General features: G+C 42.0%; 1 protein-coding gene and 1 long non-coding RNA gene across 5 annotated transcripts; both read left to right on the top strand.

Moving 5' to 3' along the window:
* Nucleotides 1–26588: 26588 nt before the first annotated feature.
* On the top strand, nt 26589–30779 carry LOC109495240. The gene is made up of 3 exons (XR_002150541.3): nt 26589–27329; nt 28055–28163; nt 29643–30779. It is a non-coding gene; the product is annotated as an uncharacterized LOC109495240 (long non-coding RNA).
* Nucleotides 30780–35719: 4940 nt separating this feature from the next.
* RBBP6 (RB binding protein 6, ubiquitin ligase) lies at nt 35720–67913 on the top strand. 4 transcript variants are annotated; one of them, XM_023246942.2, is made up of 18 exons: nt 35720–36987; nt 41699–41798; nt 44131–44167; nt 48723–48767; nt 50856–50944; nt 51058–51154; nt 51555–51694; nt 54564–54736; nt 56430–56533; nt 56648–56982; nt 58237–58333; nt 58464–58542; nt 58645–58699; nt 60026–60094; nt 61778–62140; nt 62431–62532; nt 63383–65140; nt 65925–67913. In XM_023246942.2, the coding sequence occupies exons 1-18, from the start codon at nt 36822–36824 to the stop codon at nt 67492–67494; spliced, it is 5379 nt and encodes a 1792-aa protein (XP_023102710.1). In that variant the 5' UTR covers nt 35720–36821; the 3' UTR covers nt 67495–67913. The 4 variants fall into 4 exon arrangements, with proteins under 4 accessions (XP_023102710.1, XP_023102711.1, XP_044904299.1 ...); XM_023246943.2 differs by lacking the exon at nt 62431–62532; XM_045048364.1 differs by lacking the exon at nt 41699–41798 and having other exon boundaries at nt 36850–36987.
* Nucleotides 67914–72089: the final 4176 nt, after the last annotated feature.

The following is a 72089-nucleotide window of genomic DNA, read 5'->3' as shown; positions in this document are numbered from 1 at the left end:
AGAAGCTCATGCGGTAATAAGTGACCATCAATAGGGGGCTGGGCTAGACAAATAGCAGCAGAGGACGGTCATATTTTATGCAAGGGATTGCATTGCTGAAGATCTCACGGAATGCAAAACTCACATTACGCAAGATTAAATTTCCTACAACAAAGAAATGCAAAGCAGGACTCACATTATTTCTGATTTTGCCCATAAAGCAAGGTTTAATTAATATTTTATATCCCACTATTTCAAGCTGTGTAATTCAAATTTGCATTAAATGTAACTGTATATTTATTATGGAACCACACAAAAATGTATGTTACAGAAGAAAAAGCAAGCTGAAGAAGACATCCATGGTACATCAATTTTAAAGAGTGTGACCTCATTTTCTTCAGAAAGACATTTTTTCAATGCAGGGAAAATGGACATCAAAACTTAAGGGGTGCTGGATTACTGGCAATGTGGTTCCATCTTTTCATTTCCTTACATTTTCTAAATGTTCTACAGGGAACATATTATGTTGGTAATAAGAAACAATAAAAAGGAACTTTTAAGAAATAAATGTAATATTGATACTAACTGAATTTTGAAAAAAATAGCTACTCAGACAAGCAGGTGCATAAAAGGAGATAATTCCAACCCATTAATTGGTGTCTACTGCCTTAGTGAGCTGGAGATTGGCTTTTTTCTAATACTTGGTTCCAGGGACTGATCAGGAAGTAGCATATCTGACCAGAGCTCAAACTAAAGTTCTAGAACCAGGTAAATCTTTCAGAATGCAACAAGGGATACTTTAGAACCCCACGTACACTGGATCATTTACTCAATATGCCTGTGTGTACTTCTTTTGAGATCTGACAATATTTTTTTAATTTTTTTTGTTGTTCATTTATTTATTTTGAGAGAGAGAGAGAGAGCATGAGCAAGAGAGGGGCAGAGAGAGAGGGAGAGAGAGAATCCCAAGCAGGCTCCGCACTGTCAGTGCAGAGCCCAACACGGGGTCCTATCTCACCAACTGTGAGATCATGACCTGAGCCAAAATCAAGAGTCAGACGCTTAACTGACTGAGCCACCCAGGTGCCCCTGAGATTTGACAATATCCTTAAACAAAACAAAAAACATGCTGTTATGGTGACTCAAAAAAGAGCAAAGAACATGAAGAGCCTTCGGTCAACTTCTCTTTGTTCAGTTTCTCTGACCATAACGGGCACATTCCGGGTAAAATGGAGGAGAAGGAAGCCGCACCTCTTCATTCACTTTCTCCTCTCCAGGGAAAGAGCCGGAGGGGTGGGAAGATATCCAAGGGACAGGAGGGAAGCCAAGTTCCTTCAGACAGCCCAGAGTAGGCTGTGGCCTCCTGAACCTTCTGCTCCACTGTCGGTAAGTATGAGTGTTAATGCTCATTCCAGGCTTACCTCTCCCTACACCAGCCATTCTGAACCCACCTGAAGTTTTCATTTATTGTTTTTGCTTTGAACACTCTGTACTAAGGGAATGCATTCACGTGGATTATCTGGTTTGGCCATCACGCGGTGACTATGGTTGATAACCTTGTATTCTCTAGTGGAAATTTGCGAAGAGAGCAGATCTTAAATGTCCTCACCACTGCTCCCCAAGCCACAAATATGTGAGGTGATGGAGGAGTTAATTAACTCGATGGGGGGAATTCTTTCGCAATGTATACATATCAGATCATCATGTATACTTTTACAATTTTATTTGTCAGTTATACCCCAATAAAACTGAAATCTTAGGGGCACCCGACTGGCTCAGTCGGTAGCATGGGCCTCTCTTGATCTTGGGGTTGTGAGTTCGAGCCCCACATTGGGGGTAGAGATTACTTAAATAAGATCTTAAAAAAAAAAAAAGAAATTAAAAAAAAAATTTTTTAAGCCTATTCAGCAAACACAATCATTTCTCCAAGCTTACAGCACTGAGAGAGGCAGAAACATATGGACGCATAAGAGCTTGGGCTCTGGTTTGAATCCTGGATCCGCCAGCTCTCTGTGCTATGTAGGCTTCAGCAAGTTATGTAAGTTTCCTGTTCCTCAACCTTCCGTTATCCTCATCTACAAAACGGAGACAGTGATAACAGTACCCACATAGTTTTGTTGTGGAAAGCTCTAACAGCGCCTGATACAGAACAAATGCTCAATATACATTAACTGCTATGCATCAAATGAGGAAATCTGGCTCAGACAGATGTATTAACTTGCCCGTGGTTACACAGCAAGCATTAGAGCCAAGACTTGCTTGGGTTTCCTTGCGATGATCGGATCTTGAAGTTTGATTTGGGTCTGTTTCATATCTCCCACACCTCCTGTTAACACGCTCATGCTTCCCTGTCCCTTCCTGAGCATATGGAGTGTATTTCTAATGGTTGCTTTAATGTCCTTGTCTACTAATTCTATCATCTGTGACATTTCTGGATCTGTTTCTATTGATTGATTTCTCTCCTCGTTATAGCTCGTATTTTCCTGCTTTGCATGCCTGGTAATTTTTTACTGGATGCCAGGCATTGTGAATTTCACATTGCTGAGCACTGAAATTTTTGGTTTTCCTTTTCAGTATTTTGGGGTTTTGTTTTAGGATGATGTAGTTACATTACTGGAAAGAATTTGAATCTTTCGAGGCCTGCTTTTAAGATTGTTGAGCAGGTCCAGAACAGCCTTAAGTCTAGGGCTCATTTGGTGACTACTGACTGAGATAATATCTTTCTCAGGATTCTGCTCAATATCCCACTTGTTGGGTGTTCTCCCCTTTCTGGCTGATGAGGACACAAATAATTCCCGGCCCTCTGTAAGCTCCACCTGATTCTTCCAGGTGGTCTTTCCCTGGCCTCCAGTAGTATCCTCTCTTGCATGAACTCATCAGCACTCAGCTGAAGATTTGAAGGGAGCTCTGCAGACCTCCTATGTCCTCTGCACAGACAATCTACTCCCATTTCCCCAGGACCTTGGCTAGCACTTGAATGGGGTCTTGAACCAATGAAGTTTTCAATTAAGTAGTTGTTGAATAAATAAATATTGTCCCGCTCTCCATGTGTTAAGCTAATTTGGGTCATGGCTTAGCATTTGCCTTCCAGAAAACATCTCACAACCCGGCAAACCAAGGGCAGATTCTTCACTAAAGGAGACCAAAGTTCATTTCTCCAGGAGAGATTAAGTTGGAGATAAACACAGCCCTGGGACTTAACCACCTGCCAACATCAGCAACCCTAGCAACCCTAGATTCCTAGTGTGGTCCCTCCAGACAAGAGATTCCAGAGCTGGAGAGCTGCTATATTCAATAAGTAGCTGCTAGGCATGTGTGGCTATTGAGCACTTGAAATATTGTTAGTCTAAATTAAGATGTGATTGTAAGTATAAAGTATGCACCAGTATTTTCAGAAAGATTTATCATGGAAAAAAGAATGTAATGAATTTCTCTTCTGATAACGCATTGAAGCAATGATAGTTTAGACATGCTGGCTTAAATAAAACATTATTAAAATTATTTCACTTGTGGGGCGCCTGGGTCCTGAGTCGGTTAGGTTAAGCATCTGACTTTGGCTCAGGTCATGATCTCAGGTTTGTGGGTTCAAGACCCGCTTCAGGCTCTGTGCTGACAGCTCAGAGCCTGGAGCCTGTTTCAGATTCTGTGTCTCCCTCTATCTCTGCCCCTCCACCACTCACGCTCTGTCTCTCTCAAAAATTTGTTTAAAAAATAAAAATAATAATTTCACTTGTGTCTTTTTACTTTTATTTTTTAAGAGAGAGAGAGAGCGTGTATTGGGATGAGCACTGCTATGAACCATGGGAATCTACCCCAAAAACCAAGAGCACACTTTACACACTGTATGTTAGCCAATTTGACAATAAATTATATTAAAAATAATAATAAATGTATCTTTCAAGCAATCAGAAAAAAAAATGATCAGGTTCAATTCATCATCTTGAAAAATGATTTAAATAAAAACAATGAAGGATCAAAAAAACAAGGAGAGAGGGCAAGCCGGGGAGAGGGGCAGAGGGAGGGAGAGAGAGAAAGAGAGAGAGAGAGAATCTTGAGCAGTCTCCATGCTCAGCATGGAGCCCGACACAGGGCTCAATCCCACCACCCTGGGATCCTGACCTGAGCTGAGCTGAAATCAAGAGGCAGAGGCTCAACCAACTGAGCCACCAAGGCACCCCTCTTTTTACCTTTTTAAGGTGGTCACTAGAAAGTTTAGGGGCACCTGACTGGCTCAGTTGAAAAGAGCACGTGACTCTTGATCTCAGGGTTGTGAATTCGAGCCCCATGTTGGGTGTGGTGATTACTTAAAAATAAAATCTTTGGTGGCTCAGTAGCTTGAGTTTCGGACTTGGGCTCAGGTCATGATCTCGCAGTTTGTGAGTTCGAGCCCCGTGTCGGGCTCTGTGCTGACAGGTCGGAGCCTGGAGCCTGCTTCGGATTCGGTGTCTCCCTCTCTCTCTGCCCCTCCCCCACTACGCGCTCTGTCTCTGTCTCTCTCTCTCTCTCTCTCTCTCTCTCTCTCAAAAAGAAATAGACATTAAAAAAAATAAAATCTTTAAAAAAAGAAAGTTTAAAAGGCCATGTATGGCTCACGCTACATTTCGATTAGCCATGGAGGGAGAGGGCAGAAGGGCAGCTCTGGGCTGGCTGCAGTCTTAAGCCACATCCCCAAGACTTGAGGCTGACAGGAAGACAGGAAGTAGACTGTGGGAAGGAGCAGGAGGCACAGAGACTGATGTGGTGGCTTCAGTTCCTTGTCACCCTGAGGCAGTTCCCCACCCAGTCCCCCAAGCAACGTAAAGCGAGTCACGTCACCGACCCGTTGCCTCAGGGAGACCGTTGTCAGCGTAAATCCAGAGAACAATGGCAGCAGTTGCCTGAGTTTGTAAGATCAAAGGGCGAAGAAGAAGTCCTACTCCAGACTAAAGAAAGCCACCACAGCCTCCTTCTTTACCACATCCTAGAGGGGAGAGTTGGTGACCTTCTCCCAACGGCTCAGATTTGTGCAAGTCAGTTTCTCCTTCTGTAAAATGGGGCTGACAACAGCACCCGCCTCACCAGGCTGCTGTGGGGGCCCATTTATGCACGGAACTTCGAACAGTGCGAGCGGTTAGCCGTGAGTGAGCCCTGCCCAGCATCACGGCGGGAAGGCCACGTACCTGGTCTAGTAAGGAGAGCAGTAGAAGCCATGCTGATTGATGATCACCAGAGCAATGCCCGTTTGTGCCCCTCAGTCCTCAAGGTCCATCTCATCTGCCTCGTGACGTCAAGCTGCCCAGCTTTCAGTGAGCCAGAACATGCACACCGCTCTCAAAGAATGCTGGGGCTCTGGGTTCCTGGTGATAGGGGTCCCCTGGGGCAATCTCCTCCGGGGCCTGTGATACACCTCCTCATAAGGAGACTTTCTCCCTTCAGTCCCCAGACTCCCCCTAATTCGCCGAAACCTGCAGGCCTTAAAACAAACAGGTGGGACTGGGTTAGAATGCTTCCGTGGGCATTTAGGATCTAAGGTTGCGTACGAAACGTCGGAGTGTGGGTGGCTTTTTGAGCAATCAATTTTAGGAGCATTAGCAGGTTGCCTGGACCAGGGAGGCCTGGGTCCTTCTTGCCTCTCCATTCAAATAGGAGCCCGGACTCGAGGCAGCCTGTGCATGGCCGTCTCTCCAGGGCAGCCTCAGAGAGGCTCCCAGGTCTTGCACTTCTAAGGCAGCTAATGAGACTGCCTAGCCCAAGTGGTACTCTTCCCTTGGCAGAAGAGGCCGCAGTGGGTTCTGCTTCTAAGGGGACAAGGGTCAAGTACACAGGAAACGTCCACAGACAGTAGAGGCAGCAGGGGAGGAGACCACTGAGCTCTAACTCATCGTTGCCAGCAGGTCTCATCCTGGCTTGAAGCTCTTAAGAGCAGGCATCTTGGGGTGCCTGGGTGAGTCAGCTGGTTAAGCGCCTGACTTAAGCGCAGGTCATGATCCTGCGGTTCGTGGGTTTGAGCCCCGCATCGGGCTCTGCACTGACAGCTGAGAACCTGCTTGGGATTCTCTCTCTCTGCCCCTCCTCTGCTCAGGCTTTCTCTCTCAAAAATAAATAAACATTAAAAAAAAAAAGAAAAGGAGGGGCCGCCTGGGTGGCTCAGTCAGTTAAGTGTCCAGCTTCGGCTCAGGTCATGATCTCATGGTTCATGAGTTAGAGCCCCACGTTGGGCTCTGTGCTGAGAGTTCAGAGCCTGGAGCCTGCTTCCAATTGTTTCCCTCTCTCTCTGCCCCTCCCCCAGCTCACACTCTGTCTCTCTCTCTCAAAGATAAATAAACATTTAAAAAACATTTAATAATGATAAAAAAAGGAGGTATCTTATGTCTTTTTATGGACCCAGAACTTATCAGAATAGAAGCTCAACAGTGTTTTGGAATGAATGAATGAATGAATGACTTAACAGTCATTAGGAAATGATTGAAGTCATGCACTCTCCGTGAGAATACAGAAGGGGAGACACTGACACTTCAAGGGACATTCAGCGGGGAGGGTCAGGCAACCATCCAGAAATAGTTCTGAGCACCTACTAGGTGCCAGGCCCTGTCCTATGCATCAGAAGGAATGTACTAAACAAGGACTGTTCTCTCCAGAAACTCACGCTGCAGAAGAAACAAGAATCAGAGAGATTGGAGAGAGTGACCTGTGACAAGGTTCTACGTCTTTCAGTGGGGGAAACTGAGGCTCAGCAAGGTGCGGACTTGCCCAGGCCACGTGGCTGGCAAGTGGCAGTACCAGGATTTGAACCTCTGTCTGTGTGACCCCCCTCCCCCCAAAAAAGCCCCAGACAGAAAGGGAAGAGACAGAGATCAGGCGCCGGCCCTGGTCCAGCACACCGGGAGGACGCAGCCCAAAGACTGAAAGGCTCAGCACCTGAGAAGAGCTCAGCCTTTATTGGTTTACAAATCCCAGGCCTGAAATAAGTCAGCTGGTTAGTGGCAGTCGAGGCTCCACCCAGGCAAATCCCAGTCACTTATGTCCCTATGCCAGCTTCTCACCTGTAAAAAAGAAACTAATGATACCCCCTCCCATAGAGCTTTATAAGCACTGTATCAGTTAATATGCATAAATCTCCTTTAAAAGTTCTCAACACATAGTTAACATTCAGAAGCTGTTTTTATTACTTCTAGTTTTCTCTATCTTTTGTCCCCTTTCTTTCCCTGAAGACTTCTGGGAAGTAACTCAATGCATTTGCCCCCGATGGGACTGCCCATCCTCTCAGCTGAGTGATAAAATCCGGGTGCTGGTTGACAGGGAGAGACACATCTTGGAAGGCATCCACACACAGTTTCTTAGCAAGGATCTGCTTTCGCTCCTGGATGCAGTTAAAGGGCTTTGAACTTTGGGGTTAGCCTGACCTCTAGTGGTCAAGAGGAAAACTGAACAGACGGCTGGTTGCAGCCGCTCAAATGTGGCAAAGCTAAGGCCGAACCCCAGCACGCGGCTTTATGTGGCAACCTTTCTGGAGAGTTCACGAAATGCTGAATTGTCCTAACACACAGGGAAGTTACACCCCGTGGTGAAGTCCACTCATTTATAAGTGACGGGGTGGGGTTTTAACCCCATCCTGTCTGGCTCCTGAACCTTCTTGTATTTATCCACCTGCCTTGGGCCCTACACTCGAGTCTGGCAATGTAAAGCAAAATGCACGATCCCTGCCCACAGGAACTTAGAGACTAAATGAGTCAGTTCCAGAACGGAGGTCCTCTGCTCCCCATTCAAATCCTCTTCTCGCTAGGACACTAGAAACGCTGCTATGGAAACAGCTCATTTCAGGATGCTGGGCTTCCCACCTGGACTAGAAGCTCAGCAAAGACAGGGATGCCGCGGGTTTCTGTCCCCTTACTGGCTCCATGGAGCCTCATCCGGGGCCTCACTTGCAACCCACCAGGAGCTCGGGCTGCCCCTTTGGTTATACAGGGTTGGAGGGATTTAGGTTTGCAGCACTTTGTTGCCACTGGGATCAGCCACCGTGTGTGAAGTATGGCCCGCCCCGCGAGCAGAGCGCTAAGCATTTCACATGCATTCTTAGTCCGTTCTGACAGCGCTCCCATGAGGCAGGTTCTACTGTACTGTCGTTTTACAGAAGAAAAATCTAAGGCTTAAAAAATGGTAAAGCAACTCGTCCAAGAGACGGTGGAGCCAGGACTTGAGTTCAGTTCTGCCTGACTCCGAAACCCACACTTTGAGGCGCCTCCTGCCTGACTTCTGGGCATTGTGGCTTGACCTGTAGAGCTCCGTGTACCCCGTTCCCTACCCCGTTCCCACTGTTGGTCTGAGAGGTGGGATCTGAGTGCAAAGAGTTTATTTGGGAAGTGATCTCAGGGGGCACCGGGAGAAGACCGGGGAAGGGTATTAGTCAGCTCCGGCTGCAGGCACAAAATAGCACACACCAGGTGGGCTTACACAGCAGACATTTATTTTTTCACAGTTTTAGGGGCTGGAAGTCTAAAATCAAGGGGCCAGCAGTGTCGGTTTTTCTAAGATCTCTCTACTTGGTTTGCAAATGGCTACTGTTTGTCTGTGTCCTCACAAGGTCTTTTCTCTGTGCACGCCTCTGGTGTCTGTGTGTCCTAATCCCCTCTTCTTTTTTTTTTTTTTAACTTTTTTTTTTTTTTTTTGAGACAGAGAGAGACAGAGCATGAACGGGGGAGGGGCAGAGAGAGAGGGAGACACAGAATCGGAAGCAGGCTCCAGGCTCTGAGCCATCAGCCCAGAGCCCGATGCAGGGCTCGAACTCACGGACCGTGAGATCGTGACCTGAGCCGAAGTCAGACGCTCAACCGACTGAGCCACCCAGGCGCCCCTAATCCCCTCTTCTTTAAGGACACCAGCCAGATTGTATGAGGGCCCACCCACCCAAATGGCCTCATGTTAACTTAATCGCCTCTTTAAAGGCCCTCTGTCCCCAAACAGTCACATTCTGAGGTCCTAGGGGGTAGGGCTTCAACATAGAAATTTGGGTCGCAGGAGGGGACAGTTTGATCCATAACGGGAAGCAAGAACAGAGAGAAGGAAAGAAGCAAATGGGGCATGGTTATCGTTGTAGGCAGATGGGGCCCTGACCCCACTGAGGACACGAGGGAGATCGTGTCAAACACTCTCAGGATTATCTCATCCGGAGAGCAAGCCAACGGCTGCCCCAGAGCATTAACTCCCCAACACTCCTGGTCCAGGAGGAAGCCCTCAGGCTGAGATGCAGCTGCCCGCTGGAGGGGGAAGTCGCAAATGGGACGGTGAGTGCCAAGGGCACACGGGTGTCTGCTGTGTCAGCTGTGCCGCCACCACCACCCCGTCTACTCCTGAGTCCACTGGACTCTCACGTGACAGCACCTGGCTCCAACCCAACCCTGGTTGGTTGCAACAGGCCCATCTTTTTTTTTTTTTTTCAACGTTTATTTATTTTTGGGATAGAGAGAGACAGAGCATGAACGGGGGAGGGGCAGAGAGAGAGGGAGACACAGCATCGGAAACAGGCTCCAGGCTCCGAGCCATCAGCCCAGAGGCAACAGGCCCATCTTAAAACGATCTTTCTACAAGTGCATTTGTTAAACAAGTAACAAAGTCGAGTCAGAGGGCTTCCATCAGAGTCTGCTCGGTTTCCAGTTTTTGCTGCCCTTCCCATTCTACAGCAGGAGCAAAGTCACCGCCACGCCTTCTGGTGCAACTTTGTAAGAGGCAGGGCTCTGATTGCAAATGGCAGAACCGCACTTCAAATTGGCTTAAAAATACAGGGCAAGGGTGGGGGGGAGGGGCGGTTCACAGGCTCACGTCACTGAATATGCCAGCGCTGCTGGAGCAGGAGTTCAAACATAACTTTGGGGACTGGTCTTTCTAAACCTCAGGGCTCAGTTTTTCTATGTTGACTTTTTTTTTTTTTTATGTTTATTTGTGTGTGAGAGAGAAAGAGAGCAAAAGGGGCAGAGATAGAGGGAGACAGAGAATCCCATGCAGGCTCTGTACCATCAGCACAGAGCCCGGTGCGGGGCTCAAATCCACAAACCATGAGCTTGTGACTCAAGCCGAAACTAAGACTCAGACGCTTAACCGACTGAGCCACCCTGTGTTGGCTTCCTCTAAAAGCGGGCTGTCTCTATATAATGATACAGGTGAGCTCCAGATCTATGTCCTACCAGTAGCTCCAGCAGTTAGGATGCTTTTTTTTTTTGGCTGCTAATAACAGAGAAACAGGCTCAACAATAAGGACAGAGCCTAGGCTCTAGAGGTGGGCTGGACGCCCTCTGTTTCACTCAGCCATTCGGTGAATATAGCCAAGCCTACTGGGCAACAAGTTCAAGTTTGAAGGACACAACAGATGAGCTTCTATGGAATCTCTTCTTGACCTCTCCTCCAATCTGTCCCCCACACAGAATGCCAAGTGACACTTTACAATGCAAATGTAAGTATGTGACTCCCCTGACCAAAAGCCCTCAGGGACCGCCCCCTGCACAAACTCACCCTCTGGCAGATGAGCTGTCTTCAATCCCCATCAGAAAGGAGGATCTGCTAGTCCAGAGCTATACCAATTCCCCTGCTCTTTGTCACACTGTGGTCTCAAGGGACCTTGATCTTCTGCACATCCCACAAAATATCACTCTGATCCACCATACCAGTGACACCATGCTGATCAGCCCTGGTGGGCAGGAAGTGCAAAATCTCTGCACATTCTGGGGCGCCACAGGATAGGAGACGTGGCGAATCGACAAAGATTCAGGAGGCTGCTGCATTGGTGAGGTTTTCCTTCCAGCCTGGTGGTCCAGGGTATCCCCCCCAAGACAAAGGAAAGCACACTGCACTTGGCAGTTCATATCACTAAGAAGGATAGCACAAGGTAGGCCTCTTGAGGCTTTAGGGATAACTCACACACACGGAGAAGCCCTTCTTGTTAACTCAGAAAGCAACGCGTTTGGTTTTTGTTTTTCCTTTTGTTTTTTAAATGTTTTCTTTTGAGAGAAAGAGACAATGGGCAAGAGGGGGAGGGGCAGAGAGAGAGAGAGGGAGAGATTGAGAGGAAGACACAGAATCCGAAGCAGGCTCCAGGCTCTGAGCTGTCAGCACAGGGCCCGACGCGGGGCTCCAACCCACGAGCCATGAGGTCATGACCTGAGTCAAAGTCGGCTGCTTAACCGACGGAGCCACCCAGGCGCCCCCTCAGCGCGTTTTGAATTATGCCCAGAGAAGAACAGAGCTTTGCAGGAGGGTTTGCACCATACAAGTGGATCTGCACTTGGAGCCACAGAACATGGCAGATCCCATGGCATAGAGGTGTCCATGACAGAAAGTGAGTCTGTGCAGAATCTCCAGAATCTCCAAAAGGAGAATTGCAGCATAGACCCCCAGGGTTCTGGTGCAACGCCATGCCACTTGCAGCGGAGAACTCTTTAATATTTGAGAAAACGGCTCCTCGCATGCTACTGGACTCTAGGAGACGGAAACCTCACCATGGAACACCGTCATGAGCTGACTGCTGTCAGACCCCTGAGTCATGAGAGTGGGCAAGTGAGGCAGAAATTCATAGTACAGTGGAAATGGCACCTTTGGGATCAGTCCTGAGCAGGTCCAGAGAGCACAATTAAGCTACGCTACACAAACATGTGGCCCACACTTCCCTGTATCTACCTCTCTTGCTCCAACACCCTTCCTCGGCTCCTGCCTATGTCCCGATGCAGGGTTTCCTACAGACCCCCTGGAAAAAGAGAAAATCCAAGCCAAGCTCATGGATGGATTGGCTCAATATATTGGTGTGAGCTAAAAATGTACTTCTCCTGCACTGTATCCCCACTCAGAGGCAGCTTTGAAAGAACATTAGGCAGAGGACCTGGTCACCAACTTTGTGAGAAGAGAGAAGTAGCCCGAGTTAAGAACATACGCTAACTTCTTGGCAGCGGTGAATGGCTCAAATGATTGGTCAGGAGCCTTGAAGGAGCAAGATCAGAAGGTCAGAGATCTTGAGGCCGAATTATGTCACTGGATCTGTGGGAGAGACACGGCGTGTGTGGGCCCTGGTGCCTCTGGTCAATAACCATCACAGGGTGTCCATTGAAAGGAAGCAATTGGGCCACGGGGTGGGCAGCGTGACTTTTCCGGTGGAGACCAGCCGGCCTCTTCATTCAGCTGCAACTGTGCCATAACTCTAAGCCTTTGAATGGAGCAACTAGGTGGCAGATTTGGAGGCTCAGCAGGGTCTCAATGACACGTGCTCCCTCCCACCAAGGCTGATCTAGCCACTGCCGGCATCATCATCTATCGACACTAAACCCTCAGTATGGTGCGGTCCCTGGCAGACCCAGCCAGCCAACGGGTGGCAAGTTGATTGCATTGGATCATTTCCACCCCGGAGCGGGCAGTGATGTCTCCCCACGAGGATTCACTCGGATTCCAAGTATGGGTTAATATGCCTTTCCTGCCCACGGCGGCCACCACTATCTGAAGCCTCTCACAGAGTGTCTGCTTTTCCAGCATGGGATCTGGGGTAACAAAGTCTTGCACCAAGGGCCTCCTGTTTTATGATGAAGGAGAGGCCACCGTGGACATGATATTCCATGTCGCTCAGAAGCTGCCTAACGGCACCCAGAAATGGCTTCTTAAATGCAAAACTAGGGCGCTGAGGTGGCTCAGTCAGTTGAGTGTCCGACTCTTGGTTTCGGCTCAGGTCATGATCTCGCGGTTCTTGAGTTTAAGCCCCACGTCGGACTCTATGCTGACAGTGTGGAGCCTGCTTGGAAGTCTCTCTCTCTCTCTCTCTCTCTCTCTCTCCCTCTCTCTGCCCCTCCCCTGCATTCTCTCTCTCTCTTTCTCTCAAAATAAATAAATAAATCTAAAAATAAAATAAAATAAAATAAAAAATAAAAGCACAGTTAAGACACCAGCTTGGGGATGACACCTTGCAGGGGGAGGTCAGGTGCTGTCCTTCAAGACATAGTATGTACTTTGCCCCAGTAGCCATTATATGGCAGCGTGTTCCTACCAACAAAGTGATAATGCATAGATCTGAGAACCAAGAGTAGCATCACTACCCCTCCACCCTCACACCCAGTGACCCACTTAGGGAACCTGTGTTTCCTCTCCCTGCAACTTTAAGCTCTGCTGAACTGGAGGTCCTGATTCCTAGGGGAAGGACACTCCTGGCAGGTGACATAATAACCATCCCACCGACCTAAAGCAGAGCTGCTACCTGGTCATTTTGGGCTCCTTAGCCAGTAGCCCAGCAGGCAGAAAAAGCAGTTACTGTATTAGCTGAGCTAATTGACTCTCATTATCACTAGGATATAGGATCACTGCTACGTAATGAGGACAGAGGAGAGGATTCTGAAGCTCTGAGGGTTTGCCGGGGTGCCCTTTGGTGCTCCCGTGCCCGATTTTAACCATGAAAAGGCAACTACAACAACCCCAGCCTCCTCCAGGCCTGGAAACCAGGGGGCTCAGAGCCCTTAGGGATGGAGATCTAGGCTAACCGTCCAGACAAGCAAAATCAGTGGCCAAAATAAGCACATGAAAAGATGCTCAGCATCATCAGTCTTCAGGGAAATGCAAATCAAAACCAAAATGAGATAGCACTTCCCACCCACCAGGATGGCCATAATCAAAAAAGAAGAACAGTGTTGGTGAGCAAGTGAAAAAATCGGAACCCTCGTACATCGCTGGTGGGAATGCAAAATAGCACAGCTGCTTTGGAAAACAGTTTGGCAGTTTCTCAGAAAGTTAAACTATGAGCTACCATTATGACTAAGCAATTCCACGCCTAGGTAGAGACCCAAGAGAGATGGAAACACCTGTCTGCACAAAAATCTGTGCATGAATATTCCCAGCAGCGTCGTCCGACAGAGCCAAAAAGTGGAAACAACCCAAATGTCCATCTTACACGGGTGAACAAAATAGTGTGTTCATGCAATAGAATCATCCAGCCATGAAGGAACACGGTACTGATATCTGCTACCACTTGGATGAGCCTTCGAAATACGCTGATTGAAAGAAGCCGGACACAAACTGTAAAAAAAAAAAAAAAAAAAAAAAAAAAAAAGCAGCGGGGTGGGGAGCGCCTGGGTGGCTCAGTCGGTTAAGCAGCCGACTTCAGCTCAGGTCATGATGTGGCGGTTTGTGAGTTCGAGCCCCGTGTCAGGCTCTGTGCTGACAGCTTGGACCCTGGAGCCTGCTTTGGATTCTGTGTGTCTCTCTCTGCCCCTCCCCTGCTTGCGCTCTGTCTCTTTCCCTCTCTCTCAAAAATAAATAAACATTAGGGGAAAAAAAATTTTAAGTGGGGGGGGGGCACCTGGGTGGCTCAGTCAGTTAAGCAGCAGACTCTTGGTTTTGGCTTAGGTCTTGATCTCCCAGTTTCGTGAGCTCAGGCCCCACATCAGGCTCTGTACTGGCAGCACAGAGTTTGTTTGGGATTCTCTCTCTCTCTCTCTCTGCCCCTTCCCCACTCATGCTGTCTGTGTCTCTCTCAAAACAGAAAAAGAAAGAAAGAAGCCAGACACAAAAAACCATCTAGTGGCTGATTCCATGTACGTGAAATTTCCAGAAAGGCAAGTCCACAGAGACAAGACAGAGGGTGGATAAGGGGCTGCCAGGGATTGGGTGGGGAGCAGAGGAATGAGGGGGGAGCGACCCCTAGTGGTGGTGTCTTCTGGGGGTGATGCAAGCATTCTGAAATTAGACAGCGGGAATGGTTGCACAACTTTGTGAGTACCCTAAAAACCACGATGCTGCACAAACTGTTCAAAGAGTGAATTTTATACTTTGTGAGTTATATCTCATAAGAAGAAATCGATGAGACAAAAAAAAAAAATTGCTGGCCAAGAAGTGGAGGAGACTTGAGAATGGATAGTAAAGATAGTGTGGCCTCAGGACCAACTGAAATAGTGGACGTGGGGCTTATCCCACCAATGCTCCTGTTGGCGATCTTTTTTTAAGAAATTGTGATAATGGGCTCCCACCCAGAGGGACAGAGGGACAAGACAGAGTGAGGAACCTAACAGGAAGTAGGAGGAAGTTAGCAGCCCCTGCGAGCAGCTGTGATTCTTCGCCTGGGGCTCTGTCAGGCCACTGAGGCCACTTGGCCCACCTGCAGGAGAGTCTCGGCACGCCCTCAAATGCTGATGAAAATGGGGGGACCAACACCCCATCTCTGTGGTCAGGATAACTCTATAATGCGTGTTCTAAATTTTTTTTTAATGTTAATTTATTTTTGAGAGATAGAGGGGGACAGAGGATCCTAGGCGGGTTCTGCACTGCCAGCAGAGAGCCTGATGTGGAACTTGAACTCACAAACCACGAGATCGTGACCTGAGCCGAAACTGGTCACTCAACCAACTGAGCCACATAGACGCTCCTATGTTGCGTGTTCTACGCAATCTCCCAGAGTCCCCAGCGGGGTTCACACTCCAGTTGGCCACAGCAATAACCTGTTCCATTAAACACTTCTAACTGGCTGTCTTCCTTCCCTGTCTCATGACTCTAATTCCCTACTGGCGCTTCCTGGGATCAATTACCAAATTGGCTAGTTGCACTCACAACCTTGTTTTGAGATCTGCTTCTAGAGGAACTCTCTTGGAGATAACTCCACTCCAGGCAGGGTCTCCCCAATGGCCATCAGTAAATTCAAGTTTATGACTTATCTTTTCAGCAACTGTGGGGAAGAGATAGATTATTTATGGTCCTGGGAGGAGGGGGGCGGGTAAAATAAAGATCTCTGAGGCATTTACCAGTAGAAAGGGCAACTCTTTGAGATTTCCAAAATTTCCTGGGCCCCAGCACATTTCCAGCAGCTGTCAAAGTAAGAAGCCACTAGTGTCTTGAAAGAATCTTGGTGTCCCATTGGGGTGGAATCACGGCCTGTGAAATATTCCCCAAACTCTTCTTTTAAGGGGAGCATTCCAAGATGTCTCTAGCATGCTGACAGATGTTTCTAGATACACCATATCTACCATAAGCAGGACAATAGACATGATATAAAGCAGAGTATTTTAAGTGAAGGGGCAAACAAAGTAAGTTATTGCAAGCCACCCCAGAAGCCTAGGCTTTTTTTTTTTTAATTTCTTAACGTTTATTTGTTTACTTATTTTTGAGAGAGAGAGACAGAGAGAGAGAGACAGAGCATGAGCAGGGAAGGGGCAGAGAGAGAGGGAGACACGAAATCCGCAACAGGCTCCAAGGGGACTGGAACCCACAAACTGTGAGATCGTGACCTGGGCCAAAGTCGGATGCTGGAGCCACCCAGGTGCCCCTGAAGCCTAGATATTTTGATGGCCCCACAAAGTTCATCTGAAATGTGGGGATGGGATGGGAGCTGAATGTGGGCTCGGAGGCTGCTCTGAGGCTGTGCAGGTCCTGGCTGACACAAAGGCCCTGTTCTCTTTCTGGTGGGGTTGGGGCTGGGGCGGGGCATGAACAGCATTTCTGCAGGGAGGAAAGTACTTAATAAACCAACTCTAATTGGCTGGGTATGGCTTTGTAGATAAATAAAGTGTTAGTTAGCTTCAGGCCCTGCTAAGGGAGGCCGGTCAGGGGATGCCCTCAGGTCTGAGTTCTCCTAGGGCAGTTTCTTTTGGAAAACAAAGATTCAAGATAAGCATGGAATGCTGTGACCATTTCTTCTGCTATGTGGGAGGGTACCTGCGGGAGGCTCTCTGAATCTCACACAAGACCTAGGCCAGCGTGACTAATATGTCATAAATATGGCCTCTCTGTATAAAGGTGATTCATGCACAGCTTGGCTGTTGTGGTTGCAGCCGTGTGGACGAGGAACAACAGAATCTACGTGCTTGGGTACCGCTGGCCATCCTGATGAGATAAAGCTGTGCAAGCTGAATCTCATCCTTCTCAACTGGGGGCTGTTTTGTCCCCCACGAGATATTTGGCAATGTCTGGGGACGTTATTAGCTGTCACGGCTAGGGAAAGAATGCTACTGAAATCTAATGAATAGAGGTCAAGTATGCTGTTAAACATCCTAGAATGTGCAGGGCAGCCCCCCACAACAAAAGATTATCCAGCCCAAAATGTCACTAGTGCTGAGGTTGGAGAAACTGTATTGCGTTAAAGGCTGTTGTGCCTTTTCAATCTGATAGCCAACCCAAGCTTGTAACCAAAGCTATCATGCTGCACAGGCTGACCTTGATCAGTCCCCAAGAGTGTACTTATACTGCCTAGGTAAGCATGTCGTGGCGCTACTGAGGATTATCAACTTGTTTATTCTCTGCTGGAAGCAGATGCTAATGCTGAGGCCTCGCCCTCCAGCAGGGGAAAGCTCAGCGCGGCTGAGGGGGCTTCTTACAATCCAGCGGGAGCAGTCTTGCAGGAGTCCACTAGGGGGCAGCCATCAGCAGCATCCTCTTGCGAAGGTGGCTTAAAATGAAATCAAAAAATAAAATAAACCAAGAAAAGCTCTGCTGCCTGTCACCGTGCCGTCCTTAAGAGAAGCGAAAGAGCCTGGAGAAAGAGAGACACATGGGCGAAAATTCCAGTTCTGCCACGCGCCCGTATTTGCCAAGAAAATAATACACGCAGACAGACGGCACAACGTATATTTCCGAGGAAATTTTTGTCAGTGAAAATATATGTAAGCACTGTCAACATATCGGTATGGAAAGTTATTTTAAAGTGGCTTTATAAAGACACATTTTTCTTTTTAAAAACATATAGTGTAAGTTTCATAAGTGCACATGCACATGAAACAAAATTCCAAACACACAAAACAATACACAGGGATCTATATAGTAGATCTCTATCATACAGCTGCAAAGTCGGCAAGAAAAAAAAAATTAAAAGTGTTGTCGTTCTACATGTTGGTATAAATGTAGAGCTGGAAGGGCACAAGTGGGTCCAAGCACTTTGGAAACAGTAGGACATTCTTCAAGTTCAAGATGTGCAATTCCTCTCCTCAGGCAGATGGGCACAAGGAGACATGTTCAAGGTTATTCATAGGAACATTGTTCCTTTTTTATTATTTTTTAAGTTTATTTATTTTGAGAGAGAGAGAGAGAGACAGTACACAAGAGGGGGAGGGGCAGAGAGGGGGAGGGAGAGAGAGAATCCCAAGTAGACTCCACGTTGGCACACAGCCCAACGTGGGGCTCGAACCCACAAACTGTGGGACCATGACCCAAGCCGAAGTCAAGAGCCAGACGCTTAACCGACTGAGCCACCAGGCACCCCAGGAGCATTGTTCTTAATGCAGTCGGAAACATCCCATATGTCCATCTGCAGTGGAGTGGGCAGATAAATTGTGGCATATTCATATAATGAATATGATTCTACAGTGATTGTCAATCTTTTTCGTCCCAGGACTTCTTTACTTCTTAAAATCTACCAACTGCCCTCAGAGAGCTTTTTTTTACATGGTTACAGCTCTATGTACTTGCCAGATAAGACATTTGAACTGAGAAACTTTTGATATATGTATTAATTCATCCTTAAAATAATAAACATATAACATAACAATTATATTGTTATGAACAATAACTTGGTTTAAAAAAAACTAGCAAGAATGGCAGAATTACTTTACATTTTTGCAAATCTCTTTAATGTCTTCCTTTATAGAAGATAAATGAGTGGGGTGCCTGGGTGGCCCAGTCCATTAAGCGTCTGACTTCGGCTTGGGTCATGATCTCATGGTTTGTGAGTTTGAGCCCCGTGTCAGGCTCTGTGCTGACAGCTCGGAGCCTGGAGCCTGCTTCGGACTCTGTCTCCCTCTCTCTCTCTGCCCCTCCCCTGCTGGTATTCTGTTTCTCTCTCTCAAAAATAAATAAACGTTAAAAAAAGAAGAAGAAGAAGAAGAAGAAGAAGAAGAAGAAGAAGAAGAAGATAAATGAGTTCTTGAATCTGCTTCTGCATCCAGTCTGTTGCAATACTGCACACCGTGTAGCTTCTGGAAAGCTCCACAGTACCCTCGTGAGAGAATGGAGATGAAAAAAGGCAAATAACTTCTCAGGCAAACTTATATACTATGGATGTGCAGTTGGTAGTATGAAAACAGTTTTGACTTCTTGGATGGCCTGATTTTGAGAAGCACCACAATGTAGCGATGAAAATGTGCTACATCAGTATGTGGGATGTCATAGACCCCTCTCACAAATATCATATTGAACAAAAGAATACATTTGGGGGGGAGGGGTTAGAGAGGGAATGGGGAGTTATTATTTCCTGGGTACAGAGTTTTAGTTTTACAAGATGAAAAGAGTTCTGGAGATGGATGGCGGTGAAGTTTGCATGACCCTGTGAAGCACTCAATACCAGTGAAATGTATACTCACAAGCTGTTAATATGGTGAATCGTATGTCATGTGTATTTTACTACAATTTAAGTTTTTAAAAGAATATGCTTGGTTAAATTCCATTCATATAATAACGTTTCAAAACAGCCCAAACTAAACGAAATTATTTAAGTACACATACATGCATAGTAAATCTTTAAGAGCAAGGGGAATTATTATTGCAAAATCAAGATGGTCAGTACTCTTGGGAGAGAAGAATGGGGCTGTAATTGGAGATTGACGTGAATAGTACTGTACATACTCTTTTAAAGATTTTACTTATTTTATTTATTTATTTATTTATTTATTTATTTATTTATTTAAAAAAATTTTTATGTTTATTTAATTTTGAGAGTGAGAGAGACAGAGCACGAGAGGGGAAGAGGCAGAGAGAGAAGGAGACACAGAATCGGAAGCAGGTTCCAGGCTCCAAGCTGCCAGCACGGAGCCTGACATGGGGCTGGAACCCACGGACCATGAGATCATGACCTGAGCCAAAGTCAGACACTTAACCGACCTAGCCACCCAGGCGCCCCTTAATTTTTTTTTAATGTTTACTTATTCTTGAGAGAGACAGAGACAGCGTGAGCAGGGGAGGGACAGAGAGAGAGGGAGACACAGAATCTGAAGCAGGCTCCAGGCTCTGAGCTGTCAGTACAGAGTCTCACATGGGGATCGAATTCACAAACCGCTAGATCATGATCTGAGCTGAAGTCGGACGCTTAACCGACTAAGCCGCCCAGGTGCCCCAGATTTTTTTTTTTTTAGGTAATCTTTAAACCCAGTGTGGGGCTCAATCCCACAACCCCGAGATCAAGAGTCACATGCTCCATCAACTGAGAGCCAGCCAGGCACCCTGTATGTAATTACTCTTTAAGCTGAACATATTTTATGCATTTTCTACATGTATATGTATATATAATGGATTACTGTCATTAAAAGTCAAAAGGCATTCAGAGAAGAAAGGACAGACTATTGAGCAAACAGTACTATAACAATTGCAAACCTATGTGCAAACAAAAATAATCTTGACCCATAGTCAAAAATTAACTCAAAATGGAGGATAGGCCTAAATGTAAAACCTTAAACTATAAAACGTCCAGAAGAGGGGTGCCTGGGTGGCTCCACTGGTTAAGCATCCAACTTCAGCTCAGGTCATGATCTCACAGTTCTGTGTGAGTTTGAGCCCTTCATCGGGCTCTGTGGTGACAGCTCAGACCCTGGAGCCTGCTTCAGATTCTGTGTCTCCCTCTCTCTCTGCCCCTCCCCCATTCATGTTCTTGTCTCTCTGTCTCAAAAATAAATAAAACATTAAAAAAATTTTTTTAAACGTCCAGAAGGAAACATAAGGGATTTGTTATCTCGAGTTATGCAAAAAATTCTTAGATAAGACAGAAAAAGCACAATCCACAAAAGAAAATTTTGATGTGTTGAACTTCATCAAAATTTTAAAACTTCTGCTCTTTAAAAGACATGAAGGAAATGAAAAGACAAACCTAAGAGAAAATATTTGCAAAACACATTCTATATATACAAGAAAAATACAAAGAACACATGAAACTCCATAATAAGAAAATGAACAACACAGTTTTAAAAAAAGTTAACATATTTGAATAGATAATTCACTAAAGAAGATACATAGACTGTCAGTGAACAATCTGAAAATGAAATTAAGGAAATGAAAAGACAAGCCACAGACTAGGAGAGAACACTTGCAAAACACATTCTATATATATATGAAAAATACAGTGAAACTCCATAAAAAGAAAATGAACAACCCAGTTTAAAAATGGGCAAAATATTTGAAAAGACAATTCACTAAAGGAGATACAGACTGTCAATGAACAATGTGAGAATGAAATTAAGAAAACGATTGCATTTACAATAGCATGAAAAAGAATAAAACACTTAGGAATAAATTCAACAACAGAAGAGGAAGATTTGTACAATGACTATTACAAAACATTGTTGGAAATAAAGAAGACCTAAGTAAATAAAAAGCCACTCTGTCTTCACAGATCAGAAATCTTAATAATGTTAAGATGGCAATACTTCTGGTTGACAAATTCAGTGCAATTTGTATCAAAATTCCAGCAGGAATTTTTTTTTGCAGAAATTGATAAGCTAATCATAAAATTCATATCCTTGAATATCCAAAACAATCTTGAAAAAAAACAAAGTTGAAGGACTCTCATTTACTTCCTTCAAAATTTGCCATAAAGCTGCAGTAATAAGAAAGTGTAGTACTGGGTTTAAGGATACACTTATATAGATCAATAGAATAGATTTGAAGAGTTCAGAAATAAACTCTTATATTTATGGCTAATTGATTTTCAGCGTTGGGTGCCAAGACTACCCAGTGAAGAAAGAATAGTCTTTTCAACAAAGAGTCCTGGGACAGTCACTCTCACACATAAAAAGGAGTGGAGTTGGACCCCTACCTCACACCATGTGCAATACTTAACTGAAGGTGAATCATAGAACTAAATATAAAAGCAAGAACTATAAAACTCATAGAAGAAAACATAGGAATAATTCTTTGTGACTATAGATTGGGCAATGATTTCTTAGATATAACACCAAAATATATATATATATATAGAAAATTTTTTATCAAAATTAAAGCTTTTGTGCTTCAAAGGACATCATCAAGAAAATGAAAAGATAAATCACATAATGGGAGAGAAAATATTTGCAAATTATATGTCTGATAAGGAACCTGTATCCAGACTATATAAAGAACTCTTATAATTCAATAACAAAAAGACAACCCAATTTAAAAATATTCAAAGGATTTGAATACATATATGTCTAAAGAAAATATACCAATGGCCAATAAGCACATAAGATGCTCAACATCATTGTGTCATCCAGAAAATGAAAATCAAAACCACAATAAGATAGAATTTTATATCAACCCACCAGATGGCTGTAATCAAAAAGGAGGACAATCATGAGTGTTGGTGAGGATGCGGAGAAACAGGAACCCCCATACATTGCTGATGAAAATGTAAAACAGCATAGTTGCTGTGGAAAATAGCCTGGTGGTTCCTCAAGAAGCTAAGCATAGAGAGACACCTGGGTGGCTCAGTCGGTCATGACTGACCAACTTTGGCTCAGGTCCTGATCTCATGATTCATGGGTTCAAGCCCTGCATCAGGCTCTGTGCTGACAGCTCAGAGCCTGGAACCTGCTTCAGATTCTGTGTCTCCCTCTTTCTCTGCCCTTCCCTGGCTTTCGTTCACTCACTCTCAAAATAAATAAACATTTAAAAAACTTTTTTTTAAGAAGTTAAGCATAGGGGCGCCTGGGTGGCTCAGTTGGTTAAACATTTGTCTTCACCTCAGGTCATGATCTCATAGTTCATGAGTTCGAGCCCTGCATCGGGCTCTGTGCTAACAGCTCAGAGCCTGGAGCCTACTTCAGTTTCTGTGTCTCCTTCTCTCTCTCTGCCCTTCCCCTGTTTGTACTTTGTCTCTCTCTCAAAAATAAATAAACATTAAAAAATTAAAAAAAAAAAGTTAAGCATAGAATTACCACATGACCATGCAATTCCACTCCTGTACCCAAGAGAATTAAAAGATATGTCCCTGCAAACATTTGTACATGAACGGTCATAGAGCATTATTCATAATAGCCCCAGAGTAGAAACAATCCAAATATTCATTACTTGATGGATGGAAAAACAAAACTCTATACAACGGTTTATTACACTGCCATTAAAAAGCTGGATAATTTTTTGGTGTAAGGTACCAACACATTTGAAAACATAAATGAACCTTGAAAACATTATGCTAAGTGAGGCACCAAAGACCACATATTGTATGATATCATCTATATGAAAGGTCTAGAACAGAAAAATCAACAGAGTAAATTACTGGTTGGGGTGGGGCTGGGCAGAAAGGGTAGAGGTCAGGTGAGTATGAATGGGGAATGACAGCTAATGGCTTCAGGGTTTCTTTTGGGGATAATAAAAAATGTTCTGGAATTGATAATGGTGATAACTGCATAACTGTGGATATATTTAAGACACCACATTGCATATGTTTAGAAGGTAACTTTATGGTATAGGAATTACATCTCAATAACGCTGTAAAGAAAAAAAGATATATGGATGGCAAATAAGCATGTGAAAAGTCGTTCCACAACTTTTAACTATTAGGGAAGATGTATATTAAAGTCACAGTGAGCGGGGCTCCTGGGTGGCTCCGTCGGTTAAGCATCCCACTTCAGCTCAGGTCATGATCTCACAGTTCATGAGTTCGAGCCCCACGTTGGTCTCCGTGCTGACAGCTCAGAGTCTGGAGCCTGCTTCGGATTTTGTGTCCTCCTCTCTCTCTGCCCCTCCCCTGCTGTGCTCTGTCTGTCTGTCTGTCTGTCTCTCTCTCTCAAAAATAAGTAAACATTAAAAAATTAAAACAAAGAAAAGGGGCGCCTGGGTGGCGCAGTCGGTTAAGCGTCCGACTTCAGCCAGGTCACGATCTCGCGGTCCGTGAGTTCGAGCCCCGCGTCAGGCTCTGGGCTGATGGCTCGGAGCCTGGAGCCTGTTTCCGATTCTGTGTCTCCCTCTCTCTCTCTGCCCCTCCCCCGTTCATGCTCTGTCTCTCTCTGTCCCAAAAATAAATAAATAAAAAAGTTGAAAAAAAAATTAAAACAAAGAAAAGAAAAAAGACTGACGATGCCATGTGCTAACAAAACCGCGGACTCACTGGACATCTCCTCCATTGCTGGTGGGAATGCAAAACGAAGCTTTGGAAAACAGTTCGGCATGTTTTCTTTTTTGTAAAGTCAAACATCCTCTTACCAGATGGCCTGATAACCCATTCTTAGGTATTAACCAAAGAGAAATGAAAACTCATGTTCATGGGAAAACCTACACGTTAATTGTATAGCAGTGTTATTCATAAACGCCAGAACAAGAGGTAACCCAGAGAGTCAACTGATGAGCATGCCAACAGCGGGGCATGCACCCAGCGGAAGATTAGTCAGCAACAGGAGGGAATGGACTGCTGCTATTACAGCAAGAAGGATGCATTTCCAGAAGCCGGCCTCAAAAGGCAACAATCTGTATAGCTCCATTTACATGATAAGCTGGAAAAGGCCCATTTATAGGAACAGAAAACAGGTCAGTGGGTGCTAGGGGCTGGGAGTAGAGAGGGGCTGACTGCAAAGGAGCACACAGCAATTTTGGAAGTGGATGGAAATACTCTGTATCTTGGCTGCAGTGCCTGCTACGTGATTGTATGTCTTTGCCAAAAATCAGACAAGTGCAGGGGCGCCTGGGTGGCTCTGTCGGTTGAGCATCTGACTTCAGCTCAGGTCATGATCTCACAGTTTGTGAGTTTGAGCCCCACATCGGGCTCTGTGCTGACCGCCTGGAGCCTGCTTCAGATTCTGTGTCCCCTCTCTCTGCCTGCCCCTCCCCTGCTCATGCCCTGTCTCTCTCTCTCTCTCTCGAAAATAAATAAACATTAAATTTTTTAAGAAGTCAGACAAGTGTAAACTAAAAAGGAGTGAATTTTTCTGTATGTAAATTATACTTCAATGAATCTTCCTTAAAAACAACAACAACAACAAAACGAGAGGCACAAGGGTGGCCTGATCTGTTGAGCATCCAACTCGGTTTTGGTTCAGGTCACAATCTCCCAGTTTGGGGGTTCGAGCCCCACATTGGGTTCTATGTGGAGCCTGCTTGGGATTCTCTCTCCCTCTCTCTCTGCCCCTCCTTCACTCACTCTCTCTCTTTCTCTCTCTCTCTCTCTCAAATAAATAAATAGGAAGGGGAAAAAGAAGTGGTCCTTCCTCTATATCGCTGGACCAACCATTCAATTCTATTTTCCCTTCCCAGAAGATAGTCACTGTTACCAGTTTGTAGATCCTTTCAGGCTTCTCAGAACTAGTCTAGATATATACAAGTGCACATGAATACTTGTATGTGTATATACATTTACTTGTATGTGTATAAATTTACATATGTACTGTGTATATATATGTATACGTATAAATAACTTTGGGAACATATTATACACTGGTCTTTGCTTTGCACCTAACTATATGTTTTAAACATCCTTCCACATCATTTTATAGCAGCTGGTCTCATCCTTTTTTCTTTTCTTTTTTTTCTTTAATTTTTTTTCTTTTTTTATTTTTTAACGTTTTATTTATTTTTGAGACAAGGAGAGACAGAGCATGAACAGGGGAGGGTCAGAGAGAGGGAGACACAGAATCTGAAACAGGCTCCGGGCTCTGAGCTGTCAGCATAGAGCCCGACGCGGGGCTCGAACTCACGGACCGTGAGATCATGACCCGAGCCGAAGTCGGCCGCTCAACCGACTGAGCCACCCAGGCGCCCCTTCTTCAATTTTTTAAAAATATTTATTTATTTTTGAGAGAGAGATGGTGAGCAGGGGAGGGGCAGAGAGAGAGGGAGACAGAATCCCAAGCAGGCTCCGTGCTGCCAGCACAGAACCTGAACTTGAACCCACCAACCGTGAGATCATAACCTGAGCCAAAACCAAGAGTTGCACGCCCAACTGACTGAGCCACCCAGCCGCCCCCTTTTCTTCTTCTTTTTTAAAGCAGGCGGGCAGTTTGGCTAACCTCGAATTGCAGACTGCCTCCACAGGGGTGAGGGACAACCGGAACATCGGCTCACTCTGCTTAGCTTTAGCCACGAATACAAGCGGTCTGCTCGAGATGCGAGCAGAGCTCATACAGAGAATTTGGGGCTCCCCTCCTCTCGATGTTCCTCTTCCAGGACTCCAGACTCAACACCCCCTGTCCTCTGGCTCTTCCTGCAGGTAAAATCAGGTGTTCTGGCAGAGTTTGGGCCCCTGTCTCTCGAGCACAGATTTGCCACACCTTTGAAAACGGGACACTCACCCCGGACGGCACCTCCCTGTGTTGGGTTGTTCCCCTGTGTCTTCAGACAGTTTGAGTTTGTATGGGGGGTGGGGTTTGCGTTTTGTCCAGTTGAATGTTATTGTCTGCACAGGATCCGTCTGGGAGGAGATCCTCAGCCATGACTGGGAGCGGAATTTTGCCTCACTCTTTAACTGCCACATTTCACCTTCCAGACACCCCTGCAAGAAAGGTGTCATTCTGCCTCCGGTCTGCAGAGCAGCAGGTGATACGGGCCCATCGGACCCCAGATCATTTGAGCATTTGGGAATGGCCTCTGTTTTGGCTTTGTTTGTTTGTTTGTTTCCTGTTTGTTTTGAAATAAAACACTTTCACTATGACCTTGGAAACGTCACTTAACCTCAGTTCTCATTTGTAAATCTGAATAATCATGAGACTTTCCTCACAAGGCAGTCCCGAAGGGCAATGAAATGGGCAACCGTGGCCGACGTTTTTGCGGTACTTAGTCCGTGCAGGGACCGCCCTCAGGGGCTTTATTCCTTGCAACGGCCTATGAATGAGGTATTATTATCATCAGCTCCATTTGACGGTGAGGAGACTGGGGCACGGTGAGCTTACGCGACTCGCTCCGTGCCCTCCTGCAGGCAGTGGCGGAGCCCGGCTTAGGCCAGAGGCTGTGGCGTCTGCATCCGGGAGCTCAGCCACGTGCACCTGGAACGGGGGTCTTAATCCTGCGTGCGTCAGACTCACGTGCCAGTCCTGCAAATACCTGCTGAGTCAGACTCCCCAGCCTCCGCATTTGCAATCAACCTCCGTGCCTCGGCACGGTCGGTGCTGGAACACAGGCATTCCCCACTCTGGCTTCCTTCTCCTGACTCACTGGCTCTTCACCAAGTTCTAGGACTGGACTATTAGGGTTGCCTCTGACCCATTCCTGACACATCTATGTCACCAGCCCGCATGTCAGGAGGAACAGGTTCTAGTTGCCTCAGGGGGAAACAGCCGTCCTGGGATCATCCTTCTCCACCTGTCTGAAGCTATATCCGGTCATGTGACCAGTGGGAGAGAGACTGTGAGCCACGGTGGATGTGTCACCCAACGTCTCGGTCTTTTAAGTAAACTACACCTGACAACACTGTGTTATCCCGAGCTCCTTCAGTTTCCTGGAAACTCCCAGGATGTTTCAGAAGGCAGAGTTCAGCTGTAACTTGGATGGTAGGAACCCATGGAACCAGCCATAGTCAGATGGCCCTGAACGTTAAAATAGGCTGGCCCTGAGTTCTCATACCCCTTTAGGACATTCCTCTCTCAAATCAAAATTTGTTAGTATGGGTGGGGGTGGAGGGGGGGCGGGGCGCTGGGCACCTGGGTGGCTCAGTAGGTGAAGCGTCTGACTCTTGATTTCGGTTCAGGTCATGATCTCACAGTTTATGGGTTTGAGCCCCGGAGCCTGCTTGGGATTCTTTCTCTCCTGCTCTCTGCCCCACCCCCACTCGTTTTCTCTCTCTGGCGCTCTCTCTCTCTCTCTCTCTCTCTCTCTCTGTCTCTCTGTCTCAATATAAATAAATAAACACTTTAAACAATTATTTGTTTAAAGAGCTTTTATGGTCCAACATGGCCCCTGCTTATCTCTCTGACCTGAGCCCAGTCACTCCCCATCACGAACCACGCTTGAGCCGCACCAGCCTTTTGACTGTCATGAATCTCACCTCAAGACTCTTACACTTGCCATTCATCCTACCTAGAGACTTCTTCCCCTGGCATGTTCTTTCTTGTCATTCAAATGCCAGCTTCAAGGTCACCTCCTCACAGAGGCCATCCGTCTGGTGTAAAGTCTCCCTTCTTCTCCCTGCCCCCTCACTCTCCATCTGGCTAACCCTGTCTTATTTTCTTCATGATACTTACGGCTTTCCATAACTGTCTCCCCTTTGCTCCTCTAGGTGTTTACTTTATCTCTCTAACACTAGGAGAACGAATGCTCTGCCCGTCACCGTCCCTGCTGTGTCCTGAGTGCTAGAAGCCAGCCAGGAACCACGCCTAGAACACTCCGTAAGTATCTATGAGATGAATGAGAGCCTCTGCCATCAGCGCTTTCTCTCTCCCCACCCTCACCCCCCCCCATCCCCGTCCTCCAGACCAGTGTCCTCCAGCAGCAAAGCCAGCAAACTGAAGGCACATTGTGTCCCTGAGACAGGCACAGGTGTAACACACGCCACCAGGAACACCTGGCCGGGAGAGTAAGCTCACCAACTGGATTTGAATCCTGGCTCTGTCACTCCTAGCTGTGACCCCGGCCTCACCTCTGCAGTGTGTGACCTTGGGCTCCTCTCTGAGGGGCCTGTTGTCTTCCTGCGTGAAGTCAGGAAAAGAATCAGACCTACCTCACAGGGGCACAGAAGGTGAAATGGGGTAGGACCCGTGAAGCACGTAGCACAGTGCCAGGCCCATCAGATCAAGCACGTAGCACAGTGCCAGGCCCATCAGATCGGGCGTCCCGAAAGCAGGGTCGGGGAGGGGCACGCACAAAGCCTGACAAGCGTCCCCATTTGCACTTCCTCAAGGGAGGTTCAGGAGTCTGAGGGGACTTTCGAGGCCACTGCCCTGCTTTAATCTGCCAAGCTTGTTACTGCCGGAGAAGCCACGCAGAACCACTTATCAAGAGTCCTTTTGGGGCTTCCCAAATAATTACCCAGCACCTGCCAGGTGCCTTACAAAAGACACAGATGAGGCAGATGAGGAGGTCTGGGAACTTCATCTAGGAGCAGAGACAAGATAAAAGCGCACGACCAAAGAGGATAAGTGGAAGACAGACAGAGGGGGGCCAACAGCAGTCCACCGGCTTTGCTCCTCGTACCTGAAGACAGGGCACCCTTCCATGGGCCCCTCTCTAGGATGCCTTGGCAATAAAACAGAGTCAGTGGTTTAGAGAATGCCCTTCCCATGCAGGCACACCCCTTTTTAAATCGCGGCTCCTGTGTGACCTCAAGCACATGACCTCACCTCTCTGAACCTCACTGCTGCATTTATAAAATAGAGATACCAACTGGGACCCATTCACAGGGTTCTTGAGAAGATTTAAGGAAGTCTGTATTAAAAGTACTTGGCACAGGGTGGTGAATAGGAAACGCGAGTGGCAAATGCTAGCTGTTTTGTTTTTATGTTTATCCCAGTTGGAAGCGTTTCAACTTCAAAGAAACCTCTCTAGCATTTGCCACTTGCATTTATTCTCCCAACAACACGTCCATGGCGCTTCTGTGCCAGGCTCTGTCATGGAATTGTCTTAACAACCTCATAAGGAAGGTGCTATTTTTTTTTGTCTTTTTTTTTTTTTAACACATAACATAAAATTTACCATCTTAACCATTTTTAAGTGTACAGTTCAGCGGTGTTAAGCATATTCACGCGGTTATGCGATAGATCTCTAGAATTTTTTGTGTTCCTTTTTGTTTTTGCAAAAATGAAACTTTATAACCATTGAACATCATCCCCTCACTTCCCCGTCCTGTAACCCCTGGTTTCTGTTTTTAGAAAGGTACTATTTTAACGCTGTTTCACAAGTCAAGAAACCAAGATCACCTACAGAGCTTGAGGGACTCGGAGCAAAATGAAGACGACAAATGGAAATTATGAGGAATATCAAGATGATGACAGCAGAGCATTGCACCAGGCGCAATCACATAGGACCCATGAAACGGGCCCTGGAGGAAACCAAGGGCCAGAGAAGTTAAGTTACTTTCCCAAGGTCACACAGCAAGTTTTGGAGCCTCTAAAAATCGTTTATTTATTGTAAACTCCCTGCAGGCAGAGGCTTTGAGGTCACTGGTGGCATGTTCTGGTCCCGGGTCCTCAGGTCTCCACGAGTTTGATGGCCAAGTCCCCTCTCTGATTGTTTCTGAACGCAAGAAAACGAGAACCAAATTATAAATGGATAAGCTAAACACGAGTTTTATTTACAGCTATGGCATTCAGTGCTGCAAAAGAGTTTAAGGAGCTAAACTATTTTTTGTTTCTATGAAAGAGACTTCATTTTTTCTGTGAGATTCTTTGCTGGTGATGGGAAGAAAGGAGAGATAAAATCTCAGGGGCACATCAATGCATTAATCATGGTCCTAATCTCATGACCTGTTATTATTATTATGCCCTTTTAGTTTAACTATTCTTTATTTTCAGTGCAGTAACGATTACCTCTGAACTCACCTAAGAACTAGCTTATTGCTGATAATTCATATCTCCTCTGGGCTCCTTACCCGTATCATTTTCCCATCTCAGATGTGATCACTGTCCCGAATGTCACATGTCCCGGTTGCTAGTTTTCAGATGTGTTACATTTGCATGCCTGGCTAAATAATGTATTGTTTGCTTAAAAGCAAATTCATAGAAAGGGTATTTTGAAATTCATAGAAAGGGTATTTTATGTCATCTTCTGAGACTTGCTTTTTTGACTCAAGAATAGCTGAAAAGAGTCCATTGCCGTGTGGTTACATAGACTGGTATTTTATTTATTTTCACTAGTATAGAACATTCCATTATCTGGACAGACTATAATGTAGTTATCCATTGCCCTCTCATGGGCATTTAGGTTGTTTCAGATTTTTGCTATTAAACAGAGTGCTTCCGGGGCGCCTGGGTGGCTCAGTCGGTTGAGCGTCCGACTTTGGCTCAGGTCATGATCTCACAGCTTGTGAGTTCAGGTCCTGCGTCGGGCTCTGTGCTGACAGCTTGGAGCATTCTGTCTCTGTCTCTCTCAAAAATAAATAAACATTTAAAAAAAAAGAGAGAGAGAGAGCTTCCATGAAATTCTCATGTAAGTACATGAGTCAAATTTTGCCTTGGGTATATACCCAGGAGTGCAATTGCTGATTCATAGGGTATAGTAATGTATAGTAATGCTAAAATTTGCAAGAGAATGCCAAATCACTTCCCAAAATTACTGCTCCGAAGTATACCCCCCGGTGATCATAGGGGATCCCACTGATCTCCATCTCCCACATATGGTATTGTCAATTTTATAATTTTTCCAGTTGAATGAGTGTTGAATGAATAAATGATCGACTAATGGGGATACTATAGATTGTTCAGAAAAAATAAGTTCCTATGGTCAATCAATAACCTTTAACTTTAGGTCAATCAATAAACTAAGCAAATTAAGTGTGCTTTAAAATGTTGCCAAGAAGACAAAATGAAAAATTTCAAGTAAACTGTTGCAAAAATCTTACAAAAACTACAATCATTCCATCTGTTAGGAAATGCCATAAAATATAAATAGTTAAAAAAAACAAAAGATAGGGGCGCCTGGATGGCCCGGTCGGTTAAGCCTCTGACTTCGGCTCAGGTCATGGTCTCTCAGTTAGTGGGTTCCAGCCCTGCATTGGGGCTCTGTGCTGACAGCTCAGAGCCTGGGGCCTGCTTCGGATTCTGTGTCTCCCACTTGCTCGCTGCCCCTGGCCTGCTTGCGCTCTGTCTCTGAATCTCTCTCTCAAAATAAATAAACATTTTTAAAAAATTATAAAAAACAAAAGATAAAAACTCCCTTTATTTTTTTTTTAATTTTTTTTTTCAACGTTTATTTATTTTTGGGACAGAGAGAGACAGAGCATGAACGGGGGAGGGGCAGAGAGAGAAGGAGACACAGAATCGGAAACAGGCTCCAGGCTCTGAGCCATCAGCCCAGAGCCTGACGCGGGGCTCGAACTCCCGGGCGGGAGATCGTGACCTGGCTGAAGTCGAACGCTTAACCGACTGCGCCACCCAGGTGCCCTCAAAACTCCCTTTATAAAACACATGTATAATTTGCATCAAACCATAATACATGTTTTGTGCTTTTCTCCCTTTAACAACAATATATTTCACAATTTTAAAAGGGATAAAATGGTCTTTGCTTTATGTTATACCCTATACACAAATAATTCAAGGAGATTACGGAGTTTAATTTAAAATCATGATGTCCAGGGGCGCCTGGGTGGCTCACTCGGTTAAACGTCTGACTCCGTGATCTCACACTTTGCGGGTTTAAGCCCTACATTGTGATCTGTGTTGACAGCTCAGAGCCTGGAGCCTGCTTCAGATTCTGTGTCTCTCTCTCTCTCTCTCTCTCAATCTCTCTCTCTCTCTGCCCCTCCCCTGGTTGCACTCTCTCTCTCTCTCTCTCAAAAATAAACATTAAAAAAAAGATTCCCTCTCTCTCTCTTCCTCTCTCTCTCTCTCAAATGCAAAGCTTTTTGTAGGCTTCAATATTAAGAAAAGATAAAGGTAATCAACCATCTGGGGAAGATGCATTGGTGATATAAAGGATCTATCTTTTGTGAATTTGGGCTGACAACCTGGAGGCCAGACTCAGAATCTGGTAACATGACCACTGTTGGGGCACTTAGTGGGATTAGATTATAAACATATACAGCAGCCTGGGCAGGACAGATCCCATTCTAACTTCCAGAGCCTGGATCGCATAGCACAAGTGTCCTGCAGGTGACTGCCAGAGTTTCTTGGGTCTCCCAGTTCTGTTCACTGAAACTGAAATTTTGGCATACTAAAATAAGGTAGGAGATCTACTAAGTGTATATGTTCGGTGGAGATGTGACAGTACAGTGGGTTTGGGGATGACAAAAGTTTAAAATCCTAGGAGGTGGGAGGTCCGGAGTTGCTACATACAAGAAGCTTGGAAAGGTAGGTACAGTACAAAAGGCTTTTCCAGGGCTTATAAGAATATCGCGGGGGGGGGGGGGTAAGAAGTGGCAGGGAAATCAGCTCCATATTACCAATGGAAATTTACAAAGTTGTGATTCGTTGAGGGATTTAATGAAATGAACCAAATGTAACATTTTGTCAATTAGGCCACCAACTGAGTGAAATCCCATCACAAGTGCCATTTAATGTGGCTGTGGGTGAATTTTGACCTGTTTGATGTGATACAGAATGAGGGCTCCAAAATCTTTGTGAAGGGCTGTTGGGTGAAGAGAACCATTGGAACAAATCATAACACGGACTATGGTTTTTCCAAGGACACATACTCCTCTTCCGGCAGGATGCTAATACACTCTACCCTAAGGATGTGGTTCCCTTTGAGTTCTATCAGGCCGATTTAAATTAGCATTGAATTAAGTGTGAAGGGTTAGCCAAGGAGCAGTGAAAGAACACAGATTACCACTTTAGAGTGGTGAATACAGATAACAATACATCATTTCCTGTGCACCTTTTCTTTCATCAGATGTAATGTTCCCCCTTTCATTCAACAGATTTTTCCAGAAAAGCAGCCATTCTGAAATGGACCCTAGAGCATGAAAGTTTTGGTTACCAAAGAAGATAAAGGTGGGAGCAATTTGTTATTTGTGAAAAGCACTGGTGCTAATGATGTGGTTGAATTAAATTGTATTTGTGTCTCCAGGGCTGCCCTTGACTGGCCAAAATCTTACTGCCATGATCTTTCTATGGATCACATAAAAATGTATTTATTTAACACATGCATTGAGTGCTCACTATATCCAGGCTGGGGTTCTTTTTCTATTTATTTATTTTAGAAAGAGAGACAGAGAGAGATTTGGAGCCTGAGCAGGGGAGGGGCAGAGAGAGAGAGGGAGAGAGAGAGAATCCCAAGCAAGCTCTGCTCAAAGCCCAACTCCAGGCTCAATCTCACGACTCTGGGATCATGACCTGAGCCAAAATCTAGAGTCAGATGCTCAACTGACTGAGCCACTGGGCACCCCAAGGCTGGGGTTCTAAGAATTGGGTATATCGCATAACCAAAAGAGAGAAAATCCCTATTCTCTGCTGTGGTGGGGAACAGAAAATTAAAAAATAAATATATACCATGTCAAGTAGTAATGAATGCTTGGGAAAAAATTAAAACAGTAAAGAGATAGAGAATTGTGGCCATCCTATTTGGATAAAGTGGTCTCGGGAAGATTTTCCTGACAAGACGATGACTGATTTAAACCAAGTTCAGGAATGGACTCCTGGGTGGCTCAGTCAGTTAAGCTTCTGACCGGCTCCGGTAATGATCTCACCAATCATGACTCGTAGCCCCTTGTGGGGGTCTGTGCTAACAGCTCAGGGCCTGGAGCCTGCTTTGGATTCTGTGTCTTTCTCTCTCTGCCCCTCCCCTGCTTGGCGCTCTCTCTCAAAAATAAATAAATGTAAAAAAATAATAAATAGGGGCGCCTGGGTGGCTCAGTCAGTTAAGCATCCGACTTCGGCTCAGGTCATGATCTCACACTTCGTGGGTTCGAGCCCCCGCATGGGGCTCTGTGCTGACAGCTGAGAGCCTGGAGTCTGCTTCAGATCCTGTGTCTCCCTTTCTCTCTGCTCCTCCCCTGTTTACACTGTCTCTATCTCTCAAAATAAATAAACATTAAAATAAACAAATAAACCAAGTTCAGTAAGGACCATGTGTATGTATTTAGGAAATCCCTGGCAAACTTTGTCCCATCATGGCTGTGTGATGTTGTTCTCAGTGACTTAACTTCTCTGACCCCAACCCTGTAAAAATCCAGAGAGGATAAGAAAAATGCATTGTAAATTGCAGCGGTTACTGCAGTTTATGAATGCAATTTTGTTACAGTATGAATTTTATGGGTGTAATAATAACTTCCCCATGCCCCCAAGGAAAAAAATAATCCAATCCACTGAGGGGGTCCTCGGCATAGCTCCCTTCATTTACAATTAGGAATGGGATTTCGGACCTTGCTGCAGAGCAGGCATTATTCCCCCGATTCTGCGAAATCAGAAAGTTTTTGATTGCCAGCTTCAGTTCCCTCATCTATAAATCGGAGATAATGGTAGTGTTGAACACTTAGGGGTTTTTATGATGTTGCTGAAATGACATTTATTGAGCTACATGTGAGACACAATGAACCATATGCCAGGCGTGGTCCTAAACAATGGAAACATATTCATTCGTTTAATTCATAACAAGCCGGTAGACCGAGTACCATTTAAACTGCACTACAACCAAGGAAACTGAGGGACGGAGGAGTTAAATCTAGAGTCCCACAGCTAGGATTCCAACCAAGACAACTGGGTTCCGGGGCCGGCAGTTACACAGCGCTAACCACCACCCACTCTCCCCCCCCCCCCCCCCCCCCCCCCCCCCCCCCGTGCCTAATACATAGCAAGAGCTCAATAAATCTTTCTAGTGGTGGTCAGTTCCAGTTAGGGGGCTGCTCCAGAATTTCCACTTAGGAAGAGCGTGAGGTGGCTGGTTTGTTGGAAGGGGAGGCTAGGGGGCGCTTGCATAGCAACCATAGTTCATTGCATAGCAACCATAATGTTTACTTGAACTGGTGGACTTGGGGGAGTTGGTGGGGACTGCGGAGAAAGGGAGTTAACCCGCCACCCCAAGGCACTCCACTTTGCGGTGGAGACTAACCAGCACGGTAGCAGGAGAAATCCGCGCCCCCCCCCCTCCCCGGAGCCGCCCCGTGAGCCGGCCCTCCACGCATCGCCCCCTCCCTCTCGGGGCGGATGGTTTCTTCCGTTCTCCCGGCTGTTTCAGGTTCCGCGCTCCAGAGTCACAAAGCGCGGGGTCACGTGGGCGGGCCGGTGCGCTTTGTGACGCCACGGGCCCCGCCTCCCGGCCCGCCTATCCGCGCACGCCAGCCCCGCCTCGCGCGCGTCGCCCGTGCAATCCCTGCTTAAGAGACCCCGGAGTGGGGCGCTCGCCCGAAGCCAGGCCGCGTCCGCCATAGTGGCTGGCTTGGAGGTGTCGCCGGCGCTGGGTGAGGGCCCGAGAGCGGCAGGGGGGCAGAACAAAAAGAGAGCCCCGAAGCCCTTGCCGTTGCCCGGCCGTTTCCGGGCCTACTCTTGCGGTTCGGGGCCGAAAGGCGACGGGAGCGAAAGGCGAGAGAAGCGCGGAGCACACGGCGAGAGGAAGCGTCGGGGAGCCTCGGCGGCGTCCCCAGGGTCCGCCAAAGCCACCCGGCCGCTGGCTGGGGCCCGGGGTGGTGAGGAAGTGCTTCGAGGCCTAGTTGAGGCCTAGTACCGGCTTTGTGTCTGAGGCGGCGGCGGCGGCGGCGGCGGCGGGGGGGAGGCGGAGCCGGGGGCGGCCTGCGAGAAGGCCTCTCCTCCGCCGACCGCGCGTTTTTGGCCTAGGCCGCGGGCCGCTCGTGGCCTCCGGGGAGCAGGCGACAGGGGTTTGTGTGTGGGGGGGCCTGGGCCTGGGGAAGCTGACGCCGGTCGTCCGGAAGCCAGGAGGAGGCGAGAGGCCGCTCGTGGACTCCGGGCCTAGGCCCTCTCCCCCAACCTTCTCCCGGGGCCTGGGTCACCCCAATCCACGGAAAGAGAGAACAACCGGGAGGTGCGGCCGCGCTATGGACCCCTGACCCCGCGGGGTCATTCGGACTCTAACGTGTGGACTGACCGCTACTGACTGCACCGCCTGCCCCCCGTCTCCTGCCGGCCCTTAGCATGAGCGAGGGGGACCCAGCCGGGTGACATTGTGCCCGTTGGCGGATTCTCGATTTCCCTTTTCCCCGTCCTCGTCCGCTTCCTCCCGTATGAAGTGCTTCTGAGTACCGGGGTCGGGAGGGGCGGTTCTGGATTATTGTTTTTACGAACCCCTGCTTGTGGTTGGGGGGTATTTAATCTCAGGCCTTAGGGTCCTTCGGTGTCTTTTGAGTGTTTCTGTGTGTACATATTTTGCTCTTAAGTTTATAAATATACATATATTGAGAGTGTCCACGTCTCCTCGCTGAACCTTAGGAATCCTTTGGCACCATGTCCTGTGTGCATTATAAATTTTCCTCTAAACTCAACTATGATACCGTCACCTTTGATGGGCTCCACATCTCCCTCTGCGATTTAAAGAAGCAGATTATGGGGAGAGAGAAGTTGAAAGCTGCCGACTGCGACCTGCAGATCACCAACGCGCAGACGAAAGAAGGTAAGGGCCACATGGGCTCCAGATATTTGCTGGTTGAAGATAGATACCGGTTGTGCGAGGACCTGGCAGGAGACTAACCGCCATTACGTCTCCTGTGGGACTGTTCATTCTAGTACTTTTGGAACAACTTTCATGGAGACCCGAGGGTTGCTGCAGTCGGCCTGGGAGTTGAACTGGGTTGTTTGATTTCTGCGTTCTTGGGAGCATCGGTAACTGGCTAATCCAAAAACGTGGAAGTCTGATTATCCTTCTCAAATGTTATTTAAAATGAAGATTGGGGTGGGAGAGGCCCAGGGGTGTTACAGCCAGGTTCTTGGGGTGCTACATTCAGGTTCTTGGGGTGCTTGTGCCTTGTGGCGTTTTCCAACTTGCTTTTTTCTCGGAAGGAGGGGAGGAGAGCATATTGCAGGCTTCTTTTTTGTTAAAGCAGCGTAGAGATACTTCTCTAACTTTGTAATCTGACAGCGGTTTGGGGTTCAGTGGCAAGTTTTCTGTACTCCTTTTCTTCCTGTTTTTGTGTACTTAATTTATTTTTATTTTGGAGTTGCCTGTGTCGTGGAGAAGGGACCTTCACTTAAATATTTTTTGAGGAATTAATCCAGCCTGTCTTGAATGTTTTTGGAATTGCTTTTGGAACTTGATATGTTCTGATGTCACCACTTTTGTGTGTAAATTGCAGAATTAGTAATTAAGTGGTTGAACTCTTAATTCATCACGGTAATCTTAAAATTCAGCAGTTTAGTAAGGATTAAAAGTAAAGGGTTTTCTTTTTTAAAGGAGTAATTGCTAGACTTTACATGATTTTATTGTTACTAGGGTACAGAAAGTAGTAGGCTGCTGCCGCATGAGTTTCAAACAAGCCACTGATTGGAATCTTTAAGTTCTTTATCCTTTTTAAAAGCATTTTATAATGTTGAGAATTTAACATTGGATATGACAGTGTGATAAACTGGCTTTTCAGATTATGGCTCTGCGTTTGTTTTGGCTTCTTTTCTCGGTACTGTAATGCTGATGGGTAGTTTTCAGTAGGTCAGTCTTTTGAGTTTTATTAATGGGATGAGAGGAAATAATGTGAAGTTCTAATTAGGTTTAGGGTCTTTTATTGATCACTGAGTTTTTTTTAATCACCAACTTTGGCTTAAGGTGTGACCTGTGTTCTTTTAGTTGAAATTGGGGGGGTCCCTCACTTCTAGCCTATACGAGTTTGGGGTTTTTGAGATTTTATTTTTAATCTCTGTGCGCAACATGGGGCTCGAACTCACAACTTCCAGATCCAGAGTCCTGCAGGCTCCACCAACTGAGCCAGCCAGGCGTCTCTAGCCTATTGTTTTTAATAGAGCACATCTTGTCATGTATAAGAGCTGTTTTCCATTTATATCCAGGCATAAGTATAATTGTGTTATGTTAAGGAATGGCACTACTGGCATGACTCAAAAATATTTATTAAGGAAGAACTTTATTTACTCACATGGTAACATCTAAAAAAATATTCTCCGCTCCCCTCCCCCTTTTAAAGCATCCTAAGGGATTCTGCACGTGAAACTTTGGTAATTGTAATTATGTGTAGAATCCTCTACTTAAGGAAAGGAAAAATTGCTGATCATCATGAACAGTTGAGAAACATCTGTTTTAAACTAGTATTCAAGAAAATACCTTAAAAATACTTTTTAAGGCCACCAAAAGTGTCCTTTAAGTATTGTCACACTTCACAGAACAGATGGATTTATGAGACTTTCAGGATATATTGATATGTTAATAATACTTGTAAGTAGGAGGAAAGAATATAAATGAAAGTAAAGAATACAAAGACAATTTTAATCATATGCTAGGCAAGTTTTGTCTTTTACTGGAGTATTAAATGATTTCATCATTTGGAACTTGACTTTGTCCATCTTCTCCACCTAATAATTGAATACAACTTTGTTAGATTGGAGTAAGAGTTGATGGAATTCTTGTCAAAAATCTAAGGGTTTTGTGGCATTGTTACATTTTTTCCTAAGCCAGCACATTATATGATGTATTATTTTTACAAACCCTGAAAACCAGGGAAGTGTTCTGCCTAGCAGCTTATTTTCTTTTATATATTTATGTGAACTGTCCTTACTGGAGAAAGCTTTGATGTTACATTGGTTAAGAGAGGGAGCTTCTGGGGTGAGAGCATGTGCATTTTGTTCAATCCTCAGATTAGGGGTGGAAAAGATATCATTGATAGTAGTGCGGAGGGTAGTCACTTAATGAGTTTTATGGGAAATAACATCCAGTGTCACAGGCAGTTGAGTAAGAATGGGTTGGGTTTTAGCACCATCCAGTGAATTAAGAGAGTACAGAATTAATGTTTATAGCCTCATAGTTAGGAGATTGCCCAGGAGAGGATGCTGAACTGGATCACTTTAATTTGTTTGAATTAATGTTTAAATTACCCAGTGTATCACATTTCTGTAAAACACTCCTTAGAGGTTTGGAAATCTGGCCATGTTTAGGACCCTTAAATCTGATGAGACCAAAATGCTTGGATCAGAATTTCATAATACAGATTTAAGAGTCTTGCTCCTTTATCTGTAGACTATATTTCAAAACAAATCCTAAATGATCCTTCCTATATATTTTTTATAGCTTTCCCATTGTTTTTCTGTGTTTCAGTTTCCCCCCTCCAAAACAAAACAAACCTTCATTCTGAACTGAGTGTGAAAGATTTGAAAGCTGAGAATGAAGTATTTTTAAAAGACTCTTATTATCTTTATCCATTTCTCAGATTCATCGTGTTTTTCATTCCGAAATCCATGGTCTTTATATTTTTGGGTCAGAAATTACTTTGGCACCTGGAAAAGGTCTTTTGAACCTAACAGGCTACTTAGCAAGGTATTTTAAGGGTAGGAAGTCACCAGTGTAATTCAGGTACTTAAAAGGTCAAATCTGGTGTAGGGGCACCTGACTTTTAGTCTGACACAGTATTGTGCCGATCAGATTAATAAATTGTGGTGGAAAGCTACAGTGAATGCTTTTGTTATGTGTTTAGAAACTTGTTGTCAAGTATTTTTTTTTTCTAGAATTTACTTTTTGAACATCCCCCATCTTCCAATTTTTCTTACTCAGAGCTTGCTGGAAATTTGGGACTATCATGAACTATCAAAGCAATGATGATAGTCCTCTCATGGTATGCCTGAATCTGGGAAATTGCATCACATACAGTTTGCTACTTGAAATATACTGAAAACAACCCTTTCTTGAACAATTTAGTTTGTAACAGGAAATAACTAATAGTGTTGTGATTAAAATTAATTATATGTGTGTGTGTGTACACACACACACACACACACACACACACCCCCATAAATATATATAAGCTTAAAATGCTTGTATGTGTGATAAATTGAAATAACTGGAAGAACAGAGGTAGTCGGCCACTGCAAGTCAACTCTGTAATCTTAAGGATGAACCCTAATGCCTGAATGTGTGATTTAGGGAGATGGGTACATTCTTGCATCTGTCTCTCTGTGGTGGGTTATTTTTCTTTTTGGTAATTTTACAAATCCCTTCCTCAGGAAATCTTTTTACCCATAGTTAAATTAATTGGTCCAGTTTCTCTTTTAATTTCATTCTTCCAGAAGTATTGCAAGTAATAGAGAATTAAAAGAGTAGAAAATAGGATCCATTCATCCTCCCTGTTTTCTTCTCAGAAAGTGACATCACTGTTCTTCCAGTTGCTTAAGCCAGGAACTCAGTTACTTATGCCTTATTGCTCTTTTTCCTTCATCTTCTCCCCTCCCCCCCAATTAAATCCATTGATTGCCTTATCAGTTCTACCTCAGAACATTCTGATTTCCATGTCTTCACCTGTCACAACCCAGCACAGACCATCATCTCTTACTGGGACTTCGCAGCAGCCTCCTCATTAGTCACCCTGTTTCTACTCTTGTTCCCTTATGGGTTCATTTTCCACATAGATACCAGAGTTATCTTTTTTGTTTGTTTGTTTTTTAGTGTAAATCATTGTCATTTTTGTTTAAAATCCTTCAATGACTTCCTGTTGTACTTAGAAACAAAATATAAATGAATATGTGACCTGTACTTTCTAACTGTAGGTCAAGTCATTCTTTTCATTATCTTCCAGCTATGCTGGCCTTTTAATGATTTTTTTTTTCACCTGCTTTTCTTTCTGTCTTTAAACACTCTGTCCATCTTTTTTGCACATCTGTCTGGCTTCTCAGTCTTTAAATCTCAAGCATCAGTTCCTAGAGAGGCCTTGAATCAACATTTTATGCAAAGTTGCATCCCACTACTAATTCTTTTTATAAAACCCTTTTCCTCTATTCAAAACATGGCATAATTTCTTTTGTAATACTCATGTTGAGGGGCTAGGAGAGACAGAATGTCTTCATTTAAATTACATATTTTTTCTCATAGATCAGATGTTTAGCGTTATTGGTTAAAGTGGAGAATGACTTAGTCTTACTGAGATTTGGGGTTCCATAGAAGTAGAGGCACCAGAGCCAAGAACCTGCTGGCAGTATTTGGTGTCCTTTGAAGAGAACCTCCTTATGGATGCGGATATTTGTTCTGACATTATCAGTATTCTAGAGGAAAGGAACATGCTCTCTTAAATTTAAATTCCTTTTCCGTAAAATTTGTCTTTGGTTGAAGTTTTCTAATTCTTGAGGACTGACTTACCCAAATCGCCAAATAGAAATTCAACTCTTTATCTTTTTTACAGAATATACTGATGATAATGCTCTAATTCCTAAGAATTCATCTGTAATTGTTAGAAGAATTCCTATTGGAGGTGTTAAATCTACAAGCAAGACATATGTTATGTGAGTGTTTATCAAATCTCATGTATTTAAGTCCTCAAAATACTTTTTTATTTTGTGAGGAAGAACAAGTATTTTAGAACTGAACTCATTACTTTACCCTAATAAGTATATCTTCTTAATCCTTAAAATGGTGAGGATGGGTTTGTTATTTCTATCTCTTCCCCCAGTTAACCTGTAGTTAGTGGTAAGAGCTATCGAGAACAATTTTTTTGCTTTGTAATATTTACAGAGACAAAATGATGCTCAAATCGGTGAATAAGTATTTGCATACATACCCTTTTGTTTTTTATTGGCACACTTTTATTTCTGACTGTTCTTTCACTACACAGATATATATACATATGTATACATATATGTATATATAAGTGTGTTGAGAGATTTGTCTTAAATATTTTGACAGCATCAGTAATACATTTGCTTCTCAACAAGGGGCTTTTGTGGGGAGGCTGTTGAGTATAGGATTTATTAGCACAGACTGGAATCAGGCTTAGGTTTGACTCCAGTTGCTGCTTCACACCAGTTGTGTGACTTTGGGTAAGTTCCCTAAAGCCTCAAAATAGATTCCTCAAAATAATATAGGGATATGAGTACTTCCCTCCAGAGGAAAGCTGTAAGAATTGAACAGCGCCTGGCGTGTGGTAGATGCCCATTATTGGAGTAAGAACACTGCAGTATCTTAGCACTAGGCTAGAGTTTAAGAAATTCGGGAAAGGAGCAGGATTCACACTTAGTCCCTGCTTTCTTGTAATTTTAATGGTGATAGAATTATGCTAATGTGAAAAGTAGTGATTTGAAATTCTGGCAAATTCTACTTTTGGCCAGTGAAAAATTCTGGAATTTCCCAGTCCTCGGAAATGGAATGTGTTCTTGGAATTGAGGTAAAACAGTTATTTCTTGGAGCTTTACCTTGTAGGGGCAAACACTCATTCTAAGACGGTCATTAGTTTGCTATAAAGTTATATACTCCATATCCCAGCATTGAGATCTTTTGTGTAATACCTTCTGTGTAGTAACAGTTTTAAAACCTGAATACTTTGTTTTTCTTGTAATTACCAAGTGAACTGTGTGCTTTTAGCTGTGTAATTTTAAGAAATTATAAGGAAGTAATTCCTAGAATTTGTTGTGAAATTACATTTTAATTTACTAAGTGCTTTTTAAAAACAGTAAACGCGTAGTTTTCAGTTGATTTTTTTTTTTTTTTTTTTTTTTTTTTTTTTGGATACTAAGAAACTTAGAGAATTACTTGAAGTACATGGGAAAATAAGTTGCCTCTTACAGAATTGCTTGTTAATTCACTGTGTGTGAGGTTGCCTTTGTAATATATTTGCCTTATAAAATGGCTCTAAGTTTGTTGAGAAAAGGAAAGCTTCATTTTTATCTCAGGACTTCCAAATTACATGCAAACTTAGAAACTCCTTTCAAATGTTCCCTCACATTTCTCTGTAGTCAGGACAGCATAAACTTCAACAAAGCATTTGAGCATTGTATTTAGAAGCTCAACCCCCATCCCCTTTCCTGTGTGGACTTTTAAGAATTTCTTCTTAGGCTTTATTTGTTATGTACTTGAAAAAATCAATCTGTTCATTTCTTCATAACCATCAGACTCGTTCTTTGAACTAAAATAGTGTCAGAGTATGTTGCGTTTTTCTGAAACTTAGAATTCTTGTTTAACTTTGGTCATTGTTTTGAGACTTTTTAAAAAATTAAAGTAACTATCAACCTGTTTTTCTGGATTTGACATTTAGTTTTTGGAGCACAGCAATTTCTCAGGGATCCAAAGTATAAATGTTACCAGTGGTCTTCTTTCAAGAAGATCTGATGTGTGAAAGTTTACATTTGTTACCTATTAAAAAAAACTGGGGAATGATATAATGTGGTTGTTCAGTCTGTTAAATAACTACAAAGTTTCTTAACAAGATCTTCATGCTACCTTTGAGAAAACGTTTATTGTTTTCACGTATTCTAGAATTCCTTGGTATGGAATTTTTTTTTTCCTGCAGATCTGTCTTAAATTGTTTAAAGGTGGTAAAGATTAACCTAAGTAATGTATTTATTACTCTTGATACGCCTATTCTAGAATTCCTCTGTACCAAGTTGTTTTGTTTTTTGTTTTGTTTTTGTCGCAGGTATGTCTTAAGCTGTTTAAAGGTACTAAAGATTAATCAAAGTAGTGTATTTATTACTTTGGAAATTGGCTGTTTTTAAATGTTTGTACAAAGGAAAATTGTGTTCATAAAGACATGTAATTAGACATATGTGTTGAGATGTTTTAGCACAATTCATAAATAACAACTCATAATTAATGTTGTTTTTGTTTTTGTTTATTTTTTAGAAGTCGAACTGAACCAGTGATGGGAACTTCAAAAGCAGTATGTAAAAACACAATCTCACACTTTTTCTACACATTGCTTTTACCTTTATAATGTAGCAGTGAAGTGAATCATTTAGAACTTAATATCCAACTGATCATAGTACATATTGTAAATAAAATGTATTTTGATGACAGCTCAGTTGAATATGGATATATGTGGCATAATTTGCAGACTTATTTTGTAGAAATGGGTAATTTGTGCCCCCCAAAAAACGCTGTTTCATATTAAATATGATAGCATTCTCCCTGTATGACACTGTGTTGTACAGTTAATGTATGATTCTTTTTAGATCATGTAGGTTTTACACTAATGAACATGATAACATGTTCTACATCTGTCTGTCTATAGTTAGTATTTTGTATGTATGTACAGGCTGTTGTGTGCTTTTTGTTTCTTGCAATAAAAAAATGTTTGGAGTGTATATTTTGCCATTTTTCACGTTGTATCACTTAGTTTTTGTTAGTTTTTTTTTTCTGCCTAATTGATGGCTTTAAAAAATGCATTAGCAACATGCAAAACTAATATGAAAGTTTGATGCTTTCTCCAAGTTCAGACACCTATAGAAAAAAGCTTTCCAAAGACTTTTGATGCAGCTTTATTATTCAGTTTTGCTTTATTTGGCAATTTCAAGCTTTTATTCTTTGTTGATATCTGTACTATAAAAGTGAGACCTGAAATTTGGGCCCCCTGAGTACATAAACATCTCAATGATGATTTCTACAATTCAGTACATTGTTTTCAAACTTTAATACAAGGTCTTCCAGTTCTAGCCTGTTTAGTTCTCCAAAATAAAATATTTCCCTCTTATAAGATATTAAAATGCTGCATTAATTATAAGCTAATTGAAAGCTGTAGCTTATCAAAGATAACTCCCCTTAAGTGGAATAACATCTTAATTTTTATTATCATAGCTAAAGTACGACACCATGTTGACTTGAAGGTCTTAAGTAAAAGGTAGTGGAAATACCTAAGTTGTGAGGTGAAATGTGTTTCAGAAAGTAGGTCTGTAGTAACGGAGTTCTGTAAACTTGATGGTTCTCTAAACATTTTACTGCTCAGGCTTGATTTGTACACAATACGAGATGTCTGAAATCTTCATTTTAGAATTCAAGGATACTGCTTGCTGTTTCACTTTATCCTTTTTAAATACTACTGATCTTTAATTGTGTATCAGGCATTTCACTAACCTTGGATCATCGCATCTTAAACATGATAATATAGAATATCTGAACTTTGGACTTGTTCTCTAAAATATATGGCCTTTAGTTCTCATGGAACTAAATACAGTGATTCGAAGATCAAAATTTAGAGATTTGGGTTTTTTTCCCCACCCTCTGGGGTATATGGGCTTTTTTTTGTTTTGGGGTTTTTTTGTTGTTGTTGTTTTGTTTAATTTTTTTGTTTTTTGGGTTTGTTTTTGTTTTTTGGTGGTTTTTGTTTTGTTTTTGGTTTTTTGGTTTTTTTTGGTTTTTAAAGCATAATGCTGTAAAAAAAAAAAACAAAAAAAAAAAACAACAAACAAACTGTCCAAGTTTCTGTTTTGCTGGTGATTGGTTTAAAACTGATTTTATGTATCCAAATGCTAGCACAAATCAGAGTGACTATCCTGGTGACTGTAGTGGTTAATGTAACACGTTTTGTATAAAGTATTTTTATATAGTATTTAAACTAATTCAGATGAAGTTTTATTTCTTGAAAACAGTTATTTCCTTTTTGTTTATTAGCATGTGTATAAACACAAATCACATGTTCATAAATAAAGTTAACATTCTTTTAGCCTTGTGTGTTCCCTGGCATGTCTGTATTACACTTATAAGAAGCAGTTTATTTTATGCTTATTTAGGTTTCTCTTTTCTTTTCTTTTCTTTTCTTTTTTTTTTTTTTTTTTAATACTTTAAAAGTGGCTTTAATTTTTAGGTAGAATTGTCTGAAATGGAGACATTAGATAACTTAATATCCCCACCACTTATTTGCTTGGGGTACATATGCTGGTGTTTAGGATGAGAGAATATATTCATTAAGCATAATTAATGCCCATCTTATGAATCACGTATTCTTGTACACATTCACAAAAGCCAAGTAAGATAGAGCCACTAAACCAGATTTCTAAATGCTGATTAATAAAAGTAAATGTGTGTACATTTTTGGTTAACTTAAGCCAACTGTAATCAAAGGATGGCTGTTTCTGTCTGTATTCCTTAGCTTATTTTATTTAGCCATCCTTCATGTTGGTATTCCAAAGCTGGATGTTCTTCCTATTTACTAAATATCAGAATTGTATTTTGTAGGATCCTTTAATTGCAAGCGAGTGTAAGTGGCATAAAATATTTCAGATTCTTTCTCCCAGAAGCAAGACCACAAATTAGATGTGGGGAAGTGGGTTAATTTTAATGATGTCCACAGTATGCATTGATCAGTTTTTATGAAGACGACTTTTTTTAAATGTGGTGCATTTTTAAAATCATTAGTATCTGAGAGTTAATACATTTATTGCTGCCTAGTACATGTAAATTCCTAGTCATTTTTAAACCATTCCTTGTTAGCAGTTTTCACTGATTTCTAGTACCTTGCTTTTTGTAGAAAACTATTGGACACCTTTCACAATTTATGGTAAATTTGACTTTCTCATGGACTTTAAGGTATTTAAGGTGCTAGAATGATTGGTGGGGAAAAAAGTGATATAGATGTTGTTGAGTATCTGAAACCACTTTACCCAGTACTAATGACAAATCAACAGAAAACTAAAAGGACCAGATGGCCCGACATAACAAAAAAACAGATAATATCATAGTGGGCAGAACAAAAAATGTTAGTATTTTAGTTCTAGCTGTAAGAAAGTTAATATAACTGCTTTCTCTTAAGGAAGTGATGAGTGTTCATATTCTAGATAGTAATGGGCTATTTTGAAGGGTTATTAGTTTCATTGGTTAGAAACAGTATAGATGATGCTTGACAGCATTTGGTTCTTGTTATTTAAATTCACATAGTTTCTAACTAATGCAAAAAGTAGCCCTTTTCAAAATAGATTGAGATGATCAGAATTTATTCTGGTTAAAAATAGGATGTTTATGGTTTGTTTGTTTTTTTTAAGCTTCCTTTGAGATTAGTTCTGTAATGAAAACACTAAAGAGCCAGATGAGAATAAGAACACATTGGTGAATTATATGATTGCATATTAGGAATATGGAATAGTGCATTACAAATTCTGGGGCAGCCCCTCAGTGGGGAGCTAAGAACCTTTTGTTGAAGTAAGCGTCCCAGTAATACTATCCATTAAACTGACTTTTAAAACCCTAAGATATTTATAAGATATATTTTAAATTTAGCAAACATGATTTTTATTGACAACTCCTGCTGTGGTAGGCATTGTGCTAAGAGCTTCATATTGAAACTGGTAACATTTCTATTTGGGGCTGTAAGTCATGCTGCTTTTATTTTAATTCTCTTAGTTCTCTGGAATATTTGAAAAATACCTGATGAAGACTCCCTTCATTGTTGTTATTTTTCTTTGATCCAGACATCTTGTTACATTCTCTCCATTTTAAACAAGAGTTCTGACCAATAATGCATGAGAAGCTTACAACATGTTGAATAAGCAACCCAATTACTATATAGGAAGCAAATAATGTTTTCTTTTTGGTACACTTAACAGGGAAATCATATCTTTAGAGTTAGATGGGAAAGGGGTGTGTGTGTGTGTGTGTGTGTATACAGATACACACTTTTTAAAAACTGATATTAAAATCATTTCAGGGGGTCAAATAGTGAAAAATCTTAAAATACCACATTTGAAAATACATTTTTAAAATCTTACTTATTCAATATATAATACTTTCTCCATTTGATTGAATTAACTTTCTTCACGCATTATTAAAGTCCATCCTCCTAATAGCCCTATTTGCCTTTGCTCCACACTACCACTGGTTTTCCTTTTTTTGGTTTAACATCTTTGCTCTGATAAAATTGTGGTTTCTTTGGCAAGAAGCCATTCTTACTCTTTGTATGGGAGAATAAACAAACTTATTCAGACCGAACAGTACATGCTTAAAAAAAGAGAAAAAAGTAGCAATTATGTGGGAGCTGGTTTATTAAAGCAATTATCTGAGCCTTTAAAGAGCTGCTTGTTTTTTACCGTGTTCTATAACGGCACTCCAGGAAAGTTAGATTTCTTATTCTCTCTAGTGTATATTCTCTTGAGCATTATCAGATTTAGAAACCATTGATAGACACGGACTCTTATTTAATATTCAGTCACTGCTCTGAACATATTTTCTGTGATACATTTTTCTTTACCCTGTTTTTTGTTGTTTTTTTTTAATATTGTAATTGAGTCCCCCTCAACTTAAGCCTTTATTATATGTGTGAAATATGTAGAGAAGGGTAAAGTGGGGTGAGCTACAATTTCAGCTTTAAAACAGGGAATAACATTCTTTAGAAAACTTCTAAGAAAATGCCCAATAATTTGAACATTAATTGGCAATAGGGACTAAATGATCACTTTCAGATGTTTTCAGTGTGGAACTTGAATGTGTGTTTAATTTTTTGTGAACAGATTGATGACTCTTCTGCATCTATTTCTCTGGCCCAGCTTACAAAGGTATATATATATATATATATCTATTCTTGCAAATATAAATCTTTTTCTAACATCGTATTTTTTTAAATGTGGAACAATTGTTTAAAGAGGGGTTGGGGAGGATATGTCTTACAAAAATATTGTACACATCGTTACTATCCTGTAAAGAGTAGTTGCCGCTTTGAGAAGATAGGGGGAGTGTTTTGTCAGCCTCACCATAATGTTGGAGTATTGGTCATCTTCAAGACAGAAGAAACACATGAAGCTACACTTATTTGGTGGGTTTTTTCCCCCCCCTTACACATTTTGTTTAATTATACATTGGAAACTAACAAAGTTCTGGAGGAATTCCCTGGTTTTGGCTGTAAATTATGTGGACTTTCTTTATGCAGCCAAAATAGAAGCTTTCCTTTACATGGACAATTGCACGGCTATTTCTTGAATATTTGAATTGATCCCATGAAGGTCAACATTTTAAATGTGTTACGATTGTTTCTTTATGCTCTAGACTTGTAGTCTGTCTGCATTAGAAAAAGTTTTAGACAACCTAATTTGTTTGAACACAGACTACAGTGAATTGTGTAAATGTGTAAAGCTGTTTGCAGGAATATACCAATGTGTATGTTTGGCAGAGGGGCAAATTGTTACCTCCTGAAATAATTGTATATGCCATGTTTTGCGATAAAATTGCTTGCATTTTCTGCTCAACAATGTGTACCTTTTGTTTGGGAAAGCACTAGTGATGGATTACTTTTTAAAGCAATAGACATAGCTTGCAAATCATGCCTTAAAAAAAAAAAAAAAGACATTACAGATTAGGCAGATTTTTGAGGACCGAGAAGGAAGTCTTCCAGTTTTCCAAAAATCCTTTTTTCCCTACTATCAAAGTAAAACCAGACTTAGCAACCAAGATTAATGAGTTAGATGGATTTTCCATTAGTGCTGTCCCTATCTTATCCTTGACTTTGTTATAGGTTGTATCCTCTTCCCCTAGAATGTATCCCAAAAGAAATGTCCTAGTAACAAATACAGCTTTTTAAGCTTTTGTTCTGGGGAAACTAAACATTAAAATCGATGATTCTAAAACATGAAGTGGGCTGAAACCATCGTCTCTTAACAATTTTCTAATGCAAAAGTGGTCTAGCATAGAGTTTACATCTTAAGCAGTTTATAGTTCATGGTTTTAATTCTTATGTGCTGTAAGGACCCTATTTGAGTTTTGGTCTGTTCCTACCATTGTTTCTTTGTGGGAAGCAGTTGGGGAATTTTGGAGGTTTGGGAGATTTTTTTTTAACTACTTGTAAATTAATGTTTGGGTTCAAACAAATTAGTTGTTCAACATCTGTAATCCAGTTTTCTGTAAATGTTGCTGTTGTTCTAAGCTCTGTTAATGTTAAGCATTCTTTGTATATAAAATTACAATAAAATGTTAAAACTGGTTGCTTGTTTTGTGGATGAATGTAAAGATAAAACCCAATGAATGGCTGATGTGAGTGCTAGATGCTTGAAGCTTCAAGTTATCAGGACTCACTCCCTTAGACCCTGGTTATATCTAGACTATTCTACATAATACCTTAAAGATGAAGTTCATAAAACTTCGGAGAATCGGATTTAAAATGATGAGTGCTCCGTGACATGTGCTTTGCACTTAATTTGAAACTGATTCTACTTCTTAAAGAGCCTTCTGCCTTAATATCATCTGCATAATGTTCAATTGTTTTACCCATAACCCTACCTCCAAGTTGTAAATACAAAGTCTTTATGCTACGACACTTGAATTATTTTTAAGGCTTAAAATGTCAAGTGTTTCCTTAATCTGTTTTAACTCTTAGAGGAGTCATATGTAAATCTTAATGTAAGGTACAAACAGGGTCTAAGGTTTGAGTGCCCCCAGCAAGACCTTCAGCCCTGCAGACACCCAAACGTCATGTAATGAATGACCTAAGGAACTCGTGATGCCTCTTCTAGGTTATACGTGTAAATAGCTTTCAGTTTTAGGTTTTATGCAAGATTAGATACTGCTCTTTACAGGATGAGTGGTGTTGTCTTTGGCTGTGTGGTCTTAAATGTGTTTCTAATGTGTGTGTCAAATAATTACCTGTTAAACAGACTGCCAATCTGGCTGAAGCCAATGCTTCTGAAGAAGATAAAATTAAAGCAATGATGTCGCAATCTGGCCATGAATACGACCCAATCAAGTAAGTCCATAAATGCTTCATACTAATAGGTACATTGGGGTGGATTTTCCCCCCCAGTCAGAAGCTTTATTCTTTCAAGGTTTTGTGTACATGTAATTCTGTTTCCCTTTCAGTTACATGAAGAAACCTCTAGGCCCACCACCTCCATCTTATACCTGTTTTCGTTGTGGTAAACCTGGCCATTACATTAAGAATTGCCCAACAAACGGGGTAAGTCCAAAGTAGAAACCATGGTACACCTTATTTTTCTTACAATGATTTCTTAGCTATCGGATTTTTCTTGGTAAATACTGCCTTCTCTATTACAATGGCAAATGAGCTCAGGCTGTGGAGCCAGATTGCCAGGCTTCAGATCCTGGCTCTGCTGCTCAACGGTTGACTGAGCTTGGGCAGGCCACTTGACTTCTTCAAGCCTGTTCGGTCTTCTCTATGAAACGGACATGGTAATAACAGTATTTACCTCGCATGGCTGTTGCGAGGTTTAAATGAGATCATATATGTACAGCACTACAGATACTATAAGCAGTTAATAAGCACTGCGTGTTAGCTAATATTAAACAAAGGGTAACTGCTTTCTTTCTTCCTCCTTTCTCCTTTCCCCTCCAAATAGGATAAAAACTTTGAATCTGGTCCGAGGATTAAAAAGAGCACTGGTATTCCCAGAAGTTTTATGATGGAAGTGAAAGATCCTAACATGAAAGGTGCAATGCTTACCAACACTGGAAAGTATGCGATACCGACTATAGACGCGTAAGTATTCTAGTTACGTATGACCTGTGAGGCCACAGCCTGTCCGGGCGCTGGTGTTTTATGTAGGCTTGGGGTCGCCACTTGGCTACTTGGATTTCTTGTGAGCATTGTATAGCAAGACTGTTGGTCTCCACATGTTGCATTTCTGTGTGAAGAATGAGAGGCTGCAGTCTGCTCCACTAAATGCAAATTTAGAATGGATTTGGGGGTTTTTGTTACCACTGAGTGCCACTTCCCTTGTGGGCTTCTAATTTTTTCTTTTTCTGTCATACCCTGCTTTCTTCTTCATTCACATACATACTCCCACATGATCTTCTATGCTATCTACATGTGTTAAGTGAAAAAGACCACTGTCTTAATCATTCTGAGAAACAGAAGGCTTAAGCACAAAAGTTGTATAAGATGTCAGGGCAAATTTAAGTGCCAAGAATAAATGAAGAACTGAGTCCTCTTGAATAAGTTTGGATGTACCGTGTGAGTCAAACTTCTAAAATAACAATTTATTTTACAAACCCATTAGTTCAGATGAGCTACAGCTCTATACCCTACAGCTTAGGGCTTATTTGCAATGTGTTTTCAGATCTTATTTTAGGAGCCAATTCTTAATGAAGTGGATAGACCTGAAAACCTACTAGTGGTATAAATCAACTGACAACTTCTCATTTTATCTGCTTTTATTAATCCCGCTAATTACCTTTGTGGTTACCCTCACCAGTTATGAACTCACATGATACAGAGCACAGTATTAACTGTCCCTTTGGACTGGGTTCTCCAACAAGTCCTCCAGTGGGTTATGAAGTGAGGGCGTCCTCAGGACATACCTTGAGAAACATCCATTTAGAGAATAACAGTGCCCTTGTTCATCGTGACTTGAAGAGAATGAGTAAAAGAACGGTTGTCCTCAGCCTCATGCTGTAGCGTTGAAACGCAGCATAGTGCGCAGATGAAGGTGATGAAAACGGCAGTGCCGTGGAATGATCTTGAAAAGATTTTATGGTTTTGAGTATACACTTTAGTAAATAGATTGTTTTCATTCACAGATAAGGATTAGTGTTTTCCTGAACTCCCAGCCCTGCTCACTTTCTCCGTTTCACCCCCATCAATTTTTGATCAGTCACCATCCTTTGTCTTGTGGTTCATCTTAGAGCAGTCTGTTTTTACGCTGTTTCTGATTCAGACATTTCATACGTGCTTCCAAACAACCTAGGTTGAAATGGATGGTTTTTTACGGACACAATTTAAGAGCAGACCGCTTCATCTTAATATAATATATACAAGTAAAAGTACTTAAATGGAAGTTTGTGTCGGAAAAATTAACATCACCCTTGTGAACCCTAACTAATAATTAACTTCATTGTTTTTGAATGCTGAAATGCAAAAGCCCATTTGTGCCAGACACACAGCAAATACTGGGGAAATGGGAGCCCAAATATTTTAAATGAAACTTTCACCCTCTCCACTAACACCACTGATAAGCAACTCAGACTCTTCTTCTGTTTCTTTTTCTATCCTCTGTTCTTCTTTTTTTTTTTTTTTTTCTTTCTTTTCTCTCTTTTGGGCAGTGGGAGACTCCTCTTTCACAAATTGGGAACAATGGGGCATAAGCAAATTGATACTTATTTCTGGAGTCGTGGTGATGTCTATGGAGCAGCTGCAACACAAATAACACACCTCAGGTACCCTCCTCTGTACAGCTGAGATGCTTTCATTTTCAGCAGTGAGATCGACACACTCTGTTCCTAATGAGATAGAATTTACCTAGGAATTCCTATGTTATACAAATCTGCCTGATTAGAGAAGATGTGGGTGTTGGAAGCAGTGGTGACAAGTCTGAGAATAGTGTACTTTGGTTTTTTTATTTTATTAAAAAAAATTTTTTTAATGTTTATTTTTGAGAAAGAAAGCGAGTGAGCAGGCGAGGGGCAGAGAGAGAGGGAGACACAGAATCTGAAGCAGGCGCCAGGCTCTGAGCTGTCAGCACAGAGCCCGACATGGGGCTCAAACTCAACAAGCTGTGAGATCATGACCTGAGCCAAAGTCGGACGCTCAATTGACCGATCCATGCAAGCACCCCTAGTGTTTTATTTTCAATATGTTTAATATGCAACATTTCTGCAAAATGTATTTCTACCAGAAAATGGACCCAAAATGACTAAAGTGTTACTTTATATTCTTGTAACACATATTCTAATCATTGAAGTCATTAGTATTTCTTAGTTGGCTATAAATAGATGAATCTCTCTTTTAAAATACTAATTAGAAGTAAACCACTGGTTTTGAAGTCTGATGATTCTAGCTACTAGCTACTGGTGTGGTTGGTTGCATAATATTTCCCTTGAACTGTCCCCCTCGATTGTATGATGTCAGCACCCAGTTTCCATTTCCTATATTATAGCATGCTCTCTGATACCTTCACAGGTTTTGGGGACTGTTGGTCTATGGAAGGGAATTCCCTCCATACCCCCCACCCCCTCAAGAAACATGGTAGGATAGAGAAAATTGTGGTTAGGGTGTTGTCATGTCCAAGTTCAAATCCTGTCTCTGCCACTTAAGCATAAACTTGTGGCATTGAATGTGTCCCTTTATTCTCTGGCCCTGAGTTCTAGAGTTGTGGATTCTTAAGATCCTTTTAGCCACTTTTATAGCATTTGTTTCTTTTTGTTATACTTGTTTAGGATTTTGTTTTGTCTTTTTGTTGCTTAGGGGGAGGATGTTCATAACTACTCCCTTATTTTGGAAGGTATTATACTTGTGTAAACGAATTTGGCATCGTACTGAATTATAAGCTCCCATTATGGTATAGTAGAACATGTACTATCTTAGTAATACTTTGTTAACAATGTTAAAACAGTAAAACCTTCTTTTACAGAGAAGCATATGCAATTGGGAAGAAAGAAAAACCACCTTTCTTACCAGAGGAACCATCTTCTTCTTCAGAAGAAGATGATCCTATCCCAGATGAATTATTGTGTCTCATCTGCAAAGATATTATGACTGATGCCGTTGTCATTCCCTGCTGTGGAAACAGTTATTGCGATGAATGTAAGAAATGGTGAACCTTCAGAGATACATGTCTTAGAATATATGTATTTATTTGGAAGAGCTCCTTAGCAACAGTGTATGTTTTAATAATGCAGTATGAAATGTTGATAATTGATCATTTAGTTCGTCATTGCACCTTTAATAGCAAGAACTGTTTTTGTCACTACATTTTTTTCTTTAAACAACAGCCTCTTTGTCCTTTTAAATATTAGAATTGACCATTTCTTCTACCTTCATTAGGGTGACTGTACTAAGGTTTTATAAAATGTAGGACTTTTGTTTCCTACACATTTTATTTTAGTTTTTAAAGTTTATTTATTTTTGAGGGGGGGACGCACAGAGAGAGGATCCAAAGTGGGCTCTGTGCTGACAGCAGAGAGGCCCATGGGGGGCTAGAACTCACGAACTGTGAGATCATGACCTGAGCAGAAGTCGTACACTTAACCGACTGAGCCACAGACGTACCCGTTTCCTGCACATTTTAAATGGTATGCAGAATTTTGAAAGCCTTTTGGGCATTAGATATTCTAGAAATATTTTTAAATGGTACCTAAATCCCTTTCCTGGATGGTGGAAAAATAGTTTATTCTAAAATTCCTAAGTGTAATTGAGAACTGTTCTCTGTAAACATACTACCCAACATTTGCCTTGTGGTTACTTGTGATTTTTTTCTGATCTTTTATATTGGGTTGGGTTTTTCCCACTTGGGTTTTTCTGCCACTTATTTCTTACCAAGATGAAAATGGCATCATCTGAAAATTTCACTGCTTAGTCCTGTTTTGGCCTTTTTCATTTCATAGCTTTGGAATATAAATCTTTATTTTGGGGCCTCTCCAGTGAAGACCAAAGTCAAGAAGAGGTCACTTAAGATTTGTTTCCAAGTGTCTTAGATTTAATAAACCACTTGCATTACTGAATTTTTTACTACACTGAAGCATAATCAGTGAATCTGTAATTTAGTGTTACTCCTCTGTACTGTGCTGTAGGTGTTGCTGATTTCCTTGCCTGAACAATGTTTCTGTTTTTTATAATTCCCTTTTCTCTTAAGTTATTTATGTAATCTCTATACCACATGTGGGACTCCCAACTCACGACCCTGAGATCGAGAGCCGCATGCCTTTCTGGTGGAGCCAGCCAGGCACCCCTCCTCCTGATGCTCTTTTAAAACCCTGTTAGCCCTGTAAATTTTTCACTTTTCTAGACTATATATTATTTCTATTTTTTTCCTCTATACTATTCCAATTTTTAGCTAAACAAAAAGAATAGTATTTAGGAAAGAGTGCTTTTTCTCTCAATTTAAATTTTTGTTTAAATTCTATTTATGACTTTTGGTGTTTTTTTTTTTTTTTTAATGTTTATTTATTTTTGAGAGAGACAGAGACAGAATGCGAGTGGGTTGGGACAGAGAGAGAGGGAGACACAGAATCTGAAACAGGCTCCAGGCTCTGAGCTGTCAGCACAGAGCCCGACGCAGGGCTCGAACTCACGAGCCGCGAGATCATGACCTGAGCTGAAGTCGGACGCTTAACCGACTGAGCCACCCAGGCACCCCAATGACTTCTGTTTTTAAGGTAGAAGTTACAGCAGAGGAGTGCTATCAGGCGAGAGTCTGTACTTTTAAGTTTTTCAATCTTAGAAATGATAAGTAATGTGTGCTTGGAAAGAGTAATGTAATATTTAAAATATTTCACAGGTATAAGAACAGCACTCTTGGAATCAGATGATCATACATGTCCAACATGCCATCAGAATGATGTCTCTCCTGATGCTTTAATTGCCAATAAGTTCTTACGACAGGTAACTGACTTTGTATCCCTTTTGGAAAATTTTTAAAAATTTTTGGTGGTTTAAACTGTGCTTGAGGAAATACCACCTTACATTTTCCTGCATCTTTCTGTTTGGTATCTATAGGCTGTTAATAACTTCAAAAATGAAACCGGTTATACAAAAAGACTACGAAAACAGTTACCCCCACCACCGCCCCCAATACCACCTCCGAGACCACTCATTCAGCGGAACCTACAACCTCTGATGAGATCTCCAATATCAAGACAACAGGATCCCCTGATGATTCCAGTGACCTCTTCAACTCACCCAGCTCCTTCCATATCTTCATTAACTTCTAATCAGTCTTCCTTGGCCCCTCCTGTGCCTGGAAATTCATCTTCTACCCCGGCTCCTGTACCTGATATAACTGCCACAGTGTCCATCTCAGTCCACTCTGAAAAACCAGATGGACCTTTCCGGTAAGTCTGTGTATCTCTCTGGTTTTTCATTGTTGTTTATTGCTTTAGTAGTTGTTATAGTGACTGGTAAGTATCATCCTTGTGAACCACTGTGCTCAGTAAGGTGGGTGACTCCATAAAGTAACCCATTGCTAAACGGGTACTTTTAAGAGTCTTATTGGAGGAACAGGCAAACGAAGGAGTTTCACTTGGCAAATGATTAAGCATCCCAGGATAAAGAACTATACGAGTTGCCAACCACCCCTGTTAAGTGTTGAATTAAAACTCACTTAAATCCTACTGGTTCAGACATGAAAAGGATCTTTGGACATGTAGTCCAGTAGTTCATAAATTCCTTTTTTTTTAACGTTTGTTTATTTTTGAATGAGAAGAGTGTGAGCGCACATGACCACAAGTGGGGGAGTGGCAGAGAGGGAGAGAGAATCCTGAGCAAGCTCCGCTATGTCAGCGCAGAGCCCTACTGGGGGCCTGAACTCACCTTGAGATCATGACTAGAGCCAAAACCAAGAGTCAGACATTAACCAACTGAGCCACCCAGGTGCCCCAGTGGCTCATAAATTCTTGAGGAATCAGCCACTTAAAAAAAATAGATGCCAGGGGTCTGTGCAGACATACTGAAGCAAAATCTTGAGGACTGGGACCTTTACATTTATATTTAAGACCTCAGTCAGAATTCATTGGCTTTTCAGTGGTGGAGCTGGAAGTAGAATTTACTCTTAATCCTGTATTCTTTTGGTCCCACAATTTGATTTTCTTCCTTTTTAAAAAAAAAAAAAATTTTTTTTTAACGTTTATTCATTTTTGAGAGACAGAGAGCATGAGCAAGGAAGGGGCAGAGGGAGAGAGACACAGAATCTGAAGCAGGCTCCAGGCTCTGAGCTGTCAGCACAGAGCCCGACATGGGGCTTGAACTCACGAACTGCGAGATCACGACCTGAGCTGAAGTCGGACACTCAACCGACTGAGCCACCCAGGCGCCCCTCTTCTTTTTTTTTTTTAAGCTTTATTATTCTTACAACCGATTTCTCTCCCATCTGTATAGATGGGACTTCTTAAAGAGATTTCCTTTTATTTTTTTTCCTTATCACTTTTGTATCCAAAGAGCTCTCCACTTGACCCAAAAGTTTTCATCAACGCATCTTCATGCAGGTGGTGGGTGAACAGACTTACTAAATTATGTACTGTAATTTGCTTACTCTTACTCCTCCATTTCTGATGACTTTTTCACATATTGCAAATTCTCTTGTCTTCTAGGGATTCTGATAATAAAATATTACCAGCTGCAGCCCTTGCATCAGAACATTCAAAGGGAACCTCTTCAATTGCAATTACTGCTCTTATGGAAGAGAAGGTAAGTTTTATTGGCTTTTAAATGTGAGATTTATCTTACAGTTTTCTGATGGGTTTAATTTTTTAACTCTCCCTCTTTTTTTTTTTTTTTTTTTAAACTGTTTCTTTTTATGCATGTTTTTTTCCTAAAGGGTTACCAGGTGCCTGTACTTGGAACCCCATCTTTGCTTGGACAGTCACTACTGCATGGACAGTTGATCCCCACAACTGGTGAGTAAAATCATTTTGGGTTGAACATTTTCTCCTTTAAAAAATAATTTTAACTTTATTTAACATGCAATTTCATATTTACCTACTGTTCTTGTTTCCAAGGTCCAGTAAGAATAAATACTGCTCGTCCGGGTGGTGGTCGACCAGGTTGGGAACAGTAAGTATATGTTTAAAATAATCTCCAGATGATTGCTTTCAAACTAGATAATGGGAATTATAATCTAGTGTGTTATTGTAAACCCCCCTTTTTTTTATGACATGTTAAGACTGAGCTGAAGTTGGATGCTTAACCAACTAAGCCACCCAGGCTCCGCTTTTTACTTTCATGTCTTAACAAAGTGATCTTGACAGGATCTCAGTTAATGAATAGATAAGATTAATTGAAGTACTATTTTCTTTGAAAGAGTATTTGAAATACTGAATCATTCATTGTGCTAATAGATGGGGGGGGGTGGGGAGCACGAGAGCATGGGGGAGGGACGGAGAGGGAGACACAGGCTCCAAAGCAGGCTCCAGGCTCCAGGCTCCGAGCTGTCAGCACAGAGCCCCATGTGGGGCTCAAACTCACAAACCGTGAGATCCTGAGCTCAGCCAAAGTCAGATGCTTAACTGACTGAGCCACCCAGGTGCCCCTCGTTTTTCCTATCCTTAAATGGATTTTCAAATTTTGATTTAACACATAGTAAGATTAAAGGCTACCAAACATAGAATTTCTCATTTTGAATAATCTGTGTTAATGAGATTTTATTGCATATCAAAATATATAGGATATTATTTTTTGCCCTGTGAAATACAAGGAATTATGATCTTTATAAGATGTTCTGTGGTATTAAAAATTAGTATGTTTACTTATTGTCTACGTATGCAATCGTTTGTGTCTTAGTCTATATCAACAGGCTTACATATTTGCATAAACTGGCTTCTATTCTAAAACTATGATTTTTCTTTTAAAGATAAATCAAATATTTTATTTAAACAAATAGACTAAATGAGAGACTTAGTGGATTCTTTCAGTAGAAGGAGCAAGGGATTTGGAGACAGGTAGGCCTGAGTTGGAATTCCAGCCCCTGCACTTGGCAGTGCCATGACATTGAGCATGCAGTTTTACTCCTCGGCCCCATTGCCTCATCTGCCGAATTGGAACAGTGCTAGTTCCTCACCGGCATGGCGCCTAGCAGATGAAAGGGCTCTTCTTCTCTTCTGTAACAAGTTCACAGTCACTTGTAGGATGCTAAATGAAATACCATATTGCGGAAAATACTGTACATTGAGGTTTAGTTATTGTCACAGTAAATTAATGAGGAAAATTAACTCAAGTAAGTGTAATGCTTGCTCATATCTTCTCTATCTGGAACAAGTTTCCGAATGGGGATCAGGGAGAGGAAAAATCTTCTAGAGTAGTTAAAATAGGTATCTTTTAAAGTCTACACGCTAGGAGGTTGTATATTATACTCCATCCCATGTTATCTTTCTTTCCACACAGTTCCAATAAGCTTGGATATCTGGTTTCTCCGCCACAGCAAATTAGAAGGGGGGAGAGGAGCTGCTACAGGTATGCTTTTTAAAAATTTTGAAAAATTAATCTGAAGACACTGCTGAAAAATAGAACACAAAGAAACGAAAGCATGGCAGTGGCAAGGGAGGGAGATTACTTGCTTTATGCTTATCTCACTTCAGTCCTCAGTAGTTGATCTTGAGGCCTAGAGAAGAACAGGTTACATTTAGTGTTTTAAATGATGCTTTTAGGCTGCATCTTTAATACTCCTTCCCAATGACTATTTTCCTGCAGCACACAGCAGAATATTAGGTTACATTTACTCTTTTGAGGGTAGAAGGAAGTCACTAAGGCCCAGACAGTATTTAAGGTGTGTCAGTTTAAGGCAAAAGTTAACTAGCTTACCTCTCAAGCGTGAGAAAGAATTGCATTTATTTCTCTTCTGGACTCAGTTGTCCCAGTCTTCTCCCACCTTCTCTTTTCCAAAAGAAGAGACAAAGAGATTGTTCGGGGCTCCTGCCCTGGACAGGCAAAAACCATGTTATTCTGCAAAGTAAGCCGTAGGTCTTATCGAGGTCGTTCTCGCCACCAGGGTAAAGGGCCTCCAAATGAACTTTATAATAAGAATATTAAGGGTGTCTTCTAGTGCTCTACTGAGAATTGCTAAGTAACTCTGTTACTAGATCACATGTTAATAGAAGATAATAGTTACCAATTCAGATTCTGAAGAGGCTTAAAATCTAAACCCTGGCTGCTGCTGTTCTTTGTACCAGTTACCTAGAATTTAAAGAACCGTTAGCTTAACAGAAATGAGCCCATGTTTTTAAAAAGCCACTGTTTCTTTTAAGAGCGACAGTTCAGAAACTTTGGCCAGCACTGTAATTTTCACCTCACCCTTTGAGAGAAAATAATTGAGATTTTTAGCTGTTGATTACAGATGTTAAAAGTGGAACTTACTTTCTTGAGGATGAAAGAGCATAGGGAATGAATCTGTGGTACTGTGATGGTATGGTGTGGGGACAGATGGCAGTCACACTGTGAACATGATGTAACATGCAGACCTAACTGAATTGCTGTGTTGCACACCTGGAACTAATAATGTAACCGTGACTATACCTCAGTGTTTAAAAATGTAATAAATAAAAAGTACTTTAAGTACAAAACACCCCCACAAAACCATGAAGCCATTTAACAACCAGGTTTCCAAAGACATTTTAACGACCTAGAGACATGCTTATGATACAATGTCAGGTGAGAAATAAAATTATGTAAAACTATAAAAATAAAAAATACCTAATACTTACTCTACATTGAAGGATCTTTCTACACTTCCTACCTCAAAAGATTACAGGAGGTGGTTTTTCTTCATTTAAAGTTTTGATCTTGGAAGGCTTTTTGGGGAGGCCTAGGTCAGAGAGGCATTAGCCTTGTCAGTTCCTTTAAATGACAGATTGGGAAGTCACCAAAGATCATTGTGGAGGGGTAATGAATCTGAACTTCACAAAAGAGAACTTCTAAATATAGCAGCACCTCATGGAGAAGGCGCTGTAAACTTGGATCATCTCAATCCCCAGGTGGCCTTAAAAATTTTATTTACATATAAATATCAGTGTTATTTGAATAGTTGATTCTATTCCATTGTTTGTAAGTTTGAAGATAATTATGGATAGAAAAGACAAGCTTACTTGTCTCGGGTGATGTTAGTTTGAAGGAATAATATCTTGGAATTTATTTCTCCAGAAGTATAAACCGCGGACGACACCACAGCGAAAGATCACAGAGAACTCAAGGCCCATCACTACCAGCAACTCCAGTTTTTGTGCCTGTCCCACCCCCTCCTTTGTATCCACCTCCTCCCCATACACTTCCTCTCCCTCCAGGTGTTCCTCCACCACAATTTTCTCCTCAGTTTCCTCCTGGCCAGCCACCACCTGCTGGATATAGTGTCCCTCCTCCAGGGTTTCCGCCAGCTCCGGCCAATTTATCGACACCTTGGGTATCATCAGGAGTGCAGACAGCTCATTCAAATACCATCCCAACAACGCAAGCCCCACCGTTGTCCAGGGAAGAATTCTATAGAGAGCAACGACGGCTGAAGGAAGAGTGAGTGTTTCAGTGTGAAATTATCATACACTTTCATTTTCTGATGTAACATTAAACAGGTTATCTTTGGAAACATTTTCTACTGTTTCCAGTTAGTACAAAAAAAATCACCTAAAAATTAAACCAAAGCCATACAAGCAACTTCCTCAGGGACTCCTAGTTATTTATAGTTTTAAAGTGGAAAACTAATGGCAATTTCATTCATTTCATTCATGATCTAATTACATTTGTCTTGTTAGTTTTCTTAAATGGTTTTTGTTAACTTTCACTCTTTAACTTTATTTTACTAGGGAAAAGAAAAAGTCCAAGCTAGATGAGTTTACAAATGATTTTGCTAAGGAATTGATGGAATACAAAAAGATTCAAAAGGAGCGTAGGCGCTCATTTTCCAGGTTAGTGTTTTGCAAGCCTTCACAACAGAATTACAAATGGGACTTTGAATATCCAGGGATTAGCTATGGATATAAATAACATTGCACTTACGGAATTTTTCTGATTCGATCCAGGCTTCTAGAAATGGAGATGTAGCTTATTTCCCAATATTTGTTTATTGAAATATTGTCTCAATGTAAATTCTATTGTGTAGAACTAGCAGTTTTGGGGATTAAATTGCCCTTGTCCCCTGAAGTTACTTATAGTGTGAAATAATTGGGAAAATGTTTGTGGAAGGAAAGAAATAGAGGACTAGCCAAAGAACATTTCTGAGGACGCTTTTACCTAAGGCTACAGCTTCTTGCTGGAACATTAACCTGTGTAATTATGAAGCAGTGGTAGAATACAAATTGTTTTATCGACAGAAAAAGTGAATTATAAAAATTCCCTGGAAGTTTGTTTAAAAGACTTTTTAAGCTTACATTTGTGGTTCCTTTCAAAGTGCTAGACTGTTGGCCAACAACGTAGGACAAAGAAATTACTCCTATTTAAATAACCAGATAGGAAATAAAATTTAAATTTAATTGGAATTTTGTTTAATGTTAAGTTAATTAGCTCATATAACTCACGGTACATGAATGCGCTTCACTCTAATTGTCAAGATTTCACTTTTGTTTTGTAACAAGTGATTGCTCTGATCTTTGTGTACTTTATTCCATTCCAGTAGAGGTCACTGTGCCTCTCTAATCATCTAAGATGAAATTTGATATAAAGAAAGATGGAACCGTGAGGAGAGCATGCTATAGAATCTGAATTTTATTTTGCAAATATTTCTCAACTATCAACTATTGTTTTGTTTTTTGTTTTTAGGTCTAAATCTCCTTATAGTGGTTCATCATATTCAAGAAGTTCGTATACTTATTCTAAGTCAAGATCTGGTTCAACACGTTCACGTTCTTACTCTCGATCATTTAGCCGCTCACACTCTCGTTCCTATTCCCGATCACCTCCATACCCCCGAAGAGGCAGAGGCAAGAGCCGAAATTACCGTTCACGGTCTAGATCTCATGGATATCATCGATCTAGGTCAAGGTCACCCCCCTATAGACGATACCATTCACGGTCAAGATCTCCTCAAGCATTTAGGGGACAGTCTCCCAATAAACGTAATGTGCCTCAAGGGGAAACAGAACGTGAATATTTTAATAGATACAGAGAAGTTCCGCCACCTTATGACATGAAAGCTTATTATGGGAGGAGTGTTGACTTTAGAGACCCATTTGAAAAAGAGCGTTACCGAGAATGGGAAAGAAAATATAGAGAGTGGTATGAAAAGTATTATAAAGGTTATGCTGCCGGAGCACAGCCTAGACCATCAGCAAATAGAGAGAACTTTTCTCCTGAGAGATTTTTGCCTCTTAATATCAGAAATTCTCCCTTCACGAGAGGCCGCAGAGAAGATTATGCTGGTGGACAAAGTCATAGAAGTCGAAACTTAGGTGGCAACTATCCAGAAAAGCTTTCAACAAGAGATAGTCACAATCAGAAGGACAACACAAAGTCAAAAGAGAAGGAGAGCGAAAATAATCCCGGAGATGGTAAAGGAAACAAACATAAGAAACATAGGAAAAGAAGAAAGGGGGAAGAGAGTGAAGGCTTTCTAAACCCCGAGTTATTAGAAACTTCTAGGAAATCAAGAGAACCTACAAGCAGTGAAGAAAATAAAACAGACTCATTATTTGTTCTCCCAAGTAGAGATGATGCTACACCTGTTAGAGATGAACCAATGGATGCAGAATCCATCACTTTCAAGTCGGTGTCTGAAAAAGACAAGAGGGAGAAAGATAAACCAAAAGCAAAAGGTGACAAGACCAAACGGAAAAATGATGGGTCTACTGTGTCCAAAAAAGAAAATGTTGCAAAACCTGCTAAGGGACCCCAAGAAAAACTAGATGGAGAGCGTGAAAAATCTCCTCGATCTGAACCTCCACTTAAAAAAGCCAAAGAGGAGACTCCAAAGACTGATAATGCTAAATCATCATCTTCCTCCCAAAAAGATGAAAAGACCATTGGTACCCCCAGAAAAGCTCACTCTAAATCAGCAAAAGAACACCAAGAGACAAAACCAGTCAAAGAGGAAAAAGTGAAGAAGGATTACCCCAAAGACGTCAAATCAGAAAAGCTAACTAATAAGGAAGAAAAGGCCAAGAAGCCTAGTGAGAAAAGTAAGCCACCTGATAGCAAGGGAGAAAAAAGAAAAAGAAAAACCGAAGAGAAAAGTGTAGAGAAAGATTTTGAGTCCTCTTCAACGAAAGTCTCTAAACTGGAAATGACTGAAATAGTGAAACCATCACCAAAGCGCAAAATGGAACCTGATATTGAAAAAATGGATAGGACCCCTGAGAAAGACAAAATTTCATCATCAACTGCCCCAGCCAAAAAAATTAAGCTCAACAGAGAAACTGGTAAAAAAATTGGGAGTACAGAAAATGTATCTAATACGAAAGAACCCTCTGAAAAATTGGAGTCAGCATCTAGCAAAGTTAAACAAGAAAAAGTCAAAGGAAAGGTCAGACGAAAAGTAGCTGGAGCTGAGGGATCCAGCTCAACTCTTGTGGATTATACAAGGTATCTGATTATGGGTGGTTGGGTATGGATGTTCGTTTTCGGAAAGAGTTTAATTTTATCCATGTTTATGCTTTTAAAATGTAACCTATAAATTAAGAAGGGGTTAGGTTTGGGACACCTAGGTGGCTCAGTCATTTGAGCGTCCAGCTCTTGGTTTCAGCTCAGGTCGTGATCCCAGGATGGTGGGATTGAGTCCTATGTTGGGAAAGAGAAGGCCTGGAGCCTGCTTAAGATTCTCTCTCTCTCTCTCTCTCTCTCTCTCTCTCTCTCTCTCTCTCTCCCCCCTTCTGCCCCTCCTTCCCGCTCGCTCTCTCTAAAAAAGAAAAAGAAGGGTTTAGTCTGGTTTACTCCTGTCTTTAAAGAAAGGAGTTGAAGTAAGTAGATTTTGTGAGCCAGTATTTATTTTTATGTAATCCTGTCTTTAAATCATTTAATCTCTATTAGAGTAGGGTAATTGGGTTTTGAGAATTAAAAGGACACTTATGTTTAAGTTATTAGCCTTTATGTATTTATCAGTGTTTAGGGGAACCTGAGTGGCTCAGTCAGCTAAGTGTCTGACTCGAGGTCTGCTCAGGTCATGATCTCTTGCTTGGTTCATGAGGTCAAGCCCTATGTCGGGCTCTGCAATGATAGCTCAGAGCCTGCTTGGGATTCTCTTGCTCTGCCCCTTCCCTGCACATGCTGTGCACACAGGCTCTCTCAAAATAAATTATTTTTAAAACTCTTATTTATCAGTGTTTAGTAATAGCAGATTTTTTATTAACAACATTTTAATTCTTTTTAGCACGAGCTCAACTGGAGGCAGTCCTGTGCGGAAATCTGAAGAAAAAACAGATACAAAACGGACTGTCATTAAAACTATGGAAGAGTATAATAATGACAACACAGCTCCTGCTGAAGACGTTATTATTATGATTCAGGTTCCTCAGTCCAAATGGGATAAAGATGACTTTGAATCTGAGGAAGAAGATGTTAAGGCCACACAGCCTATGTCAAGTGTAGGAAAACCCGCCAGTGTTATAAAAAATGTTAGCACTAAACCGTTAAATACAGTCAAGTATACTGAAAAAGAAAGTGAGTCGTCAGAGAAAATTCAGAAACTCACCAAGGAAGTTAGCCATGAAATTATACAGCATGAGATCAAGAGTTCAAAAAACTCTGCATCCAGTGAAAAGGCGAAAGCCAAAGATCGAGATCATTCGGTGTTGGAGAAGGAAAACCCCGAAAAGAGGAAAAACAGCACTCAGCCAGAGAAAGAGAGTAACTTGGACCGTCTGAGTGAACCAGGAAATTTTAAAAGTCTGTCTCAATCTTCCAAAGAGACAAGAACTTCAGAAAAGCATGATTCCGTTCGAGGTTCCTCAACTAAAGACTTCACTCCCAACAGAGACAAAAAAACAGACTATGACAACAGAGAGTACTCAAGTTCCAAACGTAGAGACGAAAGGAATGAATTAACAAGAAGGAAAGACTCCCCTTCTCGAAGTAAAGATTCTGCATCTGGACAGAAAACTAAGCCAAGGGAGGAGAGAGATTTGCCTAAAAAAGGAACAGGAGATTCCAAAAAGAGCAATTCTAGTCCCTCCAGAGACAAAAAACCTCATGATCACAAAGCAACTTACGATACGAAACGCTCGACTGAAGAGACAAAATCTGTAGATAAAAATCCTTGTAAAGATCGTGAGAAGCACACGTTAGAAGCAAGGAACAATAAAGAATCGGGTGGCAACAAATTACTGTATGTGCTTAACCCACCAGACCCGCAGATTGAAAAGGAGCAAGTTACTGGGCAGATTGACAAGAGTGCTGTCAAGCCTAAGCCACAGTTAAGCCACTCCTCCCGACTTTCCTCCGACTTAACTAGGGAAACTGATGAAGCTGCTTTTGAACCAGACTATAATGAAAGTGACAGTGAAAGCAACATATCTGTAAAAGAGGAGGAAACTTCGGGAAAGATTGCTAAGGAACTGAAAGATAAAGTCGTGGAGAAAGCAAAAGACAGCCTGGACACGGCAGCAGCCAGCCAGGTAGGCACCGCCAGGAGCCAGAGTCCAAGCAGCCCTAGTGTTAGTCCAAGCAGAAGTCATAGCCCTTCTGGCAGCCGGACCCGGAGCCACAGCAGTAGTGCCAGCTCCGCAGAGAGTCAGGACAGCAAGAAGAAGAAGAAGAAGAAGGAAAAGAAGAAGCACAAGAAACACAAAAAACACAAGAAGCATAAGAAGCATGCAGGCACTGAAGGAGAGTTAGAAAAAAGCCAAAAACACAAACACAAGAAAAAGAAGTCAAAGAAGAGCAAAGATAAAGAAAAGGAGAAGGAGAAAGATGACCAAAAAGCGAAATCTGTCCCTGTATAAAGGGACAGATTTTAAAAATTGACTTAATTACTAAGTCATCTGTATTAAATTTTGTTATAATGTAAAGAGATTCAAGCCTTGTAAATAATGATATGGAAGACCCTGTGCTGCACTTAAAATATTGCTGCTTGATTATTTGATTTTTACATCAGAGCTTTATAACACGAACTTTTGTACAGAATTGTGAGTTGTGACCATGTAACATGAGAGGTTTTGCTAGGGCCTATTATTTTTAACCACCATTAATTAGTTGGGGTGGAGTTTACTGTACTGTGAAATTTTCACATTTGAATTTTTTTAATTGCCTGGCAAAAGCTGATATCAGTTCTAAAATATCAGCAGAATGATTTGCTGAATTCATTACAACCCCGTTATGTCACTTTTTGATTACAATAAAAGTTTTCAGTAAACTTTTCAAATGTTGAATATTTGCATTACTTGAAGAAAGTGTGTCCTGTCTCTGCCCCCCTCCCATTTCCTCATTTAAAATATCCTTGAGTCTGTAGCATAAGATGAACTGAGTGTACAAAATTGGGAAGCAAACATGGTGGATAGACTTCATCAGTGGGCTGGTAGTGGATGGCCAGAAATAAGAAATCAGGATTAACTGGAGTTCTGGGTGGGAAAAAAATCTGAAAGGGCCTTAAACATATAAAGTAATTACAAGTTTGGACTTGCATTTTAGCCATGAGGAATTGTGATTTGTTTACATGGTCATGTATTTTTCTGGAAACCCTGATAAAGGAGTATGAAACTCATTGATGAGTTGTCAGCTAGAGAGCACACACCGGTGAGCCTCTAAGGCCTACTTGGTTTGCCTGGTTGACAAAAGCAAGCTGCAGTAGGTCCGGGAGCACTAGGTTAGACTCTGATGGGCTCTTCCTTTGTGTCTGCCAATCAGGAAGTATTGTAGGCAATGAAAAGCTATCGAAAGGTTTTGGGGGGGTTGGGGTAAGAATAGAAACAAGGCAGCACGAACAGGGATCAAGACGACAGCTGCTAGGAGGAGGAGAAAAAAGATCAGCTCCAGTCTGAGGGTGGCTCTGGAGTACCACTGGACTGTGATCATGGAACAGGAAAGGATTTACATTAGCAGCAACCTGCTTCTGTTAACCTCGTGTCTCTGTGCCTTGTCGGGATTTCCAGACTCTGCCATGTGGATAGTAATGCAGACATACATACTTCATTGAATGTGTTTTTTAATGCAGCATTTAATATTCAAAGAAAAATTAATGTGGGTGACACATGTTAAACAGCGTCATTCAGAACTGAGTTAAGTTTATTGAATGTTTCTCAAAAGTAAGTTTGTTAAAATAAGTTAAACCCAACTTTCCTTTAAAGGGCTCCATCACTGGGGATGAGGATGTCTGTTCTGCCCGCTCCCAGCCCCACCCCCACAACACATACTGCTGTTTCTACTTTCAGATACTCCAGCTAGGCTACCCTCTTAACTCTTACTGTAAATCAGGACCCCAGATCTAGATCATATCTCCCCCATTCATTGAGGATTTTAGCACCCAGAATTCTTCAGCATAAATTTCATCATGTGAGGTCAGTTTCTTTACCAAGCCTCTGGTCTTTGATTTTAATCTCAGCTGACTTTTTTTTAACTGCGGTGCACTCGTATGACAGTTTTCCAGAATTCCTCATCTGTGATGATTCTGCTCATAAGTTGAAACCAGTATTTCATAGATAGCCTGGTCTTCCAGCTCCATCGTCAACTTAGGCCCGAGGTTTTAACTCTTCTCTTACTCTTTCTACTGTCTGTGGTTGCCTAAGCCCTGCCATTTCCACATGACATTCCCCAAACCTGTCCCCCTTCCCCATCTTCCTGTTCTAAAACAGTGGAACTCCCAAACCTAAACAAGGGTGCTGAATGGGGTGTTTAGCGAAATTAAAGACTTGAGAGAAATGTTAAGGAATGACTGCCAGGCACTGTAAGGTGCTTGTGTCTATTTGATCCTTAAAAATTCTAGTGGCTTTTGATGTCTGATACCCCTTTGAGGAGGAAATTCCACTGCCTATGAAGCTGCAAGACAACCTTGGGTGCTCAAACCTCAGTGCCTAATTAGTCCAACTACCCCCGCCATGGGCAGAGTTGGGCAACATGGAAGGCCCAGCTAGAAAGTTGGGCAACATGGAAGGCCCAGCCAGAAACCCCTAGTTTTGCTGGTCCCCAGAAAGTCCACATTCTGTCTCCTTACCTAATGCACTCAGCTGTTTTAATCTGGCTGGAATTTTCTTCCGCCTCTGCCCGTCTCACAATTTCCTACCCATTGTTCAAGAGTTAGCTTGCCCTTTTTGAACTACTCCCTCGCAGTCCCTGCCCCCCCCTCACCCCGGTGCACACCCAGGATACAGTGGCATCGCTGAATATGCTGTGGTGACACTCCAGTTGTTTTCTATGGGCTTTGATCGTCTTCCTCACGGGACTGAGAGCCTCGAAAGGAATGTGTGGTTTATATTCCAGAAGCCAAGCCACGCCTTGCACATAATGTTTGATAAGACAAAGTAACTTTTTTTTTTTTTTAGATTGAAGTTAAATTTTGCAATCTTCCTGGAAACCAGCGATGTGTCAACATTTGTAAGGGAGGAAAATAATTTTTGAGCTACTACAGATTTGGAAGATAGTAGCCTTCCAATAACCAGCTGCCTCACTGTGCCAAGGATATTGCAAAGCCTTACAATCAGAGGCCTAAGAATAACTCCTTTGCTAGTCTCAGCATGCCAAATGAAGAGTGCTAAGTCCCCTCCAAAATGTTTAAGCCTAGGATTTCAGAGAAAGCCAGTTAATGGTTTATTCATTCTGATTTGTGCAAGTGTCCCCATCTGTCTTGTCCACTTTTTCCTGTCTTTAACTCCTTCAATGAATGCTGTTCTTATTGTACAAAACTACACAGGACAAAACCTCTGATTTGGAGCATGCTCGCTCTTCTTTAAGTCCTTTTATATTACTGCTATTTACGTAAGCCAGCTTCAGCTGGTCTCTTACTTTAACAAAGCCTTGCTAATACATAGGTATGTATAGATAGTGTGCCCTACTTTTTCTATTTATGTATCCTAAATACATCCTTTGGCATTAACATTTTTCATCAACATTTTTAAGAATTGTAATCATGAAAGAAATAAAGTAAGCCACTTAAATCCTTGATAAAGGGTAGTGTGGCACTGGTATATGTGGATAACAGTACACACTAATAAAAATGGGGTTACCAGGAGTGTTCAGAGATTTCATGAGAATTCTTTTCAGCAATGTAGTCTCAACACTTCATCAAGGCTTCTCTTTGTTACAGGCTTTTGAGATTATCTTTAAGATCATGTTAAAAGGACTTGTAAAGAATAGCTATTGCTAATTTGAAGGGGGGGGGGAAAAGCCATTGCTAATTTATGCATTTCTAAAAAACTAATGGTGGGTGAACAGTGATCCCGTATTAGAACCAACACCAGAATGAATCTTGCCTTCCCACACAGAAATGTAGCTACGTAGTCATTTGCTATGAAGTTGGCTTGGCCAGTGTGGCTCTTTTTCAATTTAGTTTTTCATTTTTAAAGTCTTCAGTACTAAGAGATACTAGTAAAAGAGTGGACATTCACTGAAAATTCAAAATAGTTTCTTTTTGTAGAAACATTGACACTGTAAATTTTTTGATATTTATAAATACGTTTTAACCTAGGCTTAATAACACACAAGGAAATATGGTAGACTGATGCCTTTTCATGTCCTAAAACTTAAAACTAATAAATTGGATGAAGGATGCCTGGCTGGCTCAATTGGTGGAGCATGCAACTTGATCTCTGGGTTGTGAGTTAGAGCCCCACGTTGGGTGGAGGGATTACTTTAAGTAAAACTTACAAACAAATTGGATGAAAAATGAACATAGGAGAAAATTGTGTCAGTGCTAGAACCCAGGGAAAGGATGGGAGGAGCAGACAGAAATGGGGGAACTTTGCCACAGTGCCACATTTTAAAAGTTGTGTTTTTGTTTGTTTTTTTGTTTTTGTTTTCAAACTAAAGACAGATGCCCAGAATTCTCTTCCTTGACAAAGCAGATGGCCTTTTGGGAAGTGCAAATAGAAGATCTTGAGCATTATGAATGCTTCATAATCGGGAGGGACAATGGTAGGTTATGGAGCATATGAGGACTACTCCCTCTGTGGTCATTTTAATATGGGAATTGCACAAAGGAACCCTGAAACCTAGGCTGCAACGTTGATGGGGATAGGAGAAGATTCCACCCGAAACCAGATTGGCTGTATGTGGACTCATTGCCAGGAAGGGGGATAGACCACAGAGGCCTCATTCCCCCGGCTATTACAAGTTGGGGTTAAAAACCAAAGATACACAATTTTCAACTCATGATAATATTGGTACTAGGATAGGTAGATCAGAGGCATTGAGTAAAACTCCAGAAATTGACCCACATAAGTAAGTAATAACAGTTGCAGCATAAATAAATGTGAAAAAGATCAATTTTTCAGTAAGTAGCTTTGAGAGAGCTGGATTACCATTTTGAGAAAAAAAATTTCACATCTTAAAATTCTAGATGGATTAAATAAATATCCAAAATTTTATTTTACTACCCAACCTGAGTATT

Source organism: Felis catus, chromosome E3, assembly GCF_018350175.1.
Source record: "Felis catus isolate Fca126 chromosome E3, F.catus_Fca126_mat1.0, whole genome shotgun sequence".
Lineage (NCBI taxonomy): Eukaryota > Metazoa > Chordata > Mammalia > Carnivora > Felidae > Felis > Felis catus.
This window is presented reverse-complemented; position numbering and strand designations above follow the sequence as displayed.

Excerpts from the sequence above, each read along its gene's own strand:
- RBBP6 (XM_023246942.2), top strand. The coding sequence starts at position 36,822 with ATGTCCTGTGTGCATTATAAATTTTCCTCTAAACTCAACTATGATACC. Across the intron at positions 41,799-44,130 it reads ACAAGCAAGACATATGTTAT|AAGTCGAACTGAACCAGTGA; the intron begins GTGAGTGTTTAT and ends TTTATTTTTTAG. Across the intron at positions 54,737-56,429 it reads AAACAGTTATTGCGATGAAT|GTATAAGAACAGCACTCTTG; the intron begins GTAAGAAATGGT and ends AATATTTCACAG.